The sequence below is a fragment of the Macaca fascicularis genome, chromosome 5, assembly GCF_037993035.2.
Source record: "Macaca fascicularis isolate 582-1 chromosome 5, T2T-MFA8v1.1".
NCBI lineage: Eukaryota > Metazoa > Chordata > Mammalia > Primates > Cercopithecidae > Macaca > Macaca fascicularis.
In genome coordinates, this window is record NC_088379.1 from 191,263,978 (window position 1) to 191,329,023 (window position 65,046).

Consider the following 65,046-nt stretch of genomic DNA (forward strand, 5'->3'; position numbering starts at 1 on the left):
ACTCCCAGAAAGAATCATAACGTAAAACCTACACCTAAGAAAATTCTGTTCTGATGCAGAGGAAATTCACCTACTTGCAAAAGCACAGTGCAGGATTGCAGTTCAGATGTCAAGTTAACCTGATGAGTGATTGGAAAACACACACACACACACACACACACACACACACACACACACACATGTTAGCTTTGTAAATTAAAAATCTGGAGCAAGCCACAGAACATGGTCTGTTTCAGAGGGGAGTGTCTTTGTTCTGCATAGCTGCTGTCCTGATGGTGTGGGCACCTCTAAGTGGTCTCTCCATTGTGCTGGACCTGGTTGCTGTGACTAACAATGGGTGGCTCTACTGGTCTGAAATCCAATGAGCATGTTAGTCACCTGCATGCCTGCTCTTATTTAAAAGAGCCAGTTCACCTCCTTTTTTACATAGTCAATTTAGATCCTCTCAGAGAAATCCCAGAATGTTCAGTTGACACATTAGTGCTGAATGAAAACTAGCTGCAATTTCCAACTTGCAGATGGTGGTGAGTACCAAAGGTAATAACAATGAATTTGTCATTCAGCCACAAGGGATTGATGCAGCCAATTGAGGCTACACTCTGCCCATAAGATTCTGCTCAGGTTTTTCACTCCATCGTGACAGGGGGAGATCACCGGAAGGGATGATTTCTTCCACTTATATCACATAGAACCCCTGCAAACGAGTTTTCACTCCACAAATACTTGTGATGGATTTTGTCATGTTCCAGACACTGCTTGACAACCTCTACAACGATTAACTCAGCTAATCCTCCGACAACACTTACTGATGAGTTCTATTACTCCGATCACTTACACATGAAGAAAGCTGGATGCTAAGTCACTTGTCCAAGGTTACACAGCTAGTGAATGGCACAGCTGGGATGTGAACACAAGCACTATGGCTTCAGAATCCAGGTTCACCCTGACTTTACTACACCACTCCTGCGCTCCAGATAGAGCTGGGTTTCCAATCTCCGCATTGTTGACATTTAGGGATAAGTAATTGTTTGTTGTTGGAGGCTATTGTATACATTGCAGTGTCCCTGGCCTCTACCCACTAGGTCCCTGGAGCAATCCTCCCTCCCCTGAGCTGTGAAAACCAAAAATGTCTTCGGATACTGCCAAATATCTCTTTGGGGACAAAATCATCTCGTTGAGATATCATTCTCTGTGTCTATCATAGAAACAGAATGACTGAAAAGAAGAAATAATAGAAAAACGTGGGATTACTAAAAACAGTCGTAGTATGTCCGTCTCTGTACATTTTGAGATAGAATTATTAGGAAATATCTCAAAACAGTCCTTTTTCTTGAGACGGAGTGTCTGTCTGTTGCCTAGACTGGAGAGCAATTGTGCCATCTCGGCTCACTGAAACATCTGCCTCCTGGGTCCAAGCGATTCTCGTGCCTCAGCCTCCCGAGTCGCTGGTATTACAGGCGCCCACCACCACGCCCGGCTAACTTTTTGTATTTTTTAGCAGAGATGGGGTTTCGCCAGGTTGGCCAGGCTGGTCTTGAACTCCTGACCTCAGGTGCTCCACCTGCCTCGGCCTCCCAAAGTGCTGGGATTACACGCCCGGCCTCGAAATAGTCCTTCTTTTGGCTTTTATGTTATCTCTCCTTCCTAGCGTTTTTCTAATTTTTTTTTTTTTTTTTTTTTTTTTTGGCTCAGGCAGCTAGGAAGTACAGAGCTCTATTTTCACCTGAAGCCACAAGTATTTGAGGAATTCGTAGGTGCTCAATATTGTTAGATACCGCATATGCACAGAAATATAGGAAGTTACACGAATTTCAGCCTAGTTGAAGAAAAGCATCGACAGGGAAATGAGAATCATTCACGCAGCCAGAACATACGTAAATGTTACCTTATGCGGCCTGTGGGAATGAAGCACGACACGACCGGTGGGGGCGGTAGTGAGCAGGGCCGGCCCTGCTGAGAAGGTCGGTGAGCCCAGTCCTGAGAGGAAAAGGCAAAGGCGAAGTGACATCCGGCCAAGCTCGCCATGTTGAGAAGGTAACAGTGAAGGTAGCAGTGAAGGCCCCGCCCAGCTGGGATGGAAGACGCACGTTGGAAGGAACGCGACCCACGGTCGGAAGCAGGCACCGATGAGCGCCGAAGGCTCGTGGACAAGAACAGAAAGCGCCCTCGCTTCGGCAGCACGTGTCCTGAAATCGAAACGGTACGGGGAAGGTTAGCAGGGCCCCTGCGCAAGGATGGCACGCAAATTCCTGAAGTGTTCCAAATAAATAAATGAATGAGTCAGAACAGGAAATGGTTCTGGGCGTTTCAGGAATAATGACGAGCTGCCGGGAACGAGGGCTGTGCAGGGGCTCATGGTGGGTTCCGGAAGTTGTTACTAATCTGCTCTATGGTGAGAAGACAGAGATCGAGGTGCTGGCAGTGAAATGGAAAGTAAGGGGTGATTAAGGGAAAAGATTTGAAATTGAAGAATTGACAGGGAAAATAAGAACAAATGTGGTAGGCTGCTTCTCAGTGAGCTCCCAGTAACCCCTTTCTCCTGGGAGCCACCCTCCTGTGGGAGGTCCCCCCGCCCCGCAGTGTGGGCTAGACCTAGTGACTCATTTCTGATGAACAGAATATGGCAGAGTAAGGGGTCACTCTTACAAAAGAATGTGACTTCCATCTTGGGTGTTAGTAACCTCTGGGGAGACCCACATGACGATGAAATGATGTTCCTGGACCAGTCAGAGAGGACCAGAGAACTGTCAGCAATCCCATGAGTGAGGCTGGACGTGAATGTGTCCCCCAATCCCCCACGTTCAGCTGTGAGATGACCACAGCCCTGGCCACAGCCTTGACTGCAGCCTTATGGAGAACCTGGGCCAGAGGATGCTGCTAGGCCACGCCTGGACTCCTGAGCCACAGGAACTGTGAATGGACCAAAGTGTGCTGTTTGAATCCACTAAATCCAGGGGGCATTACTTACACAGCAATGGAGAAAAAGTACAAGCTTACAAGATGAAAAATAACTTTCATCTCAAATATAGGACACAGTTTATTCAGTGTACATATTTAGGTATATGATTTTTCTGAAAATTAACCAAAGGGGGAATGAATAAAGAAATAGAAACATCAAAGCAAGGAAAGGAAGAGAGCCCACAGCTAACAGAGAAAATGTTGTTGCGCTTTAAGTACAGAAGACAGGGATCTCTCTTCATGGGTAATGGCCCTCCCGTGTTAGCCATCTACTTGCTGTCTCCAGCATTATGCAGCGACATGTAACTGGACTGTGTTCAGAAAATTAAAATGACGTATTCAAGGTAAATATCTAGGAACATTTCAGCCCTTAGGAAGTAGAAGAATATTCTATCTCCTGTCTACAATCTCCATATTTTCTAACAGACAGATAATGCAACTCATTCTGCTATGCATCAGCTAGTTAACTAGCAATGCCTTTTCCTCTACTGATGAGTACAGGAGTTCTTTGAAAGAATTGCTTGTTTCAAAGAGGTCGAAGTGCAGAGTACAATGGTGGTTGCCAGGGGTTGGAGGCATGGGGCATGGGGAGAGGTTGGTCAAAGGATACATAGATAAGATGAGTGCGTTCTGAAGATCTATGTACAAGACGATGCTGTCAATAAGAATGGATTACTGTATACTTGAAACTGTTAAGAGAGAAATGCTCTCACCACAAGAAAAACAAATAACTATGTAGGTGATGGATATGTTTAATAACTTTGACTGTGGTAATGGTTTGACAGTGCATGCATATATCAAAACTTCCCATTGTGCACTGTAAATATACACAATCTTTACTTACACCTCGAAAAAGCTAGGGTGGGAGAAGGAAACACTATTATAAATCACAGCACACTTGAAGGAAAGAGAAACGGACACCTATTTCAACATGTACGATCATAACAGGAAGAAGAATGTGAGTTCCATGAAGGCAGGCATTTGCTTTGTTCTCATCATAGTCCCAGGCCCTGGCGCATGTTAGATGGTCCCTAGTGATGAGGTGAGTATAATTAATAATGGAGACGAATACTCAGGGTCCTTAAACATATGCGCAAAGCAAATACACTTTATCCTGCATGCAATTCTATATTAATTAGCACTCTTAGTTTATAAGCTTACTAACCACGTGTTGATGAGTGATTCTGTTACTCAAACTTTCAAGCCCATTGCCAGAAACCAAAGCTATCGGTCAGTGTGTTAGTGATCCCCAGGGAAACAGGAGCAATGGGATACGCGTGGTGGATAATTTCACATGTCAGCTTGGCTAGACCAGGATGCTCAGATATTTGGTGAAATGTTATTCTGTATATTCCTGTGAGGATATTTTTGGATGAGACTGACATTTCAATGGATGAACATTGAGTAAAGCAGACTTCCCTCCATAATGTGGAGGGGGGAGGGGGCTCATCCGAGCAGCTGAAGGCCTGAATGAAACAAAGGCTGATATCCCCCAAACAAGACATGCTTCTGTAGCAGACGGCTGCTGGCTTTAACTGCACCAGTGCCTCTTTCTTGGTCTCCAGCCTGCTGGTCCATTCTGCAGATGCTGGACTTGGCTATAGCCTCCACAATCTTGTGAGCAAACTCCTCAAAATAAATCTCTCTCTCCCCCCACCTCCCCCTCCACATTGTATTGGTTCTGTTTTTCTGGAGAGAGCCTTAACACAATGTGGATGTGTGTGCAGGTGCATATGCACATATAGAGGTTTATTTTTTATTTTTTAATACCTTTTTTTTTTTTAGAGATGGGGGTCTCACTATGTTGTCCAGACTGGTCTCAGATGGGCTCAAGCAATCCTCCCGCTATGGTTTCCCAAAGTGCTGAGATTACACACATAAGCCACTGTGCCCAGGCTAAAGAGATATATTTTAAGGGAAGATCTGATTCTGCACTTCAAGTCTGAAGGCCACCTGCTGACAGGCTCCCCTTTTCTCAGAGGGTGTTCCATTTTCTGTTAAGACCTTCTTCCACTGACTGGATGAAGGCTGCCCACACAACGGAGGGGACTTGGCTTCCTCAAAGCCTACTGATGTAAATGTTAGTCTCATTTTTAAAATATCCTCACAGAAACATCTGGAATAATGTCTGACCAAATATCTGGGTACAGTGATCCGGCCAAGTTGAGACATAAAATTAACCACCATGGCCTACACTTTTATCTTTTTGGCTGCAATTCTGTCAAAGACTTCTGCTCTTCATAACATCTCACTCACTAGCTCCACGAAGCCATATGATACAAACCTTGCCTGTGTAGCCTTCAGTTTTTTTCCGAAAGAAGTCTATTAAACGCTAATCAAGTATCTTCTCCTCCAAGCTCAGTAGCTTGGGCCTTCAGCAGCTGTTCCCCATTCCTATCCATCTCCCTGAGCTACCCTGGCATTCTTATCAGGACACTGGAGGAATCTGTCTATGTGCCTCTAAAGATTCAGCACCCACACATGATAGAAATCACTGTGTTCACACCGTATCTATATATCTGCCCATCCTTTTAAATCATTCCAATAAAGCAGATTAGAAGCAGTAATAGGATTCAGCTGCTTGCTTTATACTGTTGATGGTTCCAGTTTAAGGACCATCAATGGTATAAAGAAGGCAGCTGAGTCCTATTACTCAGCTGCTGAGTATAAAGAAGGGAAACTAGTTTGAGGATGCTAGACGTCCAGCTAACATCCTCAAACCATTTTCCTTTAACTTCTAACCAAAATGCCAAGCAAATCGGGGTGGGGGGCAAGGTTAACATTAACAACATGAGACAGACCACCTAATGTCAGACTGTGCATGGTGTTGGCGATAATAATAACAAAGATGAAGGTTGACTGAGAAAAATCTTGGCCAGAATTCAGCACATCCTACCTAAGGCTACTCCATCAGAAACAGACCACTTGGAAAAGCTGAAAGTGTTTGTTTTCTGAAACTGAAGTACCTGTAGCAACTGGTCCAAGGTTCTGGAGAATAGAATTAATAGAAGGAATCAAACTTATGCTATTTTAGAAGGTTTTTTTAAGAACTCCATAGTGTGACCAGGCGCAGCGGCTCACTCCTGTAATCCCAGCATTTTGGGAAGGTGAGGCGGGAGGATCACGGGGTCAGGAGTTCGAGACCAGCCTGGCCAATATGGTGGAACCCTGTCTCTACTAAAAGTACAAAAATTAGCCAGGCATGGTGGCGTGTGCCTGTAGTCCCAGCTACTTGGGAGGCTGAGGCAGGAGAATCGCTTGAACTCGGGAGGCGGAGGTTGCAGTGAGCCAAGATCGCACCACTGCTCTCTAGCCTGGGAGACAGAGGGAGACTCCCCATCCCCCCAAAAAGGAACCCCATAGTCCAATTATATGTATCCAGGACCCTATCCAGAAATGAGAGGAAGAAGTGCCTGCCCACTGGGAGTGTCAGCAGAGGGCGTTTGCTTCATTCTACTCTCAAAGACCCTCACATCTAACCTGCTCCCCCTGACATCCAGGCCTTTTCATCTGAGGTCAAAGTGCTATTGCCATGCAGCTTAGGCTTGCATGCAGTAATGACTTGCTTATACATTTTTGTAAGTGTGCACATAGGTCTAATTAATGGTTTTCCTGTGGACAGGTGATAGACCTGTGCAGATTCTTTGGGTCATTTTTGTTTGGTTCATAGTTCATTCTGCAGCATTCTAAACTCTTGCCAAGCTGCAGTGAGCAGGTTCTCTATTTGCCTTCTATCTGCTAATCATCTTTCAGTGCTGTCTATCTCTTGTAGGATAGCACAGGATAACTTCCCTCAGCCAGTTGAAGCACCCTCTACACTTATGCATAAATCAGCTAATATCAGCCAGGTGTAGTGGTGTGCACCAGTAGTCCTAGCTATTTTAAAGGCTGAGACAGGAGGATTGTTTCAGCCCAAGAAGTCAAGTCTTCAATGAGCTATGATTATTGCACTGCATTCTAACCTGGGCAACAGGATGAGACCCCATCTCTTTAAAAATGTCAGCTGTATGTCTGTGTCCCCTTCCTCAATCCATGTCCCTATTATTGTTCTTTCCACACCAATTCTATTCCTGTCTTCCCTCCATCAGCCTCAAATTTTTAGAGCTTGCACAGACCAAATAGTAGAGTTATCTCTCTCTACTGTATTGCTATAGGAAAATGACAGAGGGTGGTTTCTTTCTCCCATTTCCAGTCCCATCTTTTCAGCACCTAGACAGCACCTACAAATCCTAGGATGAAAAGTGGAGAGTAACCTACATGGAATCTATGGAAAAGCTAGTATTTCAGAAAAAAATAAATAGGGGATCATCTGGGAATCTCTACAAAAGAACGTATCTCTGACAGTTATCTCTGTCAAGATACAGAAGAACATATCAAAAATTTCTTGGGATCCTAAAGATATTTTATTCTCTGCTAATGTATTGGTTATCCATTGCTGCATAACAAATTGCTCCCAGCTTCATGGCTTGAAGCATCACCCATCTGCTGCCTTGCACTTTGCAAGCATCAGGAATCAGGCTTAGCTGGATCTTCCGCTTCAGCTCTCACAAGACAGCAATCATGATGTCAGCTAGCGGCATTCTCACTTGAGGCTCAAATGGGGAAGCATTTGCTCCCACACTCAGGTTGTTGGTGGCATTCCTTCTCCTGTGGTTGCAGAACGGAGGTCCCGACCTGAGGCCACTTTCAGCTCCTAGCGGCTGTCTCTGGCTCTTGAGGATGCCTACAGTTCCTAGATGCTGCGCACAGCTGTGCACCACATGGGGCACCTACTTCATTAAGGCAGCAAGAAGAGTTTCTAGAACGCGTCAGCTGGCCAGCCAGAGTCTTCTAGAACATAGCATATCATGGAGCAAAACCCCAGCCCCTTCGCCATACTCTGTTGGCTATACGGAAGACATAGGTCCCACCCACACTCAAGGAGAGGGGATCATACAAGAATGTGAATACCAGAGGTTGTGGATTGGGGCTCCACCCTAGAGCAGGCCATTACCATTAAAGAAGAGGAGAAAACTCATAAGGAGAGAAGCAACGTAAATGAAAACTTGGCAACATTAGATTTAAAAAGTAATTATGCTGCAAAAAATCAAATCAGTCATGTGAAAAATAAAGTTTCCCAAGAATGCATATGAAATGACTGAAAAGAAGAAAACAAGTGAGAAAATGACAGATGATGTACAGAAAAGAGAGCCAATGTTTGGAAAAAAAACTGGTGTTTCTTCAGAAAGCCGAGAACAAATGCAACAGAAGCAATAAGCAAAAATGATATGTATAATGTGTATGAAATTATATATGGATGTAAATTGAGATGTCTAGATAGTAGAAGAACATTTTCCATATATGAAGCTACACCTCTATTTCCAAGTTAAAATGGTGCACCATATGCAAAGGAAAAATTGTGTTAAGGTAGGCATCCATCCTGGAAAAGAGTCCAAATGATAATGGTAAGGATTGCACCCTGAGAAAGTAAGGCAGAAAGCAAGCAGTTTCCTTTAGAGGATTAAGCTGGCCTCATATTCCTCCTCCTGTAGCAATAAATGCCAAGGCACAGAGAATATTTTCTATAGACTTTTAGAGAGGAAAAGACTGATAAGCCATGAATTTCATAACTAACTGTCTTCTGTGTAAATGTTGGAGACAAAGTTAAACAAGAATGATGAAACAACGCTACATCTCCCGTAAAAACTGTCTTGAGAACCAAACTGAACAATGAGCAGCAGGAAACACATGAAAAAAGAATGGCAAGCTGTGGAATGAAAGAACAGTCACTGAACCCAGGAAAATGTATACACTAATATATAATTAACGTAACTACTTCTAAAATAAGAGGTAAATATTAAATCTTTAAAGAAGGTACACAATGTTAAACATTATTTGAACCTAAAACTACAGATTAAATTACAAAACCCAAAACGTCATATTCAAGTATTGACATATTACAAACCCATAATATTAGCCAGTTTGTGAGTAGCCCAAAACACAGTGGAATGGAATAGAAAACCAGCAACAGATTCGTGTTTTCCATAAGAAAAGGAACTAAGCATTTATGTGGAGAAATCTAAGTAAACAGGTTACCAAAATTGTCTCAAGTATAGAAAACTTCAGTAGACCAAAGGCCTTGAAAAATTTTAAAAATAACAGGTCAAAAATTAACCTCCAGGAAAAAATGAGCAAATTCTACCAAAATCCTCATGGGATAGACATTTTTGTTAAGATAAAATTCACATAACATAAAATTCACCTTGTTAACTATTTGAAAGTGTACAACTCAGTGTTTTCACATATATCCACAATGTTCTACAACCATCACCACCAATTTCAGAACATTTCCATCACCCCAGAAACAATTAAGCATTAAACAGTCACTCCCCATTCCCTGTCCCACTAATCTACTTTCTGTCTCTATATGTTTGCCCGTTCTGAACATTTCACAGAAATACAATCCTATGCAGCTGACCCTTGAACAACACGGGGTTAGAGAAGCCAGCCTTTTGCACAGTTGAAAATCTTCATATAACTTTGGACTCTCCAAAGACTTAACTACTATTAGCCTACTGCTGACTGGAAGCCTTATGGATAACATAAACAGTTCATTAACATGTATTTGGAATGTTGTATGTATTAGATACTGTATTATACAATAAACTAGAGAAAAGAAAATGTTATTAAGAAACTCATTGGGAAGAGAAAATACATTTACCATTCATAAGTGAAAGTGAGTAGGCTGAGGAGGAGGAGGAAGAGGAGGGGCTGCTCTTGCTGTCTCAGGGGTGGCAGAGGCACGAGAGTGGAGGGGGTGGGAGGGGAGGCAGGAGAGGTAGCACACTCAGTGCAACTCGTATAGAAAAAAATCCACTTATCAGTGGACATGCACATTTCAAACCCTTTTTTTCAAGGCTCAGCTGTAATATGTGATCTTTTGTGTGTGGCTTCTTTCACTGAACATATTTAGTGTCCATCAGTAAACTGGCATGATAAGGCCCAAGAACTATGGGCAGGCATTGATGTCCTCTGCTACACCCCTGGCATCACTTCAGTCCATTCACACACTCTCCAGTATGTGAACCGCTCCAGTAAGTTCATTTTGCCTCATCCTTAGTTCTTCAAAGTGATTTCTTGGAAGAAGGGAGGGAGGGAGGGAGGGAGAAAGGAAGGAAAGGATAGGAAAGGAAAGGAAAGGAAAGGAAGAAGGGAGAAAGGAGGGGAGGGAGGAGGAAGGAGAAGAAAGGAAGGAAGGAGGGAGGGAAGGAAGGAAAGAGAGAAGGAGAGTGGGAGGGAAGAAAGGGAAGAGGGAAGGAGAGAGGGAGAGAAGGAAAGGAAGGAAGGAAGGAGGGAGGGAGGGAAGGAGAGAAGGACGGAAAGAAGGAAGAAAGGAAGGGAGGGTGGGTGGGTGGGTTAGTGGGACTAGCTATAGTCCCTACTGTGGTGATCAGTCTTGAAGCCAGAAGTGATACTTACCATTTCCGTCCTCCACCACTCATCCTAAATCCCCTCACCTTTGGTCAGCATGGGTGCTGATTTAGGTTGCTTACTTGGCAGAAAAACCCAATATTCATCCCTGATTACCAGGTGCTTGTGAGACTAAGGTTGCTGCAGTTGCACATTTATGGTTATTAATGAACATTCAGCAATAACAGGTTCCCTGGTGAATATCCTAACTTCCAGATATACTCCTTCCAGCCCAGTTTTGTACCAGTGACTTTTCTTCCATGTGATAATCAGAGTCAATAAGACCCTACAAGTATAGTAAGTCATTTTGTTGCCTAATGGTCTACTGGTATGAGGAGCTCCAAATGACCAGAGAGCAGCCATAGCTGTAAGTTTGGTAGAACATCTACCTCTGTCTGGGGCAAGCATCTCCCTCCTGGGCTGTAGTGCAGCTGAGCCTGAAGTTTCAGCATGGGGAGCACCAATTCCCCAAGTGGGTCTCTGGATCTAACCATGAGAAGAAACATCCCTGCTTCCACTGCTGGTTCCTGTACCTCGCCTGCTACCTACTGAACATCCAACCCCAAATCCTGACTATTGGTTCCACATACAGTCCCCACCTTGAAGGTCAGAGTCCTAATTCCACTGGATATCATTGCAAGCTTGTGTGTCAGTGGCACTTTTAAGAGGCTGTACTAGTCTGCTAGGGCTGTCATAACAAAATACCACAGACTGGATGGCTTAAACAATAGCAGTTAATTTTCTCACAGTATGGAGGCTGGAGTCCAACCTCAAGGTGTCAGCAGGGTTTGTTTCTTCTGACGCCTCTCTCCTTGGCTTGCAGGTGGCTGTCTTCTCACTGTGTCCTCATACGGTCACCTTACGTCTAGGAGTGTTGTCTGTACCCTAATTGCCTCCTTATAAGAACACCAATCATTTGGGATTAGGGCCCACCCAAATGACCTCATTTTACCTTAATTACCTCTTTAAAGGCTCTATCTCCAAATATAGTCACATGTTGAGTTACTGGAGATTAGGACTTCAACATATTACTCTTGGGAGGACACAGTTCAGCCATAGCAGAGGTCATTCCAACATTCTGTCTTGGCAGTAGGGTCTGGGTGATGTGACAATGTTATTCCCCCTGTCACACATCCTTGGGCATAAGGAGAAGTCCTTGATGCAAAGAGATCTCACTCAGTGTCCCATGATGATAACTCTGGCACTCGATGAAAACTGGATAGTGCTGGCCAAGGCACCACAGTAGGGAAGGCATACCTGGAATATGTGTCAATACCCCCTCCAAGTTAAAAGTGTCCAATGTAATCACCTTGACGTGGAATGGTGGTTTGGTCTCTTTGGAGTCTGGTACACAGTGAGGATTCAGTATCCATCTCTGCTGCTTACAAGGCAAGCATTCTGCAGTGGCAGTCGCTAGATCAGCCTTGGGGGCAGGGAGCTCCTGCTGTAAGGCCCACACAGAGACCCTCTTCCCACCACTATAGACACTCATGCCATACATCCCCTGTGCAACCACTAGGGGTGGCTGGAGGAGAAGCAGGATGCCTCCTCTGAACTAGTCATCCAATCCACCAGATGGTTTGGGGCTTCCTTGCTTTCTGTGTTCCGACTCTCATGGGTCCATCCATATGTCTCCTTCCTGGACATCCTTGCCTTTTTTTCCAATTTTAATTCTTCCAAGTCCTTCACTAACCAGCTAAACTATTTGACATTGCCCAATACCATGTTTATCCTTGTTTCAGGCCCCTTTTCCTTTCCCATGATGTTGGTGATCAGGTGCACTGTTTGAATTCTGCTTACCAGGGTGTTTCTCTTCACCGTTGCCCTTCAGTGTGCCCCGCGTGGGGCTGTGACGCAGCAGTAATCTGCTCCTGCCAGCTTCCTTCTCCCAAACATCCATGAACCAGGCCCGAGTTTTCACCTCCTTGATCACACAACATGAGTGAAAGAAACAAGACACAAAAGGGTGTCTTGGCGCCACTTAAATCCAGCCAATAACAGGTGAAACCAAACCCTGCTGATGGAAGTAACGAGACTGATTACGTGTGCGGGAAATGGTAGGGATGACTGCAGAGAAGCACAAAGTCTTCGGAGGAATGTTCTGTTTCTTGATGTGCGTGCCAGTTACACAGGGTGGGTCACGCTGGGGAAGTCACCAAACACTACACTTATCAGTAGTACATGTTCCTATATGATTGTTAAACTTCAATAAATTTTACAAAACCAAGCAAACAAAAGCAACCACAGAGTTCAGTCAGCTTACTGGATACAAAATTAACATACAGAGATCAATTTTAATTTCCTGATGAGGTACAACAGTAAAAAAAATTAAATGTTAAATAGACAAACTCAAGAGCAGCAAAAACAAAAGCATGTAATTAGAAATAATCTAATAAAAGATATGGTACCTCTAAGGGAGGAAATTATACGTTATTGAGTGAAATTAAAGGAAAGTTAATAAATCAAGAGACATGGTTTCTTCGTGGACTTAGAGACTCAATATTGCAAAGATGTAAATTGTGTACAGGTTCAATTAAAATGTAATTAAAATTGTAACAGTTTTTTGAGGGGGGAGGGGACTTGTCAAGTTTATTCTAGGCAAAGAACTGAGACTTACCAAGACACTCTTGAAGGCAGAGAAAATGTCTCTTGCAGCCATCAAGACTTATTAACTACAATAATTAAGATAGAATGGAATTAGCACAAGACTAGAACAGAATTGAAATCCCAGTCACAGCCTCACACTTGACATCAGAACATCTGATCTATGATAAGGTGGTGCTGGAAAAAGAGGCAAGGACTGTCCTGTGAATAATTGGCACTATGATTGATTAGGTATCCATACCGAAAAAGAAAGTGGGTCCTTACCTTATATAAAAAACCACCTCAGGAGGATCATATACATAAATGCAACAGCCGAATAATAAAGCTGTTAAATGAAAATAATGTAGGAAATTATAGTCTCATTGTAGGGAATTTTTTTTTCTTTAACAAGGTACCAAAGTCACTAACCATAAAGAAAAAAATTAATACGTTTGATGATATTAAATTGAGACCATCTGTTCACAGCATAAAGAGAGTACAAAGATAAGGAACAGGCCAGTCACAGTAGGTCATATCTATAATCCCAGCCCTTTGGGAGGCCAAGGCAGGAGGATTGCTTGCGCCCAAGAGTTAGAGACTGGCCTGGGCAAGATGGCAAGACCCCATCTCTTAAAAAATAAAAATAACATAAATAAAATAAAGATAAGGCACAAAATAGAGAAGCTATTTGCAACAAATGCAACTGACAAATGACTCATGTAGAAACAGCTCCAACAAATTAATAAGAAAAAGCAAATGACCAATTAGAAAAATGGGACAAACCCTTGGGTAGGCATTTCACAAATGAGGAAATCCCAATTACCAGTAAATATTTGAAAAGCGTATTGTTAATTGGACTAGATGAGCAAGAAGTGGCAAGTACATTGGATGATTTGATCATACACATGCATGCCAGAGTACCATGTCAGTGAATATTTCAGCAGTCCAGCAGCCTGAGACACACGGGGCCCTCTGCACCACAGAGGACACGTTTATATCTTGCAACTCTCACCTCTAAGAAGGAAACAATTCCTGGCAGATCTCTACAGATTCTGGAAGCAGCTTACCTTATACTAATGCTACTCTAACTCATACACTGGTTGATTAAAAACCAACCAGCCAATCAACCTGCCACCTTTGTGTGCTTTCTAGAGCAGAAATGGGCTGGGTGGCAACTCCAGACTTTAGTACAAGTGGTTCTGCCTCCAGGGCCATACAACCCTGCAGACACCACTATGGCAATATCTCTGGTGTGATGGAAGGTAAGTAGAGTTTATGGCAAGTCCCAGTAGGAGAATCACATATAGACCCCAAGGGTTTAGGGCACATCCATGCTGTCTGCAGTGTAGAGGTATATGCTTTCTTCAAAAGAACTCCTAACATGTTAGTGGCCCCTGGTAAATACGAAGAGCTGGCTGTGAGACAATGACAGTGCTCCTAGAATTGCTCATAGAAGCTGGCTTCTGCGAGATTCACTAGTCATAGGTCAGGTGGGCCTAGGAGCATTCCACCACGACATGGAAGTGATACCTCCAGGATCAGGCATCAACAGGTCACAAGGCATGGGGAAACTCTCAGAGCAAATAGCCCAGAGCTCTGTGTTATTCGTGACAGTTGCAATCAAGGTGCCACCCTTTCAGCTCACACCTGTGGCTGCTTGAGGCCGCCAGCTCATGGAGGAGAACAAAGACTGAGCTTGGTTCATATATGATTGGCTTGATATGTGGGTGCAAGCAGAAAATGGATTGCAGCTGCACTGCAGCCCCCCATCACAGGTGGTCCTGAACAGTAACTGATCCAGGTTGTCAGTATTAGGAGGTTTATTGAAGGAAATGACAGACAGAAGTGTAATCTTGGGTGGCCACAAGACAGGTAGATCTTCACACCACAACCCCCCAGATCCAGGGCTTATATCTTGGGGAAAACTGTAAGTGTCATAGAAGGAATAGGTAGGTGGCTAGGGCATCGTGGCACTTACACGAAAAGGTATTACCCCTAAAGGGTAACACATCGACTAGACATTCTGGAGGTATTCCCAGACTCAGGGTTAGTCACATGGATTAGCATTCGAAATAAAGTCACTCTTGTCCCGCTGTAGCAATAAAGAGAAATCTTCCCAATATGAGTCATTTACTTTGTGTGGATAGGGACGGGAATTTGGAATATATGTAGGCTCATGGGCTATCTGTGTGGCAAATGGTTTGGTTGGCTGATTGGGCTGGAAGAAAATAAACAGCAGATTGAGAATAAGGAGATCTGGGAAAGAGACAAATGGATGGCCCTCAGAGTGGCCACAAAGTGTGCAGATCTTTGCATCACATATTAATCACCAGCAGAGAGCCAACCTGGGAAGAGGTTCCAAACCACCAATGAGAATCACTTGGCCGGCTCACCCCAGCCAGCCTCTGCCATCTGCCATTCATGTTGAGGAGTAACAGGCACATGAATGGGCAGCCGTGGTGGCAAGGTGGGAGGCTGTGCCTGGACCTCCTGGCATGAGCTCCCACGCACCAAGGCTAATCTAGCTACTGCTGCTGCTGAACATCCAGCCTGCCTTCAAAAGAGACAGATTCTGAGACTCTCATACAGTGCCATCCCTTGAGGACTCTCACCAGCCCCTTGATGGTCTTTTGAGCTTGGAAGGCACAATTCATCTTGACTAAAATTGGTACGTGCTCAAGATACACCCTTTCTTGCCTAAGGGCAGTTAGCTGGCACTAACATCTGAGGACTTTCCGGAATGCTTGATCCCACTGACACAGGATCTGGAATGATATTGCCCCACTTTACAGCAAAAAACCCTACTTTACAGTAAAATGGTGCCAGTGTATGACCATGAAATCCACTGGTTCTGTTGCATACCTGCCACTCAGAAGCCCCTAGCCTGAAAGAGTGATGAAATGGCTTATTGAGATGCCACTGATTAACCAGTGTGGAGATGGTGACCTGAATGCGTAAGGTATCATTCCCTCGGACAAGGTATCCTCTTAAACTAATTGATCATTTATTAGATTTGGGTTAGTAAATTACATACATGAGTCCAGAAACCAAAGGGTGGATGTAGAATGACCACACTTACCATTATGCCTGAAAACTTGAGGAAGTTTTCAGGTACATAGTTTCTGTCCCTGCAACCCTAGGGTGTGCAAATGTACTAGTTCCCAAATGGGAAACTTCTGCCAGAGGACACAGACAGGGTTCCTGTTAGACTCCAGGGTCAAGAGCCCAGCAAGAAGATACAAATGCTGTATGATTCCACTTACATAAAATACGTAAAGTAGTCAAACTCATAGAGACGGAAAGCAGGATGGAGATTTCCAAGGGTTGGGGGTGCGGGGAAGGGGTAGTAAGTGTTTAATGGATACAGAGTTTCAGCTGGGGAAGACAAAAATGTTCTGGAGATGGATGGATGGTGGTGATGGTCCCACAATAATGGGAATGTTCTTAATGCTGCAGAACTGTGCCTTATAAATGGTTCAAATGGTCAGTCCTAGGTTGTGTTTATGTTACCACAGTAGTAAACCTATACATACACATCCATACGTACATCTAGATGAGACAACCAGGGAAGGAGGGCAGTTTTGCAAGGCGATTGTTTCCGCTCAACAGGTAGACATAGGGCCGCCATTACACTGCAGGCAGGGAAAATATAGTTGACACAGAGATGATCCACCTGGGCATATGTTTATACATCCTTGTTCAATTTTTACAGTAAATGAACAAGTGCAGCAGCTATTGTTCAAGAAGGCCATGGTGACCAGAGGCTCAGACCCTTCAGGGAGGAGGCTCAGGGTCACCTTATCAAGTAATTACTGCAACACAAAGAAGTGCCAGCTGAAGGTAAGGGGGTCTGGAATGGCTGTTGGAAGAGGGAGTTGATGAATTACTGCCTGAAAACCAACGCCAGTGGTTGTCAGTGCATTTCATCCCGCTATCCTGGAGTTTTCCTCAGAAAGGAAGCTCAACAGAATTCTGTAGGAGCTGCTTCCAGAGCCTGTCTGTGGCAGACAGATCTGCATGGAGCAAGGAGTGGACTGCAGGGGATATTGTGTTGACCCCTGGAGAGAGGCCCTCCTCTAAGACCAAGGCACACATTCCCCAGCTTCTGGGAGTGTCCGCAGATAACAATTCCTAGCTGAGTCCTTTTCTAGGTCGTGCCCTAGCTTGAGGAGAGCTGCACCACCTGAGATCATGCTTTCTGCCCGAGAGAGCAGCCCATGCCCCACGACTGCTGGGGTGTAAAGGCCTGGACCCCTTGGCGCAATTTGAGACAACTCTAAATGTCCTGTTCCTGCTCCAGAGCTCCCTGTGGGGTCAGTGAAGGCCTTTGTGTGATGTCATTGCAGTTGAATTCAATGCACAGTTCCCAGATGTGTTTAGCTTGAGCACACCTTCAGGAAGATTTCTTGCACACTAGACTCCCTCTCTTGGGGAACTCGGTCTGCGGCACACATCGTGCTCCACTGTAGCTCGAAGGTCCTCTTTTCTGACTCCTTCGTCTGCGTGAGAATCTTTGCATTTGTGGAATCAGTCAACTCCTTTATTTTTTTAAAGGATTTGCTCCAATGAGAAGGCCCCTGAAGACGTTATTGCTTTGACACGTTTTACGTAAGTTTATTTGATTATTCCTCTAGAATAAATTAGAAACTGTAGGAGAAACGTTATTTAAAAACCATATGTGTACATATTTTTCTTATATATGCTTTCATTGACAGTTTTCCCTGGAAATTTAAAAGGTGTTCTGGGGAGAAAAAATCCAGTTTCTTCCTAGAGATGCTGATAGTGTCAGTCAAATTATAGAGCACAGGGGAATAGTCTAGTTTTCTATATTCTTGATTTTTAAAAATATGCTAACTAAATTCATGGCTGTTTCCTAAACAATGAATGCTTTGAATATTTAATGTGAGACATTTTTGGTGCTTTTAAAGAAATGCTTTCTGGATGTCAGGAGACACTGCGTAAGACAGAAGATTGCAGTTGCATTGCCGTGTTTTAATAGTGCAATTTGGCACTGCCACTTTGAGAAATGTTTTTATTTTAGAAACTAGGCTGAGTTGAGGTTCCCCACTCATTTCTATCAAAATTATTTCTAGATTGTATTGATTGTAAGAACATAAGAAGAGATGAATGTTACAGTCTGGTTTGTCTTCTCCAAGTCTGATGTTGAAATGTGATCCCCAGTGTTGGAGTGGGGGCTTCATGGGAGGTGCCTGGCTCATGAAGGCAGATTCCTCATGAAGGGCTTGCTGCTCTCCTTGCAGTAATGAGTTCTTGCTCTGTTAGCTTTTTTTTTTTTCCCACTGATGTGAATTTTTTTTAATTAATTTTTTTATTTAAATGGGTTTTTGGGGAACAGGTGATGTTTGGTTGCATGAATAAGTTCTTTAGCGGTGATTTCTGAGATTTTGTTGCACCCATCACCCGAGCAGTGTACACTGTACCCAGTGTGTAGTCTTTTATCCCTCGCCACCCCACCCTTTCCCCTGAGTCGTCAAAGTCCAATGTATCATTCTTATATTTTTGCATCCTCATAGCTTAGCTCCCACGTATGAGTGAGAACATAGGATGTTTGGTTTTCCATTCCTGAGTTACTTCACTTTTAATAATGATCTCCAGTTCCATCCAGGTTACTGCCAATGCCATTGTTTTGTTCCTTTTTATGGCCAAGTAGTATTCCATGGTGTGTATATATCATGTTTTCTTTATCCACATTTTTGCAATTGCAAATTGTACTGCTGTAAACATGCGTGTGCAAGTATCTGTTTCCTATAATGACTTTTATCCTTTGGGTAGATACCTGCTAGTGGGATTGGTGGATCAAATGGTAGACCTACTTTTAGTTCTTTAAGGAATCTCCACACTGTTTTCCATAGTGGTTGTACTAGTTTACATTCCCACCAGCAGTGTAGAAGTGTTGCCTTTTCACCACATCCACACCAACATCTATTATTTTTTGATTTTTTGATTGTGGCTATTCTTGCAGGAGTGAAGTGTTATTGCATTGTGGTTTTGATTTGCATTTCCCTGATCATTAGTGATGTTGACCATATTTCCATATGCTTGTTGATCATTTGTATATCTTCTTTTGAGAATTATCTAGTCATGTCCCTAGCCTACTTTTTGATGGGATTTTTTTTTCCTGATTTATTTGAGTTCTTTGTAGAGTCTGGATATTAGTCTTTTGTCAGATGTATAGATTTTGAAGATTTTCTGTCACTCTGTGCATTGTAGTTTACCATGCTGATTATTTCTTTTGCCTGTACAGACGCTTCTTAGTTTAATTAAGTCCCATCTATTTATCTTTGTTTTTGTTGCACTTGCTTTTGGGTTCTTGGTCATGAAGTCTTTGCCTAAGCCAATGTCTAGAAGGATTTTTCCAATGTTATATTCTAGAATCTTTGTGATTTCAGGTCTTAGATTTAAGTCTTTGATCCATCTTGAGTTGGTTTTTGTATAAGGTGAGAGATGAGGATCCAGTTTCATTCTTCTACATGTGGCTGCCAATTATCCCCACACCATTTGTTGAATAGAGTGTTCTTTTCCCACTTTATGTTTTTGTTTGCTTTATCAAAGATCAATTGTTGTAAGTATTTGGCTTTATTTCTATGTTTTGTATTCTGTTCCATTGGTCTATGTGCCTATTTTTATACCAGTACCACACTGTTTTAGTGACTATGGCCTTGTAGTTTGAAGTTGGGTAATGTGATGCCTCCAGATTTGTTCTTTTTGCATAGTCTTGCTTTAACTTTGCATGCTTTTTCTTGGTTCCATGTGAATTTTAGGATTTTTTTTTTCTAGTTCTGTGAAGAACGATGATGGTATTTTGATGAAAATTCATTGAATTTGTAGATTGTTTTGGCATATGTTCATTTTCACAATACTGATTCTACCCATCCACGAGCATAGAATGTGTTTCCATTTATTTGTGTTATCTATGATTTCTTTCAGCAGTGTTTTATAGTTTTCCTTGTAGAGGTCTTTCACATTCTTGGTTAGGTATATTCCTAAGTATTTTAATTTTTTTGCAGCTATAGTGAAAGGGGTTGAACTCTTGATTTGATTCTCACCTTGGTCACTATAAAGCAGAGCTACTGATTTGTGTACATTAATTTTGTATTCTAAAACTTTGCTGAATTCATGTACCAGTTCTAGGAGCCCTTTGAATGAGTCTTTAGGGTTTTCTAGATATGTGATTATATCATCTGCAAACAGTGACAGTTTGGCCTCCTCTTTAAGGATTTGGATGCCCTTTATTTCTTTCTCTTGTCTAATTGCTCTGGCTGGGACTTCCAGTACCATATTGAATAGAAGTGGTGCCGGTGGGCATCCTTGTCTTGTTCCATTTCTCAGGGGGAATGCTTTCAACTATTCTCCATTCAGTATAATTTTGGCTGTGGTTTGTCATAGATGGCTTTTATTACCTTAAGACATGTCCTCTCTATGTTGATTTTGCTGAGGGTTTTAATCATAAAGGGATGCTCGATTTTGTCAAATGCTTATTCTGCATCTATTGAGATGATCACGTGATTTTTGTTTTTAATTCTGTTATGTGGTGTATCACATTTATTGACTTACATGTGTTTAGTCATCCCTGCATCCCTGGCATGAGACCCATTTGATCATGGTGGATTATCTTTTTGATATGCCATTGGATTTGGTTTACTAGTATTTTGCTGAAGATTTTTGCATCTATGTTCATCAGGAATATTTGTCTGTAGTTTTCTTTTTTTTTTCATGTCCTTCCCTGGTTTTGGCATTAGGGTGATACTGGCTTCACAGAATGATTTAGGGAGGACTCCCTCTTTCTCTATCTTGGAATAGTGTCAATAGGATTTGTACCAATTCTTCTTTGAATGTCTGATAGAATTCAGTTGTGAATCCACCTGGTCCTGGACTTTTTTTATTGGTAAGTTTTTATTACCATTTCAGTCTTGGTGCTTGTTATTGCTATGTTCAGAGTTTCTATATCTTCTTGGTTTAATCTAGAAGGGTTGTATATTTCCAGGAATTTATCTCCTGTAGTTTTTCTAGTTTATGTGCATAAAGGTGTTCATGGTAGCCTTGAATGATCTTTTGTATTTCTGTGGTATCAGTTGTAATATATTCTGTTTTATTTCTCATCGAACTTATGTGGATCTTCCCTCTTCTTTTCTTGGTTAATCTCACTAATGGTCTATCAATTTTATTTATCTTTTCAAGGAAACAGCTTTTTATTTCATTTATCTTTTGTATTTTTTTATTTCAATTTCATTTAGTTCTGCTCTGATCTTGATTATTTCTTTTCTACTGCTGAATTTTGGTTTGGATTGTTCTTGTTTCTCCAGTTCCATGAGGTGTGACCTTAGATTGTCTATTTGTGCTCTTTCAGACCTTTTGATGTGGACATTTAATGCTATGAACTTTCCTCTTAGCATTGCTTTTGCTGTATCCCAGAGATTTTGATAGGTTGTGTCATTATTATCATTTGGTTCAAAGAATTTTTTAATTTCCACCTTGATTTCATTGTTGAGCCAATGATCATTCAGGAGCATGTTATTTAATTTCCATGCTTTGGAGCATTCTTTTTGGAGTCGATTTCCAGTTTTATTCCACTGTGGTCTGAGAGAGTACTTGACATAATTTTGATTTTCTTAAGTTTGCTGAGCCTTGTTTTGTGCCCTATCATATGGTCTATCTTGAAGAATGTTCCATGTGCTGAGGAATAGAATGTATATTCCGCAGTTGTTGGGTAGAATGCTCTGTAAATATCTGTTAAGTCCAGTTGTTCTAGGGTATAGTTTAAGCCCATCGTTTCTTTGTTGGCTTTCTGTCTTGATGACCTGCCTAGTGCTGTCAGTGGAGTATTGAAGCCCCCACTATTATTGTGTTGCTCTCTATCTCATTTCTTAGGTCTAGTAATAAATGTTTTATAAAGTTGTGAGCTCCAGTGTTAGGTAAATATATATTTGGGATTGTGATATTTTCCTGTTGGACTAGTCCTTTTATCATTATGTAATGTACCTCTTTTTCTTTTTAAACTGCTGTTGCTTTAAAGTTTGTTTTGTCTGATATAAGAATAGCTACTCCTGCTTGCTTTTGGTGTCCATTTGCATGGAATATCTTTTTCCACCCCTTCACCTTAAGTTTATTTGAGTCCTTATGTGTTGAGTCTACAGAAGACAGCAGAAACTTGGTTGGTAAGTTCTTATCCATTCTGCCATTCTGCATCTTTTAAGTTGAGCAGACCATTTACATTCTGTAATGTAAATAAGTAGACCATTTACATTCAATGAGATGTGAGGTACTATTCTATTCATTGTGCTATTTGTTGCCTAAATACCTTGGTTTTTTTTTTTTTTTTTTCATTGTGTTATCATTATATATGTTCTGTGAGATTTATGCTTTAAGGAGTTTTTATTTTGGTGTAGTTTGAAGATTTGTTTTGAGATTTAGAGCTCCTTTTAGCATTCTTGTAGTGCTGGCTTGGTAGTGGCAAATTCCGTCAGCATTTGTGTCTGAACAAGGCGGTACTTTCCTTCATTTTTGAAGCTCAATTTTACTGGATACAAAATTCTTGGCTGATAATTGTTTTGTTTAAGGAGGCAGAAAATAGGACCCCAATCCTTGCTAGCTTGTAGAGTTTCTGCTGATAAATCTGCTATTAATCTGATAAGGTTTCCTTTATAGGTTACCTGATGCTTTTGCCTCTCAGGTCTTCAGATTCTTTCCTTTGTCTTGACTTTAGATAACCTGATGACAATGTGCCTAGGCAATGATCTTTTTGTGATGAATTGCCCAGGTGTTCTTTGAGCTTCTTGTATTTGGATGTCTAGAACTCCAGCAAGGCTGGGAAAGTTTTCCTCGATTATTCCATGAAATATATTTTCCAAACGTTTAGACTTCTCTTTTTCCTTGGGAGCATCAATTATTCTTAGGTTTGGACATTTAACATAGTCTTAAACTTCTTGAAGAGTTTGTTCATTTCTTATTCTTTTTTCTTTGTCTTTGGTGAACTGGGTTAATTCAAAAACCTTGTCTTTGAGCTCTTAAGTTCTTTCTTCTGCTTGTTTAATTTTATTACTGGGACTCTCCAGTGCGTTTTGCATTTCGCTAAGTGTGTCCTTGACTTCCAGAAGTTGTGATTTTTTTTTTTTTTTTTTTTTTTTGAGACAGAGTATTGCTCTGTCACCCAGGCTGGAGTGCAGTGGCGTGATCTTGGCTCACTGCAACCTCTGCTTCCCAGGCTCAAAAATTCTCCTGCCTCAGCCTCCCGAGTAGCTGGGATTACAGGCATGTGCCACCACATCCAGCTAATTTTTGTGTTTTTAGTAGAGATGGGGTTTCACCATGTTGGTCAGGCTGGTCTCAAACTCCTGACCTCCTGATCTGCCCGCCTTGGCCTCACAAAATGCTGAGATTACAGGCATGAGCCACCGTGCTTGCCTATAATTGTTTTTTATTTATGGTATCTCTCTCTCTCTGAAGAATTGTGCTTTCATATCCTTTATCGTGTTTTTGATTTCTTTAAGGTAGACTTCACCTTTCTCTGGTGCCTCCTTGATTAGCTTAATAACTGACCTTCTGAATTATTTTTCTGGCAGTTCAGAGGTTTTGCCTTGTTTGGATACGTTGCTGGGGAGCTGGTGTGATCTTTTGGGGATGTTAAAGCAGCTCGTCTTGTCATGTGACTAGAATTGTTTTTCTGGTTCTTTCTCATTCGGATCGACTATGTCAGAGGGAAGAGCTGGGATTCGAGGGCTGCTGTTCAGATTCTTTTGTCCCATGGGGTACTCCCTTGATGTGATATTCTCCCCCTTCCCCTAGGAATGGGGCTTCCTGAGAGCTGAACTGCAGTGATTGTGTTTTCTCTTCTGGGTCTAGCCACCCAGCGGAGCCACCAGGCTCCAGTCTGGTACTCAGGAGTGTCTGCAAAGAGCCCTGTGATGTCATCCATCTTCAGGTCTTGCAGCCACAGATACCAGTACCTGCTCCCGTGGAGGTGGCAGAGGAGTGAAGAGGATTCTGTGAGGGTCCTTGGTTGTGTTTCTGTTGGGTGCGCTGGTTTTGGGGTGGTTGGCCTCTAGCCAGGAGGTGGTGCTTTCAACAGCACATCAGCTGCAGTCTTATAGGGAGGATGCAGACTTGCCCTAGAGGGACCTGGCTAAACATTCAGGTTTCTCATGCAGTGGGCAGGGCCATAGACCTCCTAAGAGAGGATGACCTTTGTCTTAGTTACCAGGGCGGGTAGAGAAAGACCACCAGGTGAGGGCAGGGATAGGCCTGTCTGCGCTCAGCCTCTCCGTGGGTGGAGCTTGCTACTGCTACTGTGGGGACGACAGTGTGGTTCCCAGTCCAATGGAGTTAAATTCCCAGGGGAATTATGGCTACCTTTGCTGAGTCATACATGTCGCCAGGGAAGTTGGGGAAAGCCAGCAGTCACGGGCCTCACCCCACACCCACGCAGCCGGCAGTCCTAAAGGCTGGTCTCACTCCCACCATGAACCCCAACAGCACCATGTCTACTCCCAGGCAGCTGGTAGCCAGGGTTCAGAACCTGCCCCAGACCACCAGCCTCCCCTCTTGGAAAGCAAGCGGACTCACAGTTTTTCAGCGTCTCAGGGAGCCTGTAGTGGCGATTCAGTTCCTTCGAATAGTCGGTGGATGATCTTGGCTTTCCTGGTATATTCCTGTGCTAGTTCTGGGTGTGGTGGCCTGTGTCTGTAGTCCCAGCTACTTGAGGGGCTGAGGCAGGAGGATCACTTTAGCCCGGAAGGTTGATGCTGCAGTTAGCCGCGATCGTGCCACTGCACTCCCCTGGGTGACCTGCTCTAGTAGGTTTTGGGAGAGCTCACCTGAGTGTTGGTTAGAAAGAGTCTAGCACCTCCCCGCATACCCCACACCGCACCCCACTTCTCTCCACATACGATCTGCACACACCAGCTCCCCTTCCACCATGAATGGAGGAGGCTTGAAGCCCTCACCAGATGCAGATGCTGGCCCTGCAGAATCATGAGCCATGTAAGCCTCTTTTCTTTATAAATTACCCAGTCTCAGGTATTTCTTTACAGTAACACGACAACAGACAGACAGTGAATGACTCTAATCTGATTCAGTCTTTAGGTCACCTGTTTCCAGAAATGTGTCCACTTCATCTAGGCCTTTCAATTTGTTGATGCACAATGTTTCACAGTACTCTCTTATAAGCCCTTGCAATTTTGTTAAATTGGTTATAATATCCCTTCTTTCACTTTCAATTTTAGTTACTTGAGTCTTCTCTCTTTGTATCTTAGTCATTCTAGCTAAAAGTTTTCAATTTTGTTGATCTTTTTGAAAAATCAACTCAGTTTCATTGATTTTTCTTTATTGCTTTCTTTCTCTAGTTTATTTCTGATCTAATCTTTATTATTTCCCTCTTCTGCTAGCGTGGAGTTTAGTTTGTTTGTTTTCTATTTCTTCGAGGTGTAAGTTTAGGTTGTTGATTTGAGATCTTTCTTCTTTTTTACTGTGGGTATATACAGCTATAAATTTCCTTCTCAGCACCGTTTTCACAGCATCCCAGAAGTTTTGGTATATTGTTTTCATTTTTATTTGTCTCAAACTATTTTCTAACTTTCCTGTGATTTCTTCTTTGACCTACTGTTTAACAGTGTGCGAATTCCCACATATTTGCATATTTTCCAGTGTTCCTTTGCTACTGATTTCTAGTTTCATTCCACTGCGGTTGAAAAGGATACTTCGTATTATTATTTTAACCTTTTTAAATTTATTAAGTGTTGTTTTATGGTCTAATGTATGGTTTATTCTGGAGAATGTTCCATGTGGACTTGAGAAAAATGTGCGTCTGCTGTTGCCGAGTTCCGTGTGTTTTTTAAATAGAGGAGACTGTCCTATCAATGTAGTTAATATACCTTACAGATTTATGTCTTTAATCCATCTCTATTTTGTATGTGGTAAGAAGAAGGACTCCAACTTAACTTTTTACAGAGTTAGTCAGTTATTCCTACATTATCAAAAAAAAAAAGACACTTATCTTTAATCATTAAAATGAAGTCCCACCCATAACCTATACCTAGTTCCTTTTCATACACGTACTTGCATTTTTCCTCTGTATTATATAATTTCTAAAAGCATAGTTTGTCTTAAACAAACCCATTCATTACAAAGTAATTGACCTGTCTCTTAATCTTTGGTCCCCTCTCTATCTTTTTTTCTTTCAAATACATGTTAGAGTGGCTTCTTTGTACTAAGATTTCGGTAGAGTTTGGATTTTGCTGATTGCCTCCTCCGATGTTGTCTAGTATATGCTTTCTTGATCCCTGCATTTCCTGAAAATTTCTAGTTAAATCAGATTCAGGTTTGAGTTTTAGGAAGGGAATACTGCTTCCTAGATGGTGGTGTGTATTTGCCTCTAGTTGTCTGTCTTGCTGATGTTAGCAGCTGCACTACATTCTAATTAGGTGTGTTCTGTCCCCTTCCTGCTACATGGTGAGCACTTGGGACAATACATGCTGTGTTCATCACTTTCTCCCTGCTACCTAGCACCATTTCTGGAAAACCAAGGGATCCAATATTATCGAAATTTTTAGTGAATGCAGGAGCTCAAGGTTCAGTCTTATCTCTTCTACTAACTAATAGATCATTGACAAGACACTTAATTTTTGTGAATCTTATTTTCACAGTCTGTAAAATGAAGGGATTGGCATTAGCATGGCCCCTAATGTCCCTTGAATGATTCTACAACATGGTCATGCAAAGGTCAGGAAGATAGGCTGTCTTTTTCCTCCAGAGGTTGCAAGAAATAAAGAATTCCCTTCCATGCATATAACTGACCAAGAAAGGTTTTCTGGAGGGACGTTTTTGTCTTGTTTTTGCAGAAACACATTTGGTTTGCACAACAAATCTGTACTTAGAATAGAATATAGTTTGTTGGTTACATATATCAAAATGAAGAAATGTTCAATTATATTCAGTTCCATTCCATGATGGACTAGAATATAACAATATAATATATATATTATAATGCCAGTATGCACATGAACACATATGAGTAACTAATTTAAATTCTGCTGAGAAAAATGCCAGAAACAAAGAGATAGGCCTATTGTCTATAAACAAATGCATATGTTAAGTAATTATAAAACCACCCTCCGTCTTTCTTGTTGCTGTTGTGTTAGAAACATGGTCTTGCTCCCTGGCCCAGGCTGGAGTGCAGTGGCGCAGTCATAGCTCACTGCAGCTCAAACTCCTAGGCTCAAGCAATCCTCCGACCTTAGCCTCCTGAGTAGCTGGGACTGTAGGTGCACCTCATCTTTACCGGCTAATTTTCTACTTTGTAAGAGACAGGGTTTTGTTGTTGTCCAGGCTGGTCTCAAATTCCTGGCCTCAAGAGATCCTTCCCCCTGAGCCTCCTTGAGTCATTGGGATTACAGGTATGAGCCACCACACCCAGCAACCTTCCATTCTTAAACAACTTTTGTTTAATTTCCAACAAACAACAGGAAAAACAAACTGTCCACCTTGAAAATAATGACATAAAATCATATTCATCTTTTTCTATATCTACACATGTGTACAGATATACACATATAACTTTTATTAAAACAAATATACACAAGCAAAGATCCCATTAAAGTTCATCCTTGGCAGTAACAAGGTACAGATATGAGTAAAAAGAAGTAAAAACATGCAAGTTTACTACATCATGGGCTACGTTTTCAAAAACAAAAAATTAAATCGTTTTTTGGAAAAACAAGCTTCCTCAACTTTTATTAAAATTTATATCCAGACTGCAAGAAAATAGTTACCAGTATAAAATGATATCAGAACTCAAGTTAACATCTTATATTTAACCACGTTGAGTTTTCTAAGCACTGTCTAAGCAAACAGTTATTCTCTAGCACAATGGTCAGAGAGTTAATGGAGATATAATTTTCTAGGCAGAAATCAGTTATGTTCTCCTATGCAAACCAAACAGTTGAATCGATTCTTACTCTTGTATCGTAAGCACTGAGGCTCATCCAGTACTTATTAGAATGGTGCTTGGTGGATAATCACTAGTCCCTTTGTGCACCAAAACTCAAGAGTTCTTAGAGGCTTGTTGAACATCATCATAGCAAGAGAAGGTACCACTCATTTTTTTCGTGGCACCTTCTCTAGACACATCTGCGTCACACTGCAACATAACAGTTCTATCCGAAATAAGAGCACCAGATTATCACAGTAAAAGGACAAAGGCAAGTGTCTCCTTTCTAAAAACAATGGTAATCTATTGGCTTTAAAACAGCCACGGTCATCATATTCTCCTGCATTCGGAACACAGAAATGTGTCCTCGTAATCAAGGTACCCTTTTCTGGGAACATAGCATTACTTCATTATTACTAACAACACAGCGTGGCACCTCAATAATCTTTTCTCTCTTCAAAGCTGTAGAGGCTGTTCATATTCTCTAAGATCAACAACATTATCACTGAAACAAAAAGCAGCCAGCTGGCTAAAACACACAACATGCACACACACAGACACACACACAAACTTGTTCTCTCACGTTAAACTCTGTAACAGTAAAAAAACACTCCTAAATAGTTGTTTCTATTAAACAGTTTCTGTTCCAGAGAAGAAAAATACAATAATATATATGATTAGGGGTCATGATTCTAAAATCATTAACTTAATTTTTTTTATGATTGTGGTTCCATTGATTTAAATTTTCCTTTACCACTTTCAAACAAGGTGACCACACCCTCGACTCCGTTGTTCTTCTGAGGGTGAACAACTGTGAGGTGACCCCAATTCGGGATGTCCCAATAGGCAGTAAGCTGACAGCACAAGAGCTTCAATCATAAACCTCTAAACACTGCAACTGCCACAACATTCAATCACAACCCTCTAAACACTGCAACCGCCACCACATTCAATCACAACCCTCTAACCACTGCAACCGCCACCACATTCAATCACAACCCTCTAAACACTGCACCCGCCACAACATTCAATAACAGCCCTCTAAACACTGCAAACACCACAACATTCAATCACAACCCTCTAAACACTGCAACCGCCACAACATTCAATCACAACCCTCTAACCACTGCAAACGCCACAACATTCAATCACAACCCTCTAACCACTGCAAACACCACAACATTCAATCACAAACCTCTAACCACTGCAACCGCCACAACATTCAATAACAGCCCTCTAACCACTGCAACCGCCACAACATTCAATAACAGCCCTCTAAACACTGCAAACGCCACAACATTCAATAACAGCCCTCTAACCACTGCAAACGCCACAACATTCAATCACAACCCTCTAACCACTGCAAACGCCACAACATTCAGTCACAACCCTCTAAACACTGCAAACGCCACAACATTCAGTCACAACCCTCTAACCACTGCAACCGCCACAACATTCAGTCACAACCCTCTAACCACTGCAACCGCCACAACATTCAGTCACAACCCTCTAACCACTGCAAACGCCACAACATTCAGTCACAACCCTCTAACCACTGCAACTGCCACAACATTCAGTCACAACCCTCTAACCACTGCAACTGCCACAACAGTCTCTTTGTACTCATTTAGTGTATTACTAAATGTTTACCTCGTTCATGATCACTACATTACATTTACACGGCATTACATTTACGATCATACATGATCGTTACATTATGAGGATACTAAGACTTTGGTTAGATATCTCTCCCTTTTGGCCTTTGTCTGTATTTTACAAATTTAGTTCACATTCAATCGTTGGTCTTCTAAAAGACCTTTGGTAAAATAAGTACACACTTACCAGCAACATAAATATTGGACACAACTAAAATCACTTTCATTTATTCCCTAAATTTTCCCCTACAGGTTCTGGAGATTACCAAAAACTTGTAATCAACATAGCAAAGCAGGTGCTACCATTGCAGAGATCAGAGCACTTTGTTTTTTTTGTTTTTTTTTTTTGAGATGGAGTTTCGCTCTTGGTGCCCAGGTTGGGGTGCAATGACTTGATCTCGGCTCACTGCAACTTCTGCCTCCTGGGTTCAAGCGATTCTCCTGCCTCAGCCTCTCGAATAGCTGAGATTACATACGCCCACCACCATGCCCAGCTAATTTTTGTATGTTTAGTAGAGACGGGGTTTCTCCATGTTGGTCAAGCTGGTCTCAAACTCCTGACCTTAGGTCCTCAGGTGATCCGCCCGCCTAGGCCTCCCAAAGTGCTCGTATTACAGGCATGAGCCACTGCACCTGACCTAGAGCATTTTTTATATTGTACACAATAACTTTTTTTTAATGGAGATGCTTTATTTTCAAACATAAAAGTAGAAAAAAGTAAAAGGAAGAATGGAACAAGAACTTTTGAAAATTATGTTTTCACAAGAAAAAGCTGCTTATAGATTTTGCTCACGTAATTCCCAAATATAATAATTCAGTCCTTTAAGATGACTTAAAAACATATTCCAAATGTGTTTGCTTATTCACAGTGAAATATTTGGTGATGAATCAGAGGTAGTCCAAAAAATGATCAAAATTCATTACCTAACATTCATGTTGAACGTGTTTAATCACTAAGCAATTATGGATTTAATATCTAAGATTGATTATCCTGTCAGATTGCCTCCCAGAATGTTTAAAATCAAGTTGCTCTGCTGCTTTGTCAGAAAAATATGTGACTGCTTATGCATGTCCATGATTTACACAAACACACATATTTGGTAATGAGACATACAATAGAGCAAACTGAAGTTATTCCTTTCCCCAATCTATAGTATCATTAACTCTTTAGTTTTAAACAAAGAAAAACCATATTTTATATGACTATGAAGCTTACATAATATAGTATAGGGAGTATGTCCCAAACTAATCTGTTCCAACAGGTATAAGAAAAATACAACAATATATGTTTAAAAGTTACATTCACTAAAGGCAAAAAAGATAATCCCATATGGTTTAGATTTTCCATAGGAGAATACAATTGAAGCAAGCTCTCCGGTGATAATATTAAAATAATTTATGTAAATTAGAATGGTCAAATGTTTCTGTCTTTGCAATCCAACTGGATGTTAGTATAAGTACTTAAATTATGGAATGCTTATAATTGCACAGCATTCCAGTAACTGATAGAAGAAAAGACAATGATAGATGCTGATCTTTATTCCACATCAAATGGCCTTGCATAGACTTTGCCTAACCAGAGCCTCAGATCCCAGTGAGTGCTTTTAAAAAGGGGCATTTTTCCCTGTTATAACACAGGTACTATTTTTGGCCTCACAAAGCCTCCAGCCTAGGCAGTGAAATCCCAGCTATAGACAAGTGCAAATAATCCTAGAATTTGCAAATATGCCACAGAAAATATCATTATCTCTTTTATGCCAACCCTCACATCACCACTAGTACTCCCATAGGCGGAGGGGAGACTGGCAAATATTCTTTACCCTGGAAACAAGTGATTCTGACAGACTGCAGATACTTGCCTCAATACAGGCCGACAGCTCCTTAATACAGCTTAGCAGATTTCATGAAAAAGGCTGCTTCCGGGCCGGGCGCGGTGGCTCACACCTGTAATCCCAGCACTTCAGGAGGCCGAGGTGGATGGATCCCAAGGTCAAGAGATTGAGACCATCCTGGCCAACATGGTAAAACCCCATCTCTACTAAAATACACACACACAAAAAATAGCTGAGCATGGTGGCACACACCTGTAGTCCCAGCTACTCGGGAGGCTGAGGCAGGAGAATTGCTTCAACCCGGAAGGCAGAGGTTGCAGTGAGCCAAGATTGCACCACTGCACTCCAGTCTGGTGACAGAGCGAGGCTCTGTTTCAAAAAGAAAAAAAGAAAGAGATAAAGTCGCTTCCTTGAATAAGGAGCACATCTCCAGTGATACTACACGATGCTACCCAGGCACCCACTAGTCCTGTGCAACAGTCATTTGATAAGTCCTAATCTAATGGTCTTGAAAGAGATAATCTTCCAAAGAGACTACAAAATAATTTGTACACTGAAAATATCAAGCACAACTGATTACATATCTGAGTTTTTCCAGAGGGAAAAACACAGAGCTAAGGACGCTCTACTTATTGATATCACAGTGAGGAACCAGAGAAAATACCTCGAATGATTATGAGACTTCTACATGGGATTCTAGTAGGGGAAACCAGGGTCTCTACTTTGATCTTTCTGAGTTGCTGTTCCATTGGCAATATTTTAACTATCTGATGGTAGTGAAAAATCATTTCAATATTTTAAATTTACATTCTTGATTTTCAGGTGAGATACTCTTGGCAATATTTTAAAGGGCACAGTTTTCTATTCACTATGTTTGCTGACATACAGTTCAAATATAGTACAATATAGAAATAAAGAAATAAAATTCCATAAAGAACAAAGGAATCATATCGCAACATAGTAATTCATACCAAGCATCAAGAAAAGAGTGTAAAATAAACTGCAAAAAGCCTTCAGTTGAGCATGGTTAATTTTTTAAGTTTCGGTTATCTGAAATTTGGAACCTGGCCTAAATATTATCTTTACTATTTAAATTTGATTTTGATAAGAACTCAGAACTTTTACACATAAATGACTTGGGTAAAGTTTTGGAGACAACTTACACACACACACACACACACACACACACACCCCAACAACGACAAACATAATTTGGTGTTTTCCAAATATGCTTAATGAAGAGAATCATTAGCAAATATATCCAGATAACTTGTTGTCTTACGTATATAGTTGCAAATCAGCAATTTATTCTAGTATGTGACAGCTTTGCTACAGACTTTTAAAATACAAGAAAACATGGTTATAATCTGTAGCAAAACACTTGATATAACATATCTCAGAGTAGTCTCAAATAACCATTTGGGTAAACTTCCGCCAAAGTTTATGAAAGCATAGTTTTGCAATGCATTTTTTCTTCGCTCAGACTTTCAGTACTATTAGGGCAGTGAAATTCTAAAATGAATTATTGAAGAACATTGTTTTGCAGTATCTATAAAAGAAAAGCTATCTGGTTTCAGTTATTTACTTGCACAACTAAAGCGTCAATCTAGAACAGATTCAGCACCATATCAAAAAGTCTACAGCAACTTGATCTTTTGTCATTTTTAACTGAGCTCATTTGTCATTTTTAACTGAGCTCATTTGACAAATTAATGAATTAACAGAGATCAATTCAAAACGGCTGCTCAGTGACACAATAATAATAAGCCAAATGTCTAGTACATTTAAATAAAATTGTATACATAGCTACTACTTTAAAGTCCCAGGGTAATTGACATGTGAATAAGAGCTCTGTAATATAATTTAGTTTTTTTTTTTTTTTTGAGGCGGAGTCTCATTCTGTAGCCCAAGTTGGAATGCACTGATAGGATCTCGGCTCACCACAACCTCTGCCTCCAGGGCTCAAGGGATTCTCCTGCCTCAGTCTCCTGAGTAGCTGGGATTACAGGCGTGCACCACCACACCCGGCTAATTTTTTGTATTTTATTAGAGATGGGATTTCATCATGTTGCCCAGGGTGGTCTCGAACTCCTGAGCTCAGCTGATCTGCCCGTCTCAGCCTCCCAAAGGGCTGGGATTACAGGTGTGAGCGACTGTGCCCAGCCTATAATTTAGTTCTTTATCTGGTTGTATGCACAACTTGTAGTATAGAGCAGCAAACATTTATGACCATGAGTGTAGCTACCCAATGCTAACTCTGCCAACTGAAAGGTTTGTGGTGTTGGTTGTGGTTGTGATTGTTGATGAGCCATTAACTGATTTATGTTCAGCCTTTCCCTCTGTAATAAGAGGCACTCATCCCACTTTCATTGTTCCATTTACAAAAAAAAAAAATTGTTCCGTTTGCTCATTTATAAATAAAATTCTCTATTCATTTTTCTGCTAGAAATCTTCAAAAAGCGAAGAATGAAATTACCCCTTTTGTGGCCCTCATTTACAATAAAAGTTTGCACACTCCTTCCCCTGAATGCAGTCAGCAGCTCACTCTCACCCCAGCCCTGAACCACATTCCTCAGTTAACATGTAACTCTATACATTCTGTACTTCTCTTGACTGGTAGAATTGGAGGTGTTTACAAAGCTGACAGTACATTAGTTCAGAAACTATGGCAGCAAAAAGGTAAAGCTGGAAGGTTCCTCCACCACCCGGCTTTTCTGTCAACAGGAAAGGCAACACGGAAAGGCGCGAGGCCTTGAGTAGCGTGTGCATCTCGCGGGGAATGCGGTGCCGTTTTAAACCGAGTCCACCTTTACTAGATTGTTTTTGGTCGTCAGTGGAGACGGCTTGCATTTAACCCTATCGGCCACGTCGTTAGAGCTATCCACAAAGAACATCCTGGCAGTACACAGAGAGACTATAATTCTTCTGTACTCCTTCCTGAAATTTTGGTTCAGTAGCCCGTATATAATGGCATTGAGGCAGCTGTTGAAATAGGCCATGTAGTAACTCGCCACAAACAGCCACTCTGGGATCCTAGGCACCATGCTGGCGGGGTCAGAAGCCACGGCCAGGCCAATGAAGTTCAGAGGAGCCCAGCAAATGGCAAAAAGGACAAAAACCACAAACATGGTGACAAAATTCCTGAAGTCCTGTGGTTTCAGCCTGGGTTTGCGGTCAGGCTTCACCCTTTGTCTGACCTGGAGAACCAGGATCCATATTCTCAGGTAACAGAAGATGACAATGATCATGGGGACGAGGAAGTGGAAAACCACCACGGCGATGGTGTAGGCAGAGCTGACGGACTGTGCGAAGGTGCACGAGTAGATCCTCGGGTCGTACTGGAGAGTCCCGGCACGGAGGTTGGGCAGGACAGCCACCAGCGTCAGGAGCCATATGAGGAGCACATAGCAGAAGGAGTTCTTGCTGCTGTACAGTTTGTCGTACTTGAGACTGTGGCAGATGTAGCAGTAGCGGTTGATGGCAATGCCGGTGATGTTGAATATCGAGCCGATGACGCTCAGGCCCATCAGGAACCCACTGATTTGGCAGTGCAGATACCCCAGGTTCCACCCATTGTTAAATATCGACGTCAGCACCAACGGGTACGGATAAACAGCCACCACCAGGTCTGCCACCGCTAAGCTCACCACAAAGATGTTTCCTGAAAGAGAAACGTTTAGAAAATACAGTGAATACCAGTTCACACTGGGTTTTCTGTTACAATTGTTAAAGAAGGAGCTGCTTCTGCCTGCAGCTCTGATGACCTGACGTCACAGCTGCTGCCACACTGCAAATGAACTGGAGGCCATTTCACAGGACGCCAGCCCACTGCCACTCGTGACATATCAAATCCACTGTTCACACGTTCCCGCCTCCCCAGAACAGCCCCTGTTCCCTGTTCCCTGTTCAAAACTACTGTCTTTCAAACCCTTCAGTTTCTCATTTCTTAAAAAGTCCTGAGATCAGAATACTTGCATTCCATCTGTTGTTCTAGAGCCTTCTACATCACCTGAGCAATCTCATATGATGTTATGTCTCAAGCCAGCCACAACTGCCTTAAGTTCAAGTCTTCATTCCCTCTGGAGTCCTGCAGCAGCTCCCAAGGGGCCTCTAGCTTCTGTTCTCGCTGATCCCACAGCGCGGGAGTTACGACCGAGAGGGCTGTGTCATCGGCCGTCTGGATGAGAACACCGCTTCAATCCATACCAACTGTCCAACCGGGGCACGTTACTTGACCTCCCCAAGCTTCTGCCTCCTCTCCTAGATGATGGGATAATGAGCATCTTCCTCTTAGGGCTGCGGTGAGCATGACATGAGACTATCTGTGGCGAGTGCCATGCACCGTGTCTTACACCAGAGAAATGTTCTTATTCTACGACTCCCTCACCTTGAACCAAAGGAAAATGCAGAAATTCTCCTAGATTTTATAAAGAACTTATGTTACAAAACTTAAACCCTAAATAGTCTAACTATTAATTTTCTCAACATAGCAACACATATTTAATTATAGAAAAAAAAAACTCTGGTCACTTTTTTATTTTTATTTATTTATTTATTTATTTATTTTGAGACCGAGTCTTGTTCTGTCACCCAGTCTGGAGTGCAATGATCTGATCTTGGCTCACCCTAACCTCCACCTCCAGGGCTCATCCTCCCACCTCAGCCTCCCAAATAGTGGGGACCACAAGCGCACACCACCATACCAGGCTGGTTTTTGTATTTTTGTAGAGATTGGGTTTTGCCATTTTGTCCAGGCTGGTCTCGAACTCCTGGGCTCAGGCCATCCACCCACCTCGGCCTCCCAAAGTGCTGGGATGGCAGGTGTGATACATTGCTCCCAGCTACGTTAGTCAAATTTTATGAGATGTTCTGCAAATATGGTTTTTCCCTTCTGCGGCTCTTCTGCCTTTGTTTCTTACTATTCCTTCTGCCTCGAATGGCTCCTCACAGCAACTTTCTAAATGTTACCCGTTCTCCCAAGTCTATCTCAAATAGAAATGCCGAGGCCTTTGCTCGTTTGCCCACCTAGAGGTAAGAGTCCACCTAGAGGTAAGAGCCTCCTCCTTTGAAGGGTCTTAAACCACTTTGTACTGCTTTTTACTCAGGTTAAATTACAATAAATTCAATTCAGTTTACATAGTAAATGCATATATTTGGTGCTGGGGAAACAGGAATTGAGAGACAGGAAAAGCCAAAAAAATTACACTAGAGTGGCCAGGAGTGGTGGCTCACACCTGTAATCCCAGCACTTTGCGGGGCCGAGGTGGGTGGATCAAAAGTCAGGAGTTCAGGACCAGCCTCGCCAACATGGTGAAACCCCGTCTCTACTAAAAATACAAAAATTAGCTGGGCGTGGTGACAGGTGCCTGTAATCCCAGCTACTTGGGAGGCTGAGCCAGGAGAATTGCTTGAACCCGGGAGGCGGAGGCTACAGTGAGCAGAGATTGCGCCATTGTACTCCAGCCTGGGCAACAAGAGCAAAACTCCGTCTCAAATTAAAAAAAAGAAAGAGAAAATTACACTAGAGTAAGCAGCAGCACCAGAGCATACACCGAACCAGAAGCAGTGAGGAAAGGGGTGCGCTAGACAGGGACGGAGGGAGCCCCAGGTGGAGGGACAGAAGATTTCGCCTTCTATTCTATTGACCTGTAAGCCAGGCTTCCCTGCCTGACTCGAGACAGTGGCCCTCGTGAGTACATTTCCTCATATTTGCAAATATGAGTACATTTCCTCATATTTGCAAATATGAGTACATTTCCTCATATTTGCGTCCTAGACCACACCCAATAAATACAGTGACTTTTGCTCATACACTTGATGAGTTCATTAAACTGTCACTTCCCAACATTTGAAATGAAACAGCCCATAGCAGTCATGATGAAAGAAAGGTAAAATCTGTGCCATTTATTTAGGAATTTCAGATATATTGTCATAAAAGCAAATTCTTTAAAAATTGGTTGTATTCATCCAAATTAAAGTTACAAAGGCAAGTTTATTTTTCCCACAGATCACTTTCAATTAGTGTTGAAACACCTCCATTCCTAAGAGGCATATTTTAATAAATTATTAGCTCAAAATGTTTAATGCTTTAGAAGTATCTATACTATGTGAAATTCTGTTCCAAATTAAATTATCATTCTAACAGCACATTTTTACCCAGAGTGTCATGATGACAAACTGGCCTAATATTGGATTTATTTTTAAAAGACCTTAAAAATGAAATCACAAATGATGTCGTAAATTTCTTTCATGGCTCGAATACCCTGCTTCATTTATTTTATAGTAATTACATTGCCTTATAATTCAAGTAATTACATTAATTAGATCATTAGTTTAATTCTTTGAATTAATCCCATTTTACAAATGCTTGGTGAAAATTAATTAAGCCACAGACTCCATACAGGTATGGCTATCAGGTAGCTCACATAAAGCTTTAGCACAGGCGTTCATGTGTGCATGGGGAGTGTGTGGTGTCTGGGGGAGAAGGAAAAAGGGAATTTCCTTTTTTCTTTTATGAAATTCACCAGATAAGAGTAATTGAATTATCCAATTATAATTATACACATTATAAGTTCATCTATTCCATTCTGAAATCTATGTTAACTCCAGACATACGGACAATCTACCCATTTCTACAGATATCCAGGACTGTATGCAACAAGCTTAATAATGCATTCTGAAATGTCAAATAATGTCTGTTCGTGGGTAACGATTTCTTCTCTGTTGAATATAGTTCCAATCCTTACTGTGGCAGAATCATAGAATAATAGGATGTTAAAATTGAGAGATGTGTTAATGATCTCCCTGGATAATTCCTAGTTTTTAAAGATGAGAAAACAAAAATATAGAGTTAAATTGGATGAAGTCATATGACTGCTTAGTGAGAGTCAGGATTATAGCAATGCTATGAATTGGTGTTGTTCAATGTTATTTCCCTGAGAAAGCTCCTGTGCTCCTACAGATATGAGACTCAGAAACTGGGCCCTGTGGCTACATCCTGGCTTACAGCCTCTCCAGGCACAATTCTAAAGAAGCATATTAGAACTAGAACCTTCTAAAGAGAAGATGGGGGAGGAAAACACTTAGAAGTCAGTATGCTGGCAACAAGACGGACAGCAATCAGCCTCACCAACTATAAAATGCACAGTCAATATTTGCTCCCAGGAATAAAACTTTAAATTGGAAGTGAAATATGGCATAGATATGAATAAAATAAGGTAACAGACAACTAAAATGTCAGCTTGCCGGGAATGCCTTCCTCAGAACTAGTCCCGTGAGTCCCTTCCGGGAATGACACGGCAACACGGCGTTGCTTTTCTGTTTATCGCAATTATGTCTCTATTTCTCCCCATCTCCCACAGCCCCAGCTGTCACCTCGGTGAGGACACTGCCTGCTTTGACATCTTCTCCCTCCACCTTGAACAGTACCTGGCCGAGGGTTAATCAATGTACGGTGGGTTTATATTGTGTCAACTTCACGAAGCTGAAAAGACTTTTTCTTGCACCGCTCCGGGTTAGTGTTCCCCACAAGAGGCAATTGCGTGAGATTTTGAAGGCAGAAGTGCAGCAGCAGATTGCTGTCTGTGCTCAGACCATCTGTGTCAAGTGCCAGACGCCACTGCAAGCTCAGCGCTCTGAGTCTTACCTGCTGCCCTGCAGGGGGTGGGCGGCAGCAGTGTGCCCACAGCTTCTCCAGCTCCTGCTCACCTCCTCCTGGCTTGGAGGAAGTGAGAGACCAATTCATAAGGTGAGTTTTGACCATCCTCCAGAGCTCCAGTCCTTCCTCCCAGGTTCTAGCTTCCCCTGCATCCCCTCCTAACATCAGCTTTCCTTCTCAACTCCGTGAACTTTAAACAGCAGCGCCAGATACAGAAGCAAAAGCCTCAAATACACTATTCCATCAGCTCACACAACTGCTCGAGCAATTTTGCTTCTTGGATTGATTGAACCCAGACTGATGCAGAATTTGGTTCTGGAAGTGGACCAAGGAGAACCTTTGGGAGGGTTTCTCTGTATTGGTTTTGGGTAACCTGCAGTTGATTCTGTAACAGGACTAGATTTAAAGTATTAGAAACCCTATTTCCAGTAGTTAAGGGACACTGGTAGTCACAGCCGCAGGGGCAAAAGAATTCCTTAAAAGACCACCTGGGCCAGGCGCGGTGGCTCACGCCTGTAATCCCAACACTTTGGGAGGCTGAGGCGGGGGATCACAAGGTCAAGAGATCCAGACCATCCTGGCCAACATGGTGAAACCCCATCTCTACTAAAAATACAAAAATTAGCTGGGCATGGTGGTGTGCACCTGAAGTCCCAGCTACTCGGGAGGCTGAGAATTGCTTGAACCCAGGAGGTGGAGGTTGCAGTGAGCTGAGATCGCACCACTGCACTCCAGCCTGGCAACACAGCAAGACTCTATTAAAACAAAACAAAACAAAAAAAACCTGTACTCACCTTCCAAAGTGAAAACAATGTCATTGCATCACCCTCCAACCACTAAGATGAAAAACAAAATACACCAACCAAACAATGGGTTGGACGTACTAAACAAACCCATTTCCTGAGTGACTCAAAACGCTGTAGTGTGGACTGGAGCCCAGAACAAGGCCCTGAAGGCTGCTCAGCCACCTGATCCATCTGATCCAATGGCTATGGTTTAAATGTGTCTCCCCCAAAATTTATGTGTTGACACTTAATCGCCAATGTGATGGTATTGAGAGGTGGGGCCTTTAGGAAGTGATTAAGTCATGAGGGTGGAGCCCTTACAGATGAGATTAGTGCCTTTATAAAAGAGGTGCCAGGGAGTTGTTCGTCCCTCCACCATGTGAAGACTCAGCATTCATCTGCTCCAGAAGACACAGCAAGAAGGCACCATCCTGGAAGCAGAGAGCAACCCTCACCAGACTCCAAATCTGCCAGTACCTTGATCTTGGGCTTCCCAGCCTCCAGAACTGTGAAAAACACGTTTCAGTTATTTACAACTTCCCAGTCTATATTGTTATAGCAGCAGGAACAGGCTAAGACACCAATGGTGCTTGAATTGTTTCTATGGTTGTCCCTTGGTATCAGCAGGGACTGGCTCCACGATCTCCATAGACACCCAAATTCATGGATGCCTGTATTAGTCCATTCTCATGCTGCTGATAAAGACATACTTCAGACTGAGCAATTACAAAAGAAAGAGGCTTAATGGACTTACAGTTCCACGTGGCTGGGGAAGCCTCACAATCATGGCAGAAGACAAAGAGGAGCAAGTCACATCTTACATGGATGGCAGCAGGCAAAGAGAGAGCTTGTGCAGGGAAACTCCCCCTTATAGAACCATCAGATCTTGTGAGACTCATTCACTATCTCGAGAACAGCATGGGAAAGACCTGCCCCTGTGATTCAACTACCTCCCGCCAGGTCCCTGACAACACATGGGAATTTGAAATGAGATTTGGCTGGGGACACAGCCAAACCATATCAATGCTCATGTCCCACAGTTGGCCCTGCAGAACCTGTGAATATGTGAAGTTGGCCCTCTATATCTTTGAGTTCCACATCCCTCAAAGATTGTATTTTCAAGCCATGATTGGTTGAATCCCTGAAAGTGGAACCCATGGATATGGAGGGACCACTGCATGTAATAGGGAGACTGTAAGAAGGCCTTAGCAGGCACATTCAGATGACTCATAACACGGACCCTTAGTATTTTGCAGCAAATCTGTGCTCTCCTTTGCAGATACCATTTTTTACTTCCTACTTGACCTTAGTAGAGTCTGAATGCTTGAACATGGACACCCAAGTGACCATGTGATCTGAAAGCTCTCTCAAGGACCAGGTGCTGTGTGACCTACCAAATCATAAAGTTGCCCATCACAACATCAAACAGAAGCCGTGCATCCAAGATCTGGCTCCAGCAGCTCCTGAAGGCACAGGGAAGATGCATGAGCAAGTGGCTTAGAGGCCATGGCCCACATTCCTGCCACCCTGCCTCCATTCCCTCAGCATGCTCCTATGGCCTCATGAGGATGTGCCCCTGAGCAGCTGAATAAGAAAGAAAAAAAAAACCTTCTTACCTGGTTTCCATATGGCTTTTCATGATCTACGGACACTACCTGAAACTGGAGGGTTGCAGCACTACAGATCTAATCCAGTATGGCCCTGAAAAACAAGGATGGAGGAAGACCCTCCCAGGAAACAGAACTTGGAGCAATGCTTCAAAAAGAACTTCAAACTGGTTGTTCATTTGTCCTGGAAGGAGAGAGGGCCACAGGTTCAGATCTGCACTGATTAATGGGCAGTGGCTAATGATCAGCTAGATCAGGGGTCCCTGACCTGATGGGGACAATGGCTAATGGTCAGCTAGATTCATAGGCAGTGGTTAATGGTCAGCTCGATCAGGTTGGAGATGCCTGATCTAACTGACCATTAGCCACTGATCTAGCTGACCATTAGCCACAGACTGGGTCCGTGACCCGGTAGGAACCAGGCTGCACAGCAGGAGGTGAGTGGCACGTGAGCAAGTATTACCGCCGAAGCTCCCCCTCCTGTCAGCTCAGCAGCGGTATTACATTCTCATAGGAGCGTGAACCCTGTCGTGAACTCCATGTGAGGGATCGAGGTTGCACACTCCTTATGAGAATCTAACTAATGCCTGATGATTTGAGGTGGGACAGTTTCATCCCAAAACCATTCCCCCACCCTGCCCTGTGGAAAAACTGTCTTCCATGAAACCAGTCCCTGGTTCCAAAAAGGTTAGGGACCATTGAGCTAGATGGGCAAGGATTTGGAAGAAACATAATTAGAAAACCAGTTACGGGGCTCTGGAGAAGACATAGGCACACAGACCTCTCAGAATGGACACTCAGTGTGAAGATATTTGTGTCTTGATGGTGGAACCTGTGTATATCAGTTAATCTGTCTTTGGCTACTAGTCCTTGACCAATGGACTCACAAAGTTGTCATGGCAGCAAGGATAGAAGTTATTCATGAGCTCAGCAGCAGATCACTCCTCATGAAAACTGATCTGGATGCAGCCACTGTGGCACTGCTGGATGTCCAGCCTGCCGAGAGTGGAGAGAACACCAACGGAGCACTGTTCCCTGGGAAAATCAGCCAGATGCTGCTGGTAGGTGGATTACATACCACTTCCATCATCAAAGGGAGCAGTGGTTTGTTCTGGCTGGAACAGAGACATACTCTTGAGTATGGATTTGCCTTTCCTACCTTTTCAGGCCCTTAAATCTTCCAGCAACCTAACATCCACGGACTTAAAGGATGCCTTATCCACCATGATGGTATTCCTCATGGCATTGCTTTTGACTAAGGAATTCCTCTGACAGCAATGAAGTACAGCAATGGGGCCATGTCCTGGGAATTCACTGCCCTACCAGTTTCCCATCTCCAAACAGCTGACCTGACAGATTGGTGGAATGGCTTTTGAAGGTTCAGTTTCAGCACCAGGTGGGTGAGCCGAGGGTACAGACCGCTATCATGTGGCACCTGCTATAAATCAGTGATTAACATAGAGTGTTGTTCGTCCCATGGCCAGGATTCATGAATCAGAAAATCAAGGGTGAAAATGGCCGCTCATCCTCTCAAATTACCCTGGTGATACCCTAGCAAAATGTTTGCCTCCTTTCTCTGAAACCTTAGGTTCTGTTGGTCTAAAGTGTTAGTTCCCAAGGGAGCAATGCTTCCACCAGGAGACACTTCATTGGTTTCATTAAACTGGAAATTGAGACTAGGCACAGATCCTGGCACTTTGGGTGGCTGAAGTGAGTGGATCACTTGAGCCCAAGAGTTCAAAGCTGTAGGGAGCCATGCTGGCACCACTGCACTCCAGCTCGGACAACAGAGTGAGATCCTGTCTCAAAAAAAAAACAGAAAATAAAAAAACTGAGGTTGAGAGTGCCACCTGGGGGCTCCTCATTCTAGTGAATCAATAGACAAAGAAGGGAATTACTGTGCTTAACGTGTTTAGTCCTGATTATCAAGGGGAAACTGGGTTATTATTACACAGTAAGAGCAAGGAAGTACAGGTCTGGCATGCCAGAACTCCGTAGAGTGTCTCAGTGCCCCTGTGCCCTGGGATTGAAGCCAACGGGAAACTAACCCAATACAGGCAGGAATGCCAGTGTCCCAGAGTGTTAGGAATGAAGGCTTCAGCCACCACAACAAGCAAAGAGCCAGAGGGCAGAGGGAGCGGGGAGGACATGGTAGCTCCAAATACCCACTACGGCCACCTGGCCAACTGCAGAAATGAGGGCTAAAATAATTATGAGTATTTCCTGCTTGCTTTACCATGAATAATTTGTGAATATAGTAATAACTTTGTGTCTCTTTCCCTCTGCTATTCCCCTGCCATCTCCTATAAGATGTGTTAGTAGTGAACCTTGTATCTCAGAATTTAAGTGATAGGATATCAAATGGGAAATGTGACTCAACTAGAATAATAAAAATCACATAAAGTTGGATAAAAAGACTGTACTTTCTTTTACAAAGAGGGTTAATGTATTTTCAATTTTACAAGCGATAGTTGCATCGTTAGATGGAAGCATAATGTTGATATTTCCTTTATTTTGAAGTTAAATATGGTTAAAAGAGATCTATAGATAGAATCCAAGTTGCCAAGGGGTGGACTGTGTTGAATTAGTGTTGCGTCAATCTAGCTGAACCGGAACTATGCTCCCCAGAATTCCGTTTTCTGCATAATTATAGGATTGCCTCATCCACAAAAAAATTTTTTGTAAGATTTGGAAAGTGGAAATGGAGCAGCAGCTATTTTTTTATTTTTATTTGTTTTTCTTGAGATGGAGTCTGGCTCTGTCACCAGGCTGGTATGCAGTGGTGCGATCTTAGCTCACTGCAAACTCCACCGCCCCCCACTCTCACACGGGGTTCACACCATTCTCCTGCCTTAGTCTCCCGAGTAGCTGGGACTACAGGCATATGCCACCACGCCCAGCTAATTTTTGTATTTTTAGTTCAGATGGGGTTTCACCATATTGGCCAGGATAGTCTCGATCTCTTGACCTTGTGATCCGCCCACCTTGGCTTCCCAAAGTACTGGGATTACAGGCATAAGCCATCATGCCCGGCCTGCAGCAGCCATTTATGTAATGCTTTTTTTATGCTAAATATGCCATCATTAACTAGTGAAACTCTCAGCTGAGTGAAAATACAGGAATTTCCTATCCTGGGCCAGACTCTTACCTTTTATCAGTCATTTTTGCTCTTTTTTAGAAACCCCACACTCTGCAATCCTCAGGCTGATTTGCATTTGAATGAATATTTCTGCATCACTTTGCTTTTCTGGGAATTACACAGAAATCTATCAACCTGTCTGACACTGTGCAAAGTTTGGACCCTGTGTCTGAAGTTTTCATTAACAAAGAAAATGTGTATTTCTGAAAAACTTCTATGTTTCTACAGCTCTGGTCATCTTTTCCCCCATTTGATAATCTCCAAATCTGTGCAATGATTAAAACTGCAGAGACTGGGTTTCCTTCTGCGTGTGGGTTAGCAGGGCCCATCACCACAGCAAGCCTGGGCTCCAGGCGGTTCCTGCACATCCTCTGTCTTTCACAGGTGTTGTTGTAGATGCTGCTGGCGCACTTCTCCCCAGAGTGTCTGTGAGTGCTGAGTGCCTTCATTTTGCAAGGACTGCCTCCTTCCCCAAGACTGCCTTCAGTAATCAAAGAGCCACTGACATTGGGACAAATGACCAGTCCCTTTGCCTCAAGTAATGGCAACTCTGCTGGATTGATGCCCAGAGGCCCCAACTTACGGATGAGGCCAAGTCTCGGCTTTCCCTGAGATCCTATCCCTTCCTGACCCCTTCCCCTGCCCTGGTCTGCTCTCCTCTCTTTCTTACAAGCTCCCCCCCGAGAGTGCGCCCTCAGCAAAGCACGAGTACCAAGCCTCTGTCTCAGGTTCTGTTTCCAGCAAACCTAAAATAGACCTTCAGCCCTATGATGGGATTGGGTGGTTTCCTAAAGAGGTTGCTGGCTTCTTGATAGAAAAAAGGAGCTACTTACTATGGTGTCTTACAGACACAAACCAACCATACAGGGTAAGAGTCAGACTGTAGCCGCCTCCCTGCACCGCTCTTCCAATTCTGGGCAGGAGTCACGGACTGTAGCCGCCTCCCCGCACCGCTCTTCCAATACTGGGTAAAAGTTACAGACTGTAGCCGCCTCCCCGCACCGCTCTCCCAATACTGGGTAGGAGTTACAGACTGTAGCTGCCTCCCCGCACTGCTCTTCCATGCTTCCGTCCTCGCTATGTGTGCATCTGCTTCCAATATCATGGCAACGTGAAACCACACACATTTGCCCAACAGTCTGTCTTCCGCTGAGACTCAGGTCCCCACTGTGGACATGAACCTTTACATTCTCACGGTGAGCACAGAGCCCAGCACATAATAGGTGTTGGGAAATCATTTGCTGATTGAACTAATGCACCCTTGGACTCTGAACTGCTCCCTCAGAAAAGCAGAAATTACCTGCTCTTCTGCTGGTATCCACTAAGATGCTGGTTTTCCCAGCAGGTCAGTATTCACCCCTTTCATTTCAGACGGGACTTTAACCATGTGGAAAGCAAGGTTAGAGGCCCCCTAAATTACTGTTCATGAAGACTAAAAGAAACTGAGTGTGCCTGAACTTAAGCATCACAGTGATAAAGACCAGTAATAAAGAACTATTTACAAACTTGGTTTGTGTTTTTTAAAATTCCACGTGCATACCTGTTAACTGTGTGACAAGAGAAAGCTGAGCTATTGCAGGTGTGTAAGGAATATTCTCTGGCAGTACAAGGGAAAGGGAAGGGCTTTACTTCGAGGCCTCGAAGCACACAGTCAATGTTTTAGATTCTTAAATGTAAGGAGACTATACCTTAGAAATGTGTCTTTTCAGATTACTACAGGCAGTGTGCACCATGAGTGTAGAAACAAAAGCCAGATTCAAATCCTGGCCATGCCACTTGCTAATGTGACCTCAGGTAAGTCACAGCTTCCCACAGCCTCAGTCTCTTAACGTGGAATAAATCAAGCTGCTTAGGGCCGTGGCGAGGATTTGAGGGCATGTGGCCCATCTTCCTTTGCAGGATTACTCACTCATGTCTTACTTCTCTTCCCCTGTGATGGAAACCACACGTCTTGCTTCACTGAAGGTTCCTCACTGGCACACAGTCCTGGCTAGGGAGGATCCTCCCTGATCCCTGCAATGGAACAGGGGTCTCTCCATAGCCAATGAGCCTCCTCTCACCCCGTGTCCCTCCTGCCATCAGCCTCACTGCTCCCCTCCACCTTCCACACACGGCTCTCCACAGCACACATGACAGCTCATCACCCTGCAACACCCAGGTTTAAACAGCGCCGCAGTATTCGGTGACATTCTTGGTGACCCCTTCTCCATTAACTCCTTAAACTCTCCAAACTATAATACTCTTTTCGTGGGACACGCCGTCCACACACCCTGTTCAAAGGATGCACTCTCCTCCCCAAACCCGTTCATGAGACGCCACCCGCCTCACACAGTGTTCACGGGACATGCCGTCCTCACACCCCATTCATGAGATGCCACCTGCCTCACACGGTGTTCATGGGACACGCCGTCCTCACACCCCGTTCATGAGATGCCACCCGCCTCACACAGCGTTAACAGGACACGCTGTCCTCACACCCCGTTCATGAGATGCCACTTGCCTCACACGGTGTTCATGGGACACGCCGTCCTCACACCCCGTTCATGAGATGCCGCCCGCCTCACACAGTGTTCACGGGACACGCTGTCCTCACACCCCGTTCATGAGATGCCACCTGCCTCACACGGTGTTCATGGGACACGCCGTCCTCACACCCCATTCATGAGATGCCACCCGCCTCACACAGTGTTCACGGGACACGCTGTCCTCACACCCCGTTCATGAGATGCCACCCACCTCACACAGTGTTCACGGGACACGCTGTCCTCACACCCTGTTCATGAGCCATACTGTCCCCCTCACACCCTGATCCTGGGACACACCGTCCTCCCCACACCTGGTTCACGGTACTTGCTGTGGCTTGGACACCCTGTTCCATCTGAGCACCTCAGGGCTCCGTTGCCTCCTGGACCCCACGTGTCCTCCTGGCTCATCCCTTTCTCTCTCTATCCCACTCTGTCTCCAGTTCCCGTCTGGTCTCTAACTTGATTGTTGACTGCTGCTATAGAGAAAATTGATGGAGCTTGGCACTGCTTTATATTATACACAGGTATTGTACACTGTACACTTTGCATTGCACACTGTATTGCATATAAACTGTATATACAACACGAGAGACCAAGGGCACCAGAGGTGTCTTTAAGAAGTCATGCACATTCCTGCTTGTTCCCATCTGGATTTCAGTCAGTGTTAAAGGTGGAACATCCTGCAAATAATCCTGCTCATTTTCTATGCCCGGTTACTGTCTTCTGAGAAGGGTGGTTTAGTGAGACATTTGTAACTTGTAAAACATCCACAGTACAGCCTGACTGGTTCAGCCTTTCACCCTTCCACAGAAGATGAAGTACTGATACTGTACCTTTATTCGTCTTAGAGAATTTAGGATGAAACTTTAACAAAAACAAAATCATAATACTTCAGCCACATTAACAAGCAATCAAAAAAATGATATGAACTCTCTTTAGCGTAGGAGTCTTTTTTCCTTAGGCCCTCTTCCGAACCTTGAAGGACTCGGTGAAAACCCCGTCTTAAATAAACAGGTTAACTGCACTAAATAATAACTCTAAACTGCTAAATCCAAAAGAGAGCTTTATTAAAAATGGCACAATCATAATAGAACCCTGTTTATATGTGAAAGTTAAATCAACGAGAGGAAAACAAGTTAACACTACAAAAGTGTAAAACAATATTGTCATAAAAGTAAAAGTTAAAACTTTGATGCCATTTTTATGTACTTAGAGTATTTAAAGACCTGTAAGTATGAAATATTGCATTCTGCCTTAAAAATAAAAATATATTTACATATCAGAACTCCACACCAAGAATACTAAATAACAAAAGGAATTTATGCTGCTTCTGGGAATGTTATATTTAAATCATAATACACTTTAAGTATACGGCAAGTCATCTAGTTCTTACAATATTAGTATTGTCCCAAATTAACAAGTGAGGAAACCGAGCAAATTAGGTCACTTGCCCTAATGTCACACGCATGGGATGGCAGAGCCAGGGTTTTGCTCCAGGCAGTAGGTTCCAGAGGCCATGTGCTTCAGAGGGACATACCACAACAAATATGACCTATAATAGCACTAATCTTCCATAGATAAGGAATGCTCAATCTATAAAGATATATATATTATATACGTAAAACAATCTTTAAAAAAAAGTACACGGTAAAAGACTGTATGATACCTAAACAGACATATACACAAATGAGAAAAGCTGAAAGTATTCCAAATTCAGAGGGAACAATTAAAGGAGCTAAAAAGGTAAGTAAATAATAAAAGGAAAAAATGGAATGAAAACTAACCGGAAAAAAAATCTTAAAAGTAAAAATTGCAATTTAAACCACATCTTAAAATAAAAACGAGTGAACCAGAATTTTCTCTTGAAACAAAATCGTGTCCTAAGCTCCTATAGATGGACATAGGAGGCATCCAGCAAGTATTTAAATAAAGAAGGAGGGAATTAATGCATGAAGGATGAAGGCACATTATCCCTTCCAAGATCTAAGAGTTCTATATTCCTAAACATGTTCAGAAAATCATCAAAGAGGAAATACTAATTACCGATTACACATTTTCATAATCCACCACTTAATAACTATGTAGGAAAACAAGTATAAATGGAAGTTCGCAGCTCGTTCTCCAGCAGCCGTTTCTTCAAAAGACCTGAAGCCCGTGCGTTCTTCTCTAATTGTTACGCTGTGTCTCCATCACTCATCAGTTTCTTCGAAATTCTCTCACTAATTCTGTCTCCATCTGCTGCTATCTCACATGTGAACTGGTTTTCACATCTCCCACTTATGACATTGTTCTCTCCTCCTAAGATAACAACTTTAAAACATTCTCATGATTGCTTTAAGCCCCAGCTACCATCTACCAACCAACTTTCACATTTCTCTTGAAAAAGTTTTCTGCTATATAAATATGCTCCTATTTTCATACCTTTGTGCTCCATGTCTTATCTTTGTTTGAAAATAAAAAGAACACACATTTCAAAAGTGCCTTGATAGAAAGTCATCTCTTTGAAAGTAGAAGCCGTGTTTGACCCAAGCTTAGCACAGGACCTTGAATTTTTACAAATCCTCAAAAATTTACCAACCATTTCCATTCTGCCTTATACTGTAGGAATGCACTAAGTATTTATCCAGATACATATTCAATTCAATAAGCACCAAAACTACTCAGTATCAAAGCAAGTGAGCACGCTTTTAAACTGTACGCTTAACAACTCAAATTCACCTCCATTAACCTGAATAATATTCAGCACCATGCAGATGCATTTTATTTCCTGTCTTTTCTTCTGAGACTGATCTTCAATGTGATTGCTGGAAGTGCACAGCTCTGTAGAAAGACAAGTGTTTGAGCACTTCCTCCAGAGAATCCAGCAGTTTATTTCTAATCTGCAGCATTATTTAATTGCACTAAAAATCACAGAGATACCACATACAGCCCTCAGGTTTCTGGTCAACGTGATTATTTGAGAGAGGCAGAAGTGAGGCGGCTGATTACCTTCACGAAGAGGCAGAGATGGCGCCAATGATACCGTGCAGAGCTCTGTGCATGCATAAATGCTTCTTTAACAACAATCCACGAATTGCCTCCTTGGTACTAGAAAACTCTAAAGGAGTATGTCAATTTCCTTTTTAGAAGAAAGGGTATTTCTATCAGCAAGGCAACTTACAAATACTTAGAAAAAAAGGGAAAACTCAAGGCACCTTGTAAAGATCTTACCATTCACTTCAGTTATTCTGGTGATTATTTTTTAAAGGTGCTAAGGAAGAATGGGTAGAATGAGCTCCAAAGACTGTGTGGAGATTTAAAGTGACTTCCAAGGCGTGATACTTTTCAATGCAGATATTTTTTAAACAGAACCATCAAATGGCAGTAAATACTAATAGCAGGAGGTTTAATCTAGGACTATTTTATCCTTGGTTAACTTCCAAAATTGCCAAGAGAAAAATGATGCTGAAAGCCAGCAAAAGTAAGCTCTATCTTTTCTGCGATGAATTTAACACCGAAAATTCCTGTCAGAAATACTTTCTTATGAAATGAATTGCTGGAGGAACCAAAGATCAGACCCAAATTCAATCATGTACCTGAGAGTCTGAAACTACTGTCATAAGGTTTACAGGGGATTCTGGGAATTACTTTGACATATTTGTAAAAACTTAGAGTTCCATAACAATGTACTATACAAACCAGGATAGAAAGTCATAGAAATCTGAACAACAGCTAAGAATACAAGGGGGGAAAATCAATAAAATGTCTCTAGGGGAAAAAATGGCTTTGAGTCAGTAATTTGAAATATTGTGGAAAGCTACAGGAGGGAACTACAGCAGTGCCAGTAAGAAACCTCTCGGCTTGGAGATCGCGTGAAGCGGGGTTAGCTTGAAATCATTTTCCAAGTCTGCACAGCACAAGTTAGGGCGTAGGGTTCTGAATAGTAGCATGCTTGCCCAAGGAAGCCACTGTTGCTTCTAGAGCTGATTCACTTAAAATTAGAGAACAGCTGAATATCGAAATAATCAGTCTTTAAATCTCAGGCCTTCTTGTTGCAGAGAGATAATGGTTGTTACAAAAGGGAAAAGTCAGACAATGGAGATTTTGTGTATTTTGCAGAACATCACAAATGGGAATTCGATTCTAACCGTTCCATTTCTGACTGATTTCACTCTTCCAGTTCACATTGTCTACTTGTTTTTTTAAAACATACACTTAAAAATAAATGAACATTTAAAAAATAAAAACAATCTAAAAAGAACTAGTCATCGGATGCATACTAGTAATAACAGCATAATACTATTATTTGTACCTCAAAATGATAGGTAAGTGGGTAGGTAGGATGGATGGATAGATGGATGGATGGATGGACGATGGGTGGGTGGATGGATGAATGGGTGGCTGGATGAATAGGTGGGTGGGTAAGTAGGTGGACTAATGGCCAGAATCTAAGTTTATCCTTCTAGTATCCCTATAAGATAAGCGGCATCTTAAAACAGCCGTGGTACATCCAAGATTTGAACCAGATCTCTGAGGCCCAAAGTCCACATTCGTTCCGTACTCTATGCATCCTCTCTGAGTGGTAATGCAGAATGGATAGTTATAACATTCTATAGAGACCTAAAAGAAACAAGTGCAAGAGAGGCTTAGCACAGTGTCAGTCATCAGCCAAAGAGCCATCCCGGGAAACTACTTTTTTTTTTTTTTTAACATATACTGACAAGTTTACCCTACTGTGCACACAGATTAAATAATAATAATAAACTGCTTTTGACAGGTGTCTTTCTAAAATGCATTATATCCCCGTCTTCTTAAGAAGAACACACCACTCATGATGACACCTCTCGCTGGTGAATCGAGTGATGATAATAAATGCGTTCCTGCACTGTGCCGCTTTCAGGAGCAGTTAACGGTGAGCAGGGTTATTTGCATTCTCACAATGTAGGCACAAAAGGTTGTGCTTGTTCTGTTTCTCAGACCTACTTTTAATGAGTGTATTTCAACCCATGCTGCTTGCTATGATGTGCTATTTCTTTAACTGTGTCAATCTTCCTCCTAACTTCCTGCTCATAATCTACAGGGAACTAGACACCAGCATCACAGTTTTGTGGCACTCTAAGTCAGAACAAATCTGTAGGTGAGAGCCTGTCATTTTTGCTAATTTCCATATATTGGCCGTATTCTACCTCAGTTAGATTGCCAGATAATTGAATTTTAAATGGCAAGATAGTATTGTACTCTTGCCTGATACTTTGTAAAATAAGTTTTATTTAAGTATAATGTACATATAGAAAAGTGCATGAATCATAGGTCTATAGCGCAATGATTTCCAACAAACAGAGCACACCTTTGTTAGGTGTACCCAGAAAACAAACAAGCCAACACAGTATTACTTGTTTTATCCTTTTCAAAGTATTCTCATATGCGCCATTTCACTACAGTCATTGCAACACTCTTATGAGGCTAAAAGGTTAGGTATTATCTGCAATTCGACAAATGTGGAAAATGAAGTTTGGTATTTAGCTTCGCTGATTTCTGAAATCAGAAAGTGCACAGCAAAGATCTAATTCCAGCGTTCCATTGCAGGAATATTCCATTATGCTATCAAATTTACTCAGAAGATATGATATGGCAGTATCACTTCTATCATCAAATTGTGGACACGAGTAGAGCGAATATTCTGTTGGCACCACAGACGCCAGTGGTTGCAGCTTACTTCGGCTGTGGCTGTCCAGTGTCCCTGCCATGCAGGTTGTTAGCCATTTTCAATTTATTCCCTGGGAAATCAAATGTCAACAGAGTCCCTTGAGGGGAGGAAGGTGGCAGAAATCACGGCAATTATACCAACTTTCCAAAGGAAAGTGATGGTTCAAAGCCTAGATGCTTTCGCCTTCTCATTTCTTCCATTCTCTTCTTCCCATCATTTCATCCTTAAAGCCAACAAAATTCATTTAGCTGAAATGGGAGGTCTGAAAATCATCAAAACTTTTAATAAGCATACCAAAACTTATATTTGAATCAGCTATCCTTACCACTGTTTCAAATCACCATCCATTCCAGAAATTCTCAAATGGCTTGAACTGCACATATAAACAAAAAATCCCTATTATAAAAATACGAAACTTCTAAAGTTGGGTGGATTAAAGCTCACTAAGGGGCTCCCCTTAAAGCGACAGGAATGTAGTATTTTATGGATTGTCCTCTTAAGAGCATGTCTTAGCAAATAAAATACAAAGTGTGTGTAAGGAGCGATTTTCTTAAGTTCTTTTTCAGAAAACACAAGAAGTAAAATTGTTCAGGCGAGAACACTTTTTACTTTTTATTTTTTTGAGATGGAGTTTCACTCTTGTTGCCCAGGCTGGAGTGCAATGGCACGATCTCTGCTCACTGCAACTTCCACCTCCCAGGTTCAAGCGATTCTCCTGCCTCAGCCTCCCATGTAGTTGGGATTACAGCCGTGTGCCACCACCCAGCTGATTTTTTGTATTTTTAGTAGAGACAGGGTTTCACCATGTTGGCCAGCTGTTCTCGAACTCCTGACCTCAGGCAACCCACCCACCTTGGCCTCCCAAAGTGCTGGGATTACAGGCGTGAGCCACCACCCTGGGCGGTGAACACTTTTTAACGAAAGGTTCTGCAGGATTCAAACTTCCCAAGTGCTGCAGTTGTTGACAGCAAGGAAGCAGGGCGAGCTCTGGAGGCCAGCTCTGGGAATTCAGCCCTGCTCACACTTCCAGTCCCTGTGAACAACCTGCAGCCCCAGTTTCTCCTCTGTAAGGTGAGTTAAGAACACACCACAAGGATGCCCTGGGATGAGTTAACCCAGTGCTCCCAACCTGTTTGGTCCAGAGAAAGGCGTTTTTGTGGGTAGGAAGGAATGAGCCTCTTTTGGAAAGCAGAATTCCTCCAGTTATTATATCAGTCACCTACAAAGTGAGCTTATTCTATTTACAAACTCAAACTCAATTCATGTTACTAGGTGCCTAACTAACTAATTCTCAAATTACAAACTGCAAAAGCATTACGGGGGGTGGGGAGAGGCAGGGGTGAGTCCCCCCAAAAGGAGCTAAACAAAATTAGAGCTTTTCTTAACTACCTAGTTAAAACAAAAATATTGATCTTGGCAGACATTTAAGTGCATGTTTCCTTCCCCACACCTTCTCCCAAAAGTGCCTCCAAATAAAAAACTAGTGTCTTCAGAGAACCAAGCATCTAATCATCACTTAGAGGTCTGAACATCCAGTATCCTAAGAACAAACTGTCCACAGGTTCCCCCCAGAACAAACCAGTTCAATGCATTGCTGGAGGAAAAAGCAAGTTTAACTCAAGCACAAAATTATCTGCAGTTGCATATGATACGTAAGTATACTCTTTCTGCTCACGCCTGGCTACCTGCCTCCTCTAACACAACAACTTCTGTTTTTAAAGTGTCAACTCGTTTACTTGGAGGAGCCGCGGCCTGCCGGACACAGCATGTTTAGGGGCCTTTTTTTCGACTGTAGGCTCCTAACGACAGACTACTCTGAACAACAAAACCACGGCGGCTGCTCCAGCATTTTGCCAGCTTCTGTGTTTCCATATTTTAACAATGTTAGGAAAACTAAGTCCCATGTAAGACCCAGCAGTTGATCATTTCGTTGCAGAGGCTGCTTGAGGAGCTTTCTGCAACCTGGACCTGATGCTTCTCAATCTAGTAAAACTCAGACGGGACAACCAGACGGGAGTGTCCCCATAGGAAAGAGAACGCGACTCTGGCGGAGCGTCCCATCTCTTAGGGGCTGCGACTCCGTGTCTTAGAAAAAGGCACTTTCGATGGGCAGGCTGGAGGAAGAGTCCCCTCTAATAAGAAAAGTGACTCCGAGCCCGCAGTGTTCAGGAAAAAGAACCCGGTGCTGGGGAGGCTGGCTGCGGGCGGAGGGGCGCTGGCCCCGGGGGCGGCGCGGGCCCTACCTGCGTTCCGGAGCTTCTTGTTCCGATACACCGACAGGATGACCAGCAGGTTGCCCAGGACGTCCACCACGATGGTGAAGATGAGGACGCAGGCCAGCGCCGATGCCAGCCACGAGGGCTGCGGCCGCGCGCCGTCCCCGCCGGGCCCGGGCTGCGAGGCGTTGGGCAGCGCGCTGCCGTTGCCCGGCATGGTCCCTGGGCGCGTCCCGGCCGCGGGGCCATCGCCCGCCTGGCCCCCCCTCCCGGCCACTTTTTAAGGCTCCGCCCGGCGCTCCCCGCACCCACGCCCCATCCCGCGCGCTCCTCCACGCCGCGCCCCCGGACGCCCACGCCGCACCGGACGCCACGGCCAGGTGACACCTGGTGTCCGTCGCGAGCCCGCTTGGACTCCCCGCCCGCGGCTCGAACCCCGCACCACGGGCCGACAGCGCCCCAGTGCGGGAAGCCGGGCCCAGCCGCCGCGGGAGGGAGCTGTGTCCCAGGGGCCTCTCCTCGTGGGCGCACAGCGAGGCTGTTCATTCACGTGTTTCTTCTCTGCGACGGGACTGTACACCCAGCAGGGCCAGGCTGCCTGGGCTCAAATGCGAAATGGGATTGGGGCGAGTGCCCCAGCTGTGTGCCCCAGCTGTGTGCCCCACTGCCCTTATCTTCTTCTGCAAAATGGGAATAAAATACTATCTCACCGGTTAGCCTCATAATTAGTAAAATGTGAAAAAACTAAGGACTCTCTTCCGTTGTGTATTGCACCATTTAAGATTATGCTAGACGTTTCCGATAATGAAATGACATTTTCAAAGAAAAATGTAAAAATCAATATGTGCGGATGATAAAAATGTATGTACTTTTGTAAGTACCAGTAAAAATGAGACAGAAAGCACACTGAGATGGATCGGATACATGACAGCAACGTAAAAGTGCTAGGAAATGACCTAACCAGTTGTGTGCAGTGAGGAAGAAACTTTATGAAAACCATGAAAGGAAATTTAAATAAACGGAGAGACTTACAGTGTTCCTAGATTCAACGCTTGAGATTTTCATTTTCCTCATGTACTTCATGCCAGCCCAAGAAAAATATCAAATAACCTGAAGCTCTTTTGAAAGAGTAAAAACAAAGTGTAGGAAAAGGATTTGAATAAGATGAATAGGAAAGAAGTGTGACCCACCAGGATAAAAATGTTCATTAAAAATTACAATAAGTGGCCAGGCACGGTGGCTCACGCTTGTAATACCAGCACTTTGGGAGGCCGAGCTGGGCAGATTACCTGAGGTCAGGAGTTCAAGACCAGCCTGGCCGACATGGTGAAACCCCGTCTCTACTAAAAATACAAAAATTAGCCAGATGTGGTGGCACATGCCTATAATCCCAGCTACTCAGGAGGCTGAGGCAGGAGAATTGCTTGAGTCCGGGAGGCGGAGATTGCAGTGAGCCGAGATCATGCCACTGCACTCCAGCCTGGCTGACAGAGCAAGACTTTGTCTCCAAAAAAAAAAAAAATTACAATAAGTATGACAGGCACGGCTGCTCACGCCTGTAATCCTAGCACTTTGGGATGCCAAAGTGGGAGCATCTCTTCAACTCAGAAGTTTGAGGTTTGGTGAGCTATGAGTGCACCAGTGCACTCCAGTCTGGTGACAGAGCAAAATCTTGTCAAAAAAAAAAAGGCCAGGCGTGGTGGCTCCCAGCACTTTGGGAGGCTGAGGCGCGTGGATCACCTGAGGTCAGCAGTTTGAGGCTGGCCTGGCCAACATGGTGAAACCTTGTCTCTGCTAAAAATACAAAAATTAGCCGAGTGTTGTGGTGGGTGCCTGTAATCCCAGCTACTCGGGAGCCTGAGGCAGGAGAATCTCTTGAACCCGGGAGACAGAGGTTGCAGTGAGCTGAGATCATGCCACTGCACTCCAGCCTGGGCAAAAAGAATGAGACTCTGTTTCCAAAAAAAAAAAAAAAAACAAAAACAAAAAAAAAAAAACTAAAACAGTGTTGAATTCATAAACAATTTGAAAAAGCATATAAAATAAAGATTTTATAAAGTTAACAGTTCAAGTCAGTAGGGCTGGGATGGACCACAAAAACAAAAATGCATTTAAAGAAAATTTAGGTAAATATACATATCACTTGAGGTGGAGAAGCATGGGAAAAAAGACAGACTGGAACTAATCCTCAGCGTAGAACGAACAGGTAGCAGCTGCCATTGACAGCACATGTCAGTTCCCATCTCTGGCATCGGTATCTTACAACCATTGTTTGCACAATGTGTTAACAGTTCCACAAGGTTTGACACTGCTGCAACCATTTTATGGACGAGAAACCTCTAGTACTGAGAGGTTAAACAATGCACCAAAGTCACGCAGCCAGTAATAAGTGGAGACAGAATGTGAAATCTGGTCTCTCTGACTGCCAAGCAAGGAGCCTCATTACTAAATGATAGTGTTTCTCGGTCGTGATAGATTTGACTACAGAAAAGTTAAAGTCCTATATTCAAAAAATACCACACACAAGTGAAAGCAAGATAAATTGGGGAAATGATTTGTGACATATCTAAGAGACAAAGCATTAATGGTCTTCATTATTGTTATGGTTTCAGTATGTCGCCAGAATTTATGTGTGGAAGATTTGGTCCCCAGGGGAAGGTGGGGCTTTCGAGAGGCAATCAGGTCAAGAGGGTTATGGCACTCCGACTGACTGGGTTAATTCTGCAGGCATGAGTCAGTTCTTGCTCTTCTGGGCCTGGATTCGTTACAGTGAGAGTGGTTGTTAAAAAATTACCACTCCAGCCTGGGCAACAGATAGAGACTCTGCCTCAGGAAAAAAAAAAAAAAAATTATCCAATCCCAGGTATTGCAGTATTCTTTAATAGCAATGGAAAACAGACTAAGACAATTATGTAAAGAGCTTTTTCAAATAAATAAGGAAAAAATAGAAATATATTTAAAGGTCATAATTAGACAAAAACTAAAAATTTATGTGTAACCTCTTTTAGCAAAAAAAATAAAAAATAAAAATAAAAGAAAGCTTCCATTCCGGCGATCACTTTAGAAAACATTAAGCATTGGTAGCACCGCGCGTGTTTGAAACACGTGGAGATAAAGCCTTCCCGTGCACCAGATATGAAGGTCTTCAAACTGCGCACATGGTGCTGGTCGTTTGACTAATAGAAAACAATCAAACAGCATCCACATGTGTCAGGACACATAGTGATTTCTCCCTGCATTGTCTGTCACAGGCAAAACTCCTATACTTGGGGTTTTGATACACAAATTTGTGAAATCAATAGACGAAATACAAAGGCATAGATGGCTAACTCTCCCCCAAAAAGGGTGGGGTGCACATAACGACATTCATGATCTTTCTTCCCTGGGGAATGAGAAAGGTGAAGCTGGGAAACCATGAGCCCTGAAAATAATGGGGAAATCCCAGAAAACAAAGACCCAGAGAGGGAATGCCCAGACCCTGGCTGCCGGCATCCCCTGAACCCTGCAGGCCAGGAATAGACTGGAGGAAGCAGCCGGAGCAAAAGGCCTGAACTGAGGCGGGAGCTGCCACACAAGAAAACAGTTCCAGTTCCGGCCTAGCCAAGAGCACTGCCTACTGAGCAAAGAAAAGAATACTCAACAGAGAAAAACAGTGGCATCTAGAATACACACAGTGTCACGTTCGTATGTCCATGGTACAGTTCAGAATTATTTAACATATGAAAACATTGTCCGTCTATCTATCTATCTATGTATCTATCTAAACACATTCTTTAAGATACAATAAGATCAATCAAATCCAGTCCCTAAATAAACCAAATATTGTAACTAACAATCTCAGCAGAGAAGTGGGAACTCTCATGAAAGAAATAAAAACAGTAAAAAAGAACAAAGGGGAAATTCTAGAACTGAAAAATACAATTTCTGAAATTAATTCTTTACTCAATGGATTTACTAGCCAAATGGACATGACAGAGTAAGTATACTTAAAGATAAACCAACAGAAGTTGTCCAACATGAGAAACACAGAGAAAAGATACATTTTGAAACGAACAAAGCTTACAATTCTTACAGATTATATTAATTAGAATACTAGCTGTAGAAATAAAATGGTGCAGAAAAAATATTAGAAGACATCATGACTGAAATTTTCCTGAATTTTAGGAAAGACATAAATTTGCATATGCACTAATGAACACTAAGCAGAATAAACAAAAACAAACATGCTAAGGCACAGAGTAGTCAAATTGCTAAAAGCCAAAGATAAAAAGCAATGAAAGTCAAGTTACATATTACGTACTGGTTAGCAATTAATCCAACTAACGACTGATATCTCCTCAGAAACTGTGCTAATTTTCTATTACTGTCATATCAAATTACCTTAATTAAATTAATTTGGAGACATAAAACAACATCCACGTATTATGTCATAGTTAAATAGACCAGAAGTCCAGGTACAAAGTGGCTCAGCTGAGCTCTCTGCTTAGGATTTTATGAGGATAAAACCACAAATAAGTACAGCTGTTTCTTTCTGGAGGTTCTAAGGGTAAATCCACTTCTGAGCTCATTCAAGTTGCTGGCAGAATCCAGTTTCATATGGTTGTAAGGTGAGGTCATTCTCAGCTTCTAGAGGTTGGCTGCATTCATGTGGTTGTGAGGTTGAGGTCATTCTCAGCTTCTAGAGGTTGGCTGCATTCATATGGTTGTGAGGTTGGGGTCACTCTCAGCTTCTAGAGGTTGGCTGCATTCATGTGGTTGTAAGGTTGAGGTCATTCTCAGCTTCTAGAGGTTGGCTGCATTCATGTGGTTGTAAGGTTGAGGTCATTCTCAGCTTCTAGAGGTTGGCTGCATTCATGTGGTTGTAAGGTTGAGGTCATTCTCAGCTTCTAGAGGTTGGCTGCATTCCTTGACTCATGGTCCCTGCTCTCATCTTCAAAGCCAACAATGGTGGGCAGAGTCCCACTCACAGTTCACATTTCTCTAACTTTATCTTCTGCTTGCTCTCCCCTGCTGTTAGCTGGAGAAAGTTCTCTGTTTTAAGGGCATGTGTATTTAGATTGGGCCTGACTAGATAACCCAGGCTAATTTTTCTCTCTGAAGGTCCATAGCCCTAATTATATCTGAAAGTCCCTTTTGCCGTTGGTCTTACTCCACATTGTGTGCTATAACAGAAGACCACAGACTGGGTAATTTACAAGAAAAGGAATGTGATTTCTTCCTGTTCTGGAGGCTGGCCAATCCAAGGTCAAGGAGCTGCACCTAGTGAAAGCCTTCTTGTTGTGTCATCCCATGGTGGATGAAATACCCGAGACTGAGTAGTTTATAAACAGAAGAGGTTGAATTGGCTCACGGTTTCACAGGCTGTACAGGAAGCATGGCTGCTTCTGCTCCACTTCTGGGGAAGTCTTGGGAGACTTACAATCATGGTGGACGGTGAAACAAGGCAGGAATATCTTACATGGCCGGAGCAAGAGGAAGAGAACGAGGAGGGAGGTGCTACACACTTACAAACATCCAGATCTCGTGACAACTCTATCACAATAACAGAATGAAAGGGGGAAATCCACCTCCATGATCCAATCACCTCCCTCCAAGATCCACCTCCAACACTGGGGATTATAAATCAACATGAAATTTGGGCGGGACACAAATTCCAACCATATGAAAGATACATAAAGCAAACAGCACAAAAAGGCAAATCAATATGGCCTATATCAATATCAGATTTAAAATGGATCTTGATGTAAAATAGATTTTAAATCAAAATGGATTACCAGAGATAAAGAGAGACACATCATAATGATGAAAGGGTCGATCAATTGAACAGGAAAGAACAATAATTTTAAAAAGTGTATGTACTCAATAACAAAGCTTTCAAATACATAAAGCAAAGATGGCCAGAAAATAAGGTAGAAATAGACAATTTCACAATCGTAAATGGAAATTATAACATCCCTGCCCTAGCAATGATAGAAAACTAGACAAAAAGTCAGTAGACATAGAAGATCTGAGCAATGCTATCAACAAGCGTGACTTTTCAATTGTACATGGAATACTTACCAGGAAGAAACATGTGGCGGGTTATAAAAAAAATGCCTCAATAAAAATTTTTAAATGGGCCAGATATGTTGGTTCACGCCTGAAAGCCCAGCACTTTGGGAGGCCAATGTTAGAGGATCGCTTGAGGCCAGGAGTTTAAGAGCAGCCTGGGCAACATGACATAGTGAGACCCTATCTCTACAAAAAATAAAAATAAAAAAATTTTAATGGAAATCAGGCTAGACACGGTGGATCGTATCTGTAATTCCAACACTTTGAGAGGCCAAAGTGGGAAGATTACTTGAGCCCAGGAGGTCAAGATTAGCCTGGGTGACATAGGGAGACCCATCCCTGTCTCTACAAAAAAGTTTAAAAATTAGCCAGGCAGAGGGTTATGCACCTGTAGTCCCAGGTACTCAGGAGGCTGAGGGAGGATTGCTTGAGCCCAGGAGCTAGGATTGCAGCACTGCACTCCAGCCTGGGTGACAGAGCGAGACCCTGTCTGAAGAAAAAAAAACAAAAAAAAGAAAAGAAAGAAATCATAATAGAGAATATAGTCTCTGACTACAGTGGAATTAAATTAGAAATAATAAATATGTGATAACGGGAAAAATCCAAACCATTTGGAAATTAAACAACACACTTCTAAATAATCATTGTGTCAGAGAATACACGCATCAGAAATTAGAAAATATTTTGACAGTATTTTGTTATTGAAATGATAAGGATAGTAATCATGGAATAATAATGAAAATGCCACATGTCCAATTGTGTAGGATGCAATATCTCTCTCTCTCTCTCTCTCTCTCTCTCTCCCTCTCTCCCTCTCTCTCTCTCCCTCCGTCCCTGTCCATGTTTGTGCCCACAGTCTGGCTGAGGGGCTGATTCTGGCAGAACAAGTGTTAAGATGTCATACAGAAGTGGCCTTTAAAATTTGCTTTAGGAGGTAAAAATAATGGAAGGTCTGTTGAATTTTTCTTGGTTTTTAAGTTTGCAGTCAAAATTGTAAGACAAGAGATCACATTTAACATCCCCAAAGAAAGCGACATAGGAAGCACATTACTATCTGTAATTAATTAGAGGTCATTTTATCACTTTAAGGTATCTATAAGAGCATGAGTTAATTATTTCACCAAAATGTTCTGCTTCCCAGGGAGTTGGTAATGGTTGGCTAACCTGGAACAACCCTGTTTATGCTTCAGCCCAGGTTTCCTATCCCCTTGGCCTGATTTGTAATACCTATTATCCTTGGTTCTTTGCATTTCCAAATAACTTCTTTTTAAATTCAGCCTGTCAAGTTTCATAAAAACCCATTTAGCATTTTGGTTGAAATTGCATAACACATAAATTAATTTGACATGTTCGAAATAATGAGTTAAAATGTCAATTTTGAATGTAGATTGTTAATTTTCTTGTAATTCTTTTGGTGTTTGTTTTACATAAGACAATGTTATGGAATAAAAATAAATTTAGAATTATCATGTCTTCCAGTGATTTTAAACATATCATTTTGTAGCATCCCTCTTTATTTGTAATAAGACTTTTTGTCTTATAGTCTATCATGTCAGACATAAATGTAGCTGCATCAGTCTTCCTCTATTTTTTAGTTTTTTTGTTTTTGAGACAGGGTTTCACTCTTGTTGACCAAGCTAGAGTGCAATGGCTTGATCTCAGCTCACTGCAACCTCTGCCTCCTGGGTTCAAGGACTCTCCTGCCTCAGCCTCCTGAGTAGCTGGGATTACAGGCGCCCACCACCACACTCAGCTAATTTTTGTATTTTTAGTAGAGAGGGGGGTTTCACCATATTAGCCAGGCTGGTCTGGAACCCCTGACCTCAGGTGATCTGCCCACTCGGCCTCCCAAAGTGCTAGGATTACAGGCATGGGTCACCATGCCCGGCCTCTTCCTTTTGCTATATATTTGTCTGGTATATCTCCTTCCTACTTTTTATTCCCAAATGTTCTCTCTCTGATGTTTTGGGTGAGATTCATGTAAATAGCATAGAGCGTCTTTATCTCTACTTTATCTGAATATCTTTTAACTAGAGACTTTAGCTCATTTACATTTTTTTTGTGACTACTAAGGTACTAAAACGTATTTCTAGCATTTAATTTTATGCTTTCAATTGATCCCTTTATTGTGTTTCTCCCTCTCCTCATCCCTCATGCTTTTCTTCTTAATTCACTGTTTTTCTGTATATTTCACTTTTCCTTTTACCTAAAGTATCATCACAGTGCATCCATTGATAGTAATACTTTAAAAAGTTTCTATGTGAATGAATACATACGGATTTCACCCATGTTTTTGAATGACAGTTTAGCCGAGTATAGAATTCTAAATTGCCGGGCACGGTGGCTCACGCCTGTAATCCCAGCACTTCAGGAGGCTGAGGTGAGCAGATCACTTGAGGTCAGGAGTTCAAGACCAGCCTGGCCAAATGAAACACCATCTCTACTAAAAATACAAAAATTACCTGGGCGTGGTGGTGGGTGCCAGTAATTCCAGGTACTGAGGAGGCTGAGGCAGGAGAATCGCTTGAACCCTGAGGTGGAGGTTGCGGTAAACCGAGACCTCGCCACTGCATTCCAGCCTGAGCAACAGAGCAAGACTCCATCTCAAAAAAAAAAAAAAAAAGAATTCAGAGTTGACAGTTATTATTTTCTCAGCACTTACAGAATATTATTTGATTACTCCCTCAGGGATTCTACTGCTCTGTGGAAAATCAGCTGACAGTCTCATTGTCACGGCTTCAAAGGTGATGGGTTTTCCCTCTTGTTACTTGTAAGATTTTTCTTCTTAATATTTACTATTGTTTCACAAGCCTCTAGGTGTACATTTTGTCTTTTATTTGTGTGCTGCTTCTATAAAACACTCCATACTATCACCTAATGGGGATCATTTTTATGTAAATTTCTTGGGTTGGGGCTTCCTTAGCATGCAAATAAAATACATGTGGAACTCATACCACTCAGAAATTCAGAGAAGACGTTTCTGAGTTTTTTATTTACCTCCGTTCAAAACGGAAACAAGCAAATTTCCTTGGCTAGGCCGATATCCCCCCAGCCCCGCTCCAGCTCACCAAGTCCACGTTTTCCCTGTGTGTGGCTGTCTGAGGATGCTGGCCTTGGGAAGGCGGAGAGGGCGAGGACTGGGTTCCAGCTGTCTGCGTCACCCTGGGCGGACCCGTCCCCCAGCTGCACACGGACAATCAAACTCAGGTCCTGTGCTTCCTTTGAGGGACAAGCTCCTCAGGCTTCTCACAGGCTCAGCACACGTATTTCAATGTATTCTTTGTTTTAGGCTCCTGCAAAATGTTTTTTTTTTTTTTTTGAGACGGAGTCTCGCTCTCGCCCAGGCTGGAGTGAGCGGCGCCATCTTGGCTCCCTGCAAGCTCCGCCCCCCGGGTTCCCGCCATTCTCCTGCCTCAGCCTCCCGAGTAGCTGGGACCACAGGCGCCGCCACCTCGCCCGGGTAATTTTTTTTGTTTTTGTTTTTGTATTTTTAGTAGAGCCGGGGTTTCACCGTGTTAGCCAGGATGGTCTCGATCTCCTGACCTCGTGATCCGCCCGCCTCGGCCTCCCAAAGTGCTGGAATCACAGGCGGGAGCCACCGCGCCCGGCCGATGTTCTCACTTTCTTGTGTGTGCAGGTGTGCCTCCCTTATCCCTGTACTTCCGACAATGTTGTAGGAAGAGAATTTGCAGTCTATAAACTACAACGTTTGCTAGAAACAGGATTAACATTTTAAAAATTTATTTTACAATTTTTTGGAAAGTTGCAAAGTCTAACTTTCAATTATAAAACTATAATCATAAATATTTCCTAACTTACTAAAATCTCACTACATTACTGTTGAAGTACTTTACCTTTTTTATGTTTTCAGAGACAGGGTCTCACTCTATTGCCTAGGCTGGAGTGCAGCGGTGGGATCAAAGCTCACTGCAGCCTCGAACTTCCAGGCTCAAGAGATTTTC

General features: G+C 42.6%; 1 protein-coding gene and 1 non-coding gene across 2 annotated transcripts; one reads left to right on the plus strand and one right to left on the minus strand.

Moving 5' to 3' along the window:
• The first annotated feature begins 2,160 nt into the window (after positions 1 to 2,160).
• Positions 2,161 to 2,269, plus strand: LOC123573741 (U6 spliceosomal RNA). The gene has a single exon (XR_006698479.1). It is a non-coding gene; the product is annotated as a U6 spliceosomal RNA (small nuclear RNA).
• Positions 2,270 to 33,271: 31,002 nt separating this feature from the next.
• MTNR1A (melatonin receptor 1A) lies at positions 33,272 to 55,287 on the minus strand. Its single transcript, XM_005556485.5, has 2 exons — positions 55,061 to 55,287; positions 33,272 to 35,079 (listed from the first exon to the last, which is right to left on the minus strand). Exons 1-2 carry the CDS (start codon positions 55,248 to 55,250, stop codon positions 34,211 to 34,213), a joined length of 1,059 nt encoding a protein of 352 aa, XP_005556542.1. The 5' UTR covers positions 55,251 to 55,287; the 3' UTR covers positions 33,272 to 34,210.
• Positions 55,288 to 65,046: the final 9,759 nt, after the last annotated feature.

Bases quoted from the DNA above. Each gene is read 5' to 3' on its own strand.
- MTNR1A (XM_005556485.5), bottom strand. From the start codon at position 55,250: ATGCCGGGCAACGGCAGCGCGCTGCCCAACGCCTCGCAGCCCGGGCCC. The intron at 35,080-55,060 runs GTAGGGCCCGCG...TTTCTCTTTCAG, and splicing joins CAAGAAGCTCCGGAACGCAG to GAAACATCTTTGTGGTGAGC.